Source organism: Camellia sinensis, chromosome 3, assembly GCF_055761805.1.
Source record: "Camellia sinensis isolate YWXY chromosome 3, ASM5576180v1, whole genome shotgun sequence".
NCBI lineage: Eukaryota > Viridiplantae > Streptophyta > Magnoliopsida > Ericales > Theaceae > Camellia > Camellia sinensis.
In genome coordinates, this window is record NC_138963.1 from 95010556 (window position 1) to 95082644 (window position 72089).

Here is a 72089-nt window from a genome sequence, read left to right on the forward strand (position 1 = left end):
CCCAATTGAAAGGTTGATTTTTTTTATTTTGGAGTCTGACACAGGTCTAGTGAGGTTTAAGTTCATTGCAGCTGTAACCGACTGTCGAACCCCTTGCAAAGCAATATCCATATCCCTTGGAGACTCACTTTTAAATAGATTAGAGAAATAATCTAACAGGTGAGAGTTTATCCCCTCATCAATATTCAACTAGTGTCAATCATCATTCTAAAGAGTAATTAACTAATTTCTCTGTCTTCTTTGAATAATTGATACTTGAAAAAAAGAAGAACTATGATCGCCATATTGTAAACATCTTACTTTGGATCGCTGATGTAAGAACATCTCTTCCTGAAGCATAGTGTTAGAAAGCTCAGCTTAAAGAGAATGCTAGGCATGTGTGTTTTCCTTAGAAGGATGTGGAGGATGGGAAGGTTGTAGCCTAGTCAATTGCTTTTTCAAAGAAAGGATTTTAAGCTTATTGTTGCCAAATTCACTAATACTCCAGGCTTTGAGTCCCACTCAGCAAGTCTTGAGTTTTTGACAAAATCGAAACATTAGTGATCCCGAATGAGACATCTGCCCATGTTCTTGAATAACAGCTTTGCAATTCGGAGAGCTAGTTCACATTGATTCAACCTTGAAAAGACAAGGAACTCTATTTGGTGGAATACAAGTATTGAGCAAAAGTGGGCAATGGTCAGAGCCGAATATAATATCATGGAACACTTGTGCAAATGGGAATAACTCCCTTCAAGCCACATTAGAGACGGCTCGATCAATTCGCTCACGTACAATACTCGACCCCAGATGATTGTTCAACCATGTGAAAACATTGCCTTTGAATTCTAGATCCACGAGAGTGCACTCATTCATAACATATTGATTTTTTTTGATTTCGCGCAGATTTGGCACAGACCCACCTTCTTTCTTCATTACTGATCCAATCTCATTGAATTCTCCTATACACAACCAAGGCAATTGGTTTTTCCTCGCAACCTGACAGATTTGATCCCGAAACCATCACGATTAACAGCTCGTAGAGGAGCATAAATAAATGAAGCAAGCCACTGGGCACTTAAATAAGATATCACACATCTAAGGATATTTGAATTCTTATATCTGACATCAATATCCACCTCATCAGACCACCAGAGAGCTAGTCCTCCTGCATTGCCGTCGGGATCCACATAACTAAAATTTAGAAATTTAAGCCTTCTCCTAATCCGTTCCAAAACTACCATTTTATTCTTAGTTTCCATCAAAAAGACCACTCCAGGACAATGGGTTATGCATAACCCTCTAAAGATTTGGATTGTCAAAGGTCGCCCTATCCCCTAATAGTTCCAGCTGATAATTAGCATGGCCCATAGCTGTTGAAGGCTAGCCACCAATGCCTTGTTATTTCCATCTCCTTCAGACTCCTCAGGAAAGGTACTAAGGATCTGAGATATAAAATCCGCCGAATCCACCCTTACAAGCAGCTCATCCCGAATTTCCACATTGAATAAGCCTTGGGGTTCAACACACTAGCAGATTTCCCTTTAGTCTTGGGAGGTCTATCCACTTTACCCTTTCTAGCCTGGGGCTTTCCAACGTTTGATAAAGGGAAAAGAATTAGGGGAGGAAGTTGAGTTAAGGAAAGGCTCAAATCTTTAAAAGACTCTTGGGCTATTTTGATAGTTTTTTGTGGGGTTTGGGCTAGTCAAATCCTCTTCATTGGCCTTTCTTTTTAAAGATAGTCCATAAAAAACATTAGATAGGAGGTTGCTTGGAAGTCCTTTAGATAGTCCATAAAAAACATTAGATAGGAGGTTGGTTGGAAGTCCTTTACACAGGCATAGGGCTTTTGGTGAGGAAGTTGGGCTAGGGGAATGGTTGCTTTCCAGAGAAGGGCTTGGACATTTAGACAGGAGTGAATGTGGGCTATTTAAGGAGTTGGGGCTATCCTCTGAAGTCTCAGTAACGTAATAGGCTGGCCCAGTTTGGTTAGGCCTAATTTCAGTGACAATAAGAGATGGAGGTGGTGATAAAGGTACCTCAGATAGTGACAAAATCTGGGGATTTGTGGGTAGTTGAGTGTGCGCCATAACCCTAGCTGTATCCCCTATTGTTCCACATGGCGGACGTAGTGGCGACTTAGCTTGCACAACCATTTCAGCAGGAGGAGAGGATGATAGTGGCGATCGTGCACCATTACCCGTAGTACTGGTATGGCCAATCTCTGGTTCTACCCTTAGGCCATCCCCATGCTCCGGTGGAGGTTAGAATTGTACCGAAGTAAATCACATAAACGCTCCTCCAATTCATCAATCTAATGTTGGTAAAATTCCACTGGTAGATCTATGTTTCTGGACACCTCAGTTGTCAACTCTGGACCATAACTAGAAAGACGACCAGCCTCTCGGGACAAAAACTTACATGAGTTTTGTCATGGCCAATTCTTCCACAGTCGTAACAAAAATCAGAGTCTTTCATACTTGAAGGAGACCTAGATAGTTTTCATCTCTGTTGACCCCTTAATCTGTCTTTGCAACTTAAACCCCCTTAGTAGAGGAATAGTGATATTTAACTTCACCCGAATTCGGAGAAAACGTCAAGAGAGTAAAAGGCCATCATTTGGAGCTTCAACCCCAATGAGTTTCCCTATCAATTCCCCAATTATCTGGCCATTTTGTCTTGTCATTTTGTCTATGGTAAGACCATGGACCTAAACCCAAAATGGACAATATGTAAACTACATCTTAGATATAGCTCTATCAACAGCGAGTGGTTGAAGAACCAGAAGGTTACCCATAATAGACCAAGGGGTTGTTTTCAAAACCAAAGCTCTATCTTCTTCATTCTAAAAGCTAAACAAATAAATGTTATCAGCCCAAGAAGAGATGGTCACCTCAGTCCTGGTTTTCCAAGCTCCAAGAATAATACGAGAGACTACTTGCTTGTTGAGAAGTTTTGGGACCAAGATCTTTCCGATCAGACATAGATTCAAGTTGTCAACACTCTCCACTGGGCCTTCTTCCAGCTCAATGGTGAAGGGATCATTCTGCACTTGTGTATTATCCACCATAAGAAAAAGAAAAAAGAAAGTGAGACTGAAGAAACTATGCAAGGAAGGGCTGAAAAAGAAGAAATGAGTAAAGATTGAGTAGGCAGAAAGTGAGGAAGGCTAAGAAAGGCAAAGGTAAGAGAGGCTCAAAAACAGAGGAGAAATTCAAGGATAAACCCAGAGACCATACCCGTTGGTAGAAAGTCTCTCATCTAGAGAGAAAAATTTCTTGTCCTTAATTTTTTCCTTATCTTTCTCATTCATATATTCTACTTCATAAAATTACCAATTAAGCTTGATTTCTTCTTAATTAAACTTAAATTCCATAGATTCATAAGTGTAACATCTCAAATTCATGAAATTAAAGAAGAATTCCTACCTTAGATGGTCGAATTGTTAAAGATTTGCTTTCTTATTCCTTATTCTTCTTCTTCCTCTTCTTAAGTTTTCTAGAACTCCTCCTCAAGTTATATTTCTCTCCAACAAAATGCACTCATTCTCTCTCTTTTTCTTTAGTTATATTGATGAGTAGGTTTAGGACTTGTAATTAACTTCTAATTTTCCTAAGCCTTGATTTAATTACAAGGTTAAATTAAATTATATCAAGTTCACCTTGATTAATTCAATTCTCATCATAATCTAGTTCAAATTAAACTAAATTTAATTGTACTAATGTGAATTAGGCTCTAATTACCTTTCCAAATATTTAATTTTAACCTTGTATAAATTATTGATTTAGACAGGTTCAATTCATATCCTATACACATCTGTTAACAGGAACACAATTCAAATCACACATGGCACATATCACAATCAAAATTAAACACATAATTAAATTAATATAATCATGATATGCATTTTGGAGTCATTACACCATTAGATTTTTTCAACTTCATATACTGGCACATTCATGGTCCTCTATCTATTATTATTTTACTAACTGAATTTCTATCGGATTGTCTACTAGAATTATCTATAGAGTGTCTTCCTGATGATATACTTATATTATCTATTTCGTCATTATCTTCCGAAGTGCTAGGACTTTTTATTTTAATATTTCCTGTATTATCAATTTTTATTATATTTTTTCTTGGATAAACTACCAATAGGTCCTAATAGTTGGATTTAATTCCCATCAAATCCTATTAAAAATAAGTCTTAGTGAAGTCGTCGTTAAATATAAATTTTTGTGATAATTTTTTGCATGTCACTAAAAATTGACAATTAGTGACTTTTTTTTTTTTTTGTTAAGGTTTTTATAAATTTTCGCTAAAATTTACAATTAATGACATTTTTTTATGATGAATTTTTTAAACTGTTGCTGAAAGTTGAAAATTAGTGACTTTTTTTTTACTATTTTTTTAAACTGTCAGTAAAACTTATAATTAGTGACATTTTTTGTGATAAAATTTTCAAACTGCCGCTGAAAATTAACAATTAGCGACGTTTTTTAATAGTATTTGATGAAAAATATCATTAATTCTCACAGGACCTATTAGGGATTGTTTGGGGTGTCCTAAATAAGTGCACTTTTTGTCTTTTTGGACTAAAAATTTAAGGAAGAAATTATAGATGTTTTGGTTAACTTTTTGACTTTTTATGGGAAAATGTGTAATAAAAAATTGTAAAAATTGATTTGTAGGGGAAAATTAGGATTGGAAGTTGTGCAGCCGTAATTATTAACTTTTGGTGAATAGTGTTAACTTTTTAACTTTTTGAGTAACTTTTTGACTTTTTGCCTTTTTTGTAATATGCGAAACTTGGCTTAAGTTTATCTATTAGAAACTATACGTAAGCCCCCCCCTTCTTTTTTTCTTTTTGTAATATTTTTATGGTTATTAAAACTTGTTATCCATCTATTATCTAGTTTAATTTCATTAGAATTTATTCTTTTAGGTGTAATTTTATCTATTGGCATTTCATTAGTAGGTTCAAATTTATCTACTTCTATAATTTTAGTTTCATTTTAGAATCTATGGTGTTATCTAGCTTATATATTATCTTCCAAATATCCTTAATGGATATATGGTTTCATGCATATCAATTCCTACAATTTAGATTTTTAATGTTAAAAATCTATTTATGAATCCATCTTTTAAGCTAATATAATATCTTGGTCTGCAATTAAAACATAATGGTCCCCCACATGGATTACTTTTTATTCCACTAATTACAGACCTTCCAAAATTTTGTTGCCTAATATCACACAAAAATGCATATATGTATATATATATATATATCATATCCTTTATCAAACAATGGTGTATTTTGTATTTATATACTCTCTATACGTATATATTTATACTTATTCCTTTATTATGAGCCAATTCTATTGCTTCTTCTTCTTCTAGCACTACATAATCCAAGTTTCCTAATTCTTCTATTATTATATTATTATTTTTATTTCTAAATTGATTTGCAGAGTGACCTATTTCTCTAGATGTCCAACATTTACAAGTTTTTTTTTTCCCCTCGAAACAATAATTATTTTTTCTGAAAAATATTTTTCTTTTATTGAAATTATAGGGCTTTTTATAATACTTTCTTGTGCACTTGGTCCATAAATCTAAATTTGGATTTTATTTGTTCAAAAGTCCACACTTCAAAATATTTTGTCCATAAGGACATACTAATATAAAATGTCCAAACTACCCATCTATAAATATATATTGTATAACCCATTTACACACCATTAGTGTCTATCTGTCTGTCTCTCTCCCTCTCTCGCCACCATGGTGCTTTGATCGAAGTTGATCTGATCTGATGTATTTTTCAGAACAAGATTTGACTTGATCTGATTCGTTTGTTGGGGTTCTTTGTGAAGTCATCATCGTCACAATTGTCTCGACTCATCCAGAACCAAACCCACATCTTTTCGTTGCAAACGAGCTTGGTTTCCGACCATTGTTGTTACTAAAGATCGATTAGGGCACTCTCTATGTCTGTATCTTTGATGGACACCAAAAAAATTTCTCAAAAATTTCTGAAATAATTTTTTATGTTTGTTTTTTTTTTGGGGGGGGGGGGTGATGCCTTGGTGTTTTTAGAATTTTGTGATTGTGTTGTTGTTGGATCTACATGCTTGTTCAACAAGATCTAACCTGACCTACAAGCTTTTTTTTTTTTGTTCAACCATTTTGGCACATGTTTTTCCAACCATTTCCCAAACCATTGATTGTGTTGTTGTTAGATCTGTTCAAAATTCGGAGTTACTCTATTTCATAAAATGTTTTGAATTGATGAAAAAAGATTTCAACAAATCGCAGAAATAAGCTTGTAAATTTGAACAGATAGAAAAAATAGATTATAAAAATTCAAAAGATAAAATATTTAAAGTTTGTGAATTTTCAACAGATAGGAAAAATGGCCTTCAAATCTGAGTTTAATAGATAAAAAAAAGAATTTAACAAATAGTTTCAATAGATAAGAGAAATTTGAACAGATAGTCAAAACAAATTCTATATATAAAAATATTTAAACAGATAATCAAAAAAAAAAACAGATAGTAAAAAAAATTTAAAGTGATAAAAAAAATTAAACAGATAGGTAAAATTGAAAACAAAATGTCCTTCAAAATAATAAAATGGACTTCTCATCATAATATTTTACAAAGAGTGAACTTCTCACCAAGAAAAAAAATATCCATAGGACCTAATGCCTTATACCCTACTTACAGTGCACTTTCAACAATTTTCTCTACTTTTCTTTATATTTTTCTCCTTTGTTTTTTTTTTTTAAAAAAAAAAATCCTTTTATAAAGCCTTTTCTTTTTCTTATTGTGTTTTTTCTTTCTTGAAGGTTCACATCCCCATACACATGATGTTTGTTAGTAATGTAAATATTATTATTTTTTTTATTTTTCTTCTTTGTTTTATTTTCATGCATTCTTGTTCTGCTTATTCTCTTTGATATCTAATTCTATAACCCAAGGTGTCACTTGTTCTTTTAACCTTTTTTCATATTTTTTTTCCTGTATTAATATTTATAGGATATGGTAATTTATGGAAAAGCATAGTTAAATGAATTTTATTTTTACCTATTTCATAATAATTATGAATATTCGTATATATAATTTTATATATATTCCATATTACATGTTTCTATATTACTCAGTTTTCTGACACATTCTCTTTTCTTTTATCTTCATCCCACTTTTTTCCTACGAATTAATCTTTAATATATTTTACAAATAAGTTTAACATACATTATGGGGTAGTTTCTGTTGTTAATTTTTCTTCGTCACTTTCTCCTAGGTTGTCATACTAGCTTGCTACTATACCCGTGAAACTATGTGCAATACAATTTTAAAAAATTTGTACGATCCAACTGTTGCTATGGATATTTGAGATATGGTGCATACCTCTTTTCTATTGTTTTATTACCTCACTTGTGTTTATAGCATAATCAATATCTAATAAATATCCTCTGCTATTGGGAAATATCTTGACTGCCCTATCCATTTGTCTAGACCCAATAGAGCTTCTTTCCAATTCCTCATAGATAAAATCCAATCCAAACTCGTAGATTGGAAGAGTAAGCTTTTGTCTAAGCCAGGTCGTGAAACCCTCATCAAAGCATTTAATGCTTCTATTCCCTCGTATTTCATGCAATGCAATGCTCTTCCCAAATCCATTTGCAACACCCTTGATAAGCTTAATATAGATTTCCTTTGGGGCACCACCTCTGAAACTAGGAAAATTCATGCCATAAGTTGGGACACAGTCACCAAGCCTAAGTTTCTGGGAGGTCTAGGCATTAGACAAACTAACTTGGTTAATAGAGTTTCAATGGCTAAGATTAATTGGAGATATAAAAAAGAAGAGGATGCTTTTTGGGTCAAACTTCTCAGTGCCAAATATCACGACCCAAATAGAATAACCCTTACACCATCTTCGACCTGGAGAGGTATTCAAATAGGCAATGACATACTTCCAAAAGGCAACAAAATCCTCCTGAAAAGGGGCACAAGTACATCCTTTTGGTTCCATAGTTGGTCTGATTCTGGTCCCATTAGAAAAGCAATTGAAGGTCTATTGTAGAAAAATAAGGATTCTCTCTCGAAAAATGCTAGAAACCCCAAAAAAATTTCCAAATTTTCTACCAAATGTCTCACAAAGGTGTAGGACCCACACCTACACCAATGTGAGACATTTGGTAAAACATTTGATATAACTTTTGGGAGTCTCTAGCATTACTTTTCTCTCAAAGTCAGAGATTGTTGAGTGAATAATTCTTGGTACTTTTCCACAATCTACTTCACCTTGCCCCCAAATCTCATTAAGTCCGTAAAAAGCATCTCCTTGCCTTGGTATGAAACTGGATGTGACCTCAACATCTAGAACCCCTCACCAGCTGGTTAGTTCAGCACCAAATTAACCTATCTCATCTCGAAAAACTTCATGGCTAGCCCTCACTTTCCCAATTGGCTGTGGGTTTGGAAAATTAATGCATCCCCTCGCATTCGCCACTTCATTTGGCAATCTCCTCACTAGAAGCTTAGAACAGGAACTCTTTTTTTCACTAAACAAATAATTTCTGATCCTACTTGCAACTATTGTGGTTCAACTCCTGAAACAACTATTTGGTAAGGAACTACCCTTTAGCTCAAAGTCATTGGAACTCTATTGGGATTCCTTCCTCTCTATCCTTTTCTTTTGATCTCAATCTTAAGAAGTGGCTCAAACTCAACTGTCAATCAAAAGAAACTCACAATGCCACATGTTGGTCTGTGTTATTCCCTTTGGTCTATTGGGAAATTTGGAAATCTAGAAATTCCTTCATTTTCACCCCTGCTAACCTAATCCCTTTCAAACTTGACCACACCATTGCCCTTGCTATTGAATGACAACACCTCTCAAACCTTAATTGGCACATCAAGACCAAAACTACCCAAAACATTGTTTGGAAACCCCCAGATCCTGGCTTCCTTAAACTTAATACCAATGGGATTGCAGAGGGCAACCCAGGTCAGGCAAACTGTGGTGGAATGATTAGAGATAGCTTCGGCAGATGTGTTACTGGTTTTTCTAGAAATATTGGCATAACTCGAGCATCACAGTTGAGCTATGGGGCATTAGAAATGGATTGAAACTTGTTTTTGATATGGGTCTTTCTTTCAAATGTTATTACTGAAATAGATCTCTGTTAGCTTAGTAATTGATTATGGGTAGAGGAAACAACAATCATCACCTAAGTAACCTCATTAATGATTACAGGTTCTTGCTGAGTCAACTGAGGATAGTAGCAATTGATCATATCTATCGTGAATCTAATGGATGTACAGATACTCTAACAAATTTTGGTTCTCAATCTGGAGATGGATTACAAATTTACACACTACTTGTCCTCAATGTATTGTAATGAATTTGTTTAATGATGCTAGAGGGATTTTCCATCCGACAACCTTGTAGTACCCTACTTAATTTTTAATGCAGTTCCATTTCACAAAAAATAAATAAATAAACATCTTGTATTACTTATTGGTTTTAGTGATACTTCTCTTAAAAATACCCTAGCATATGATCCTCTAACATTAGGTATTCCTCTACCATATGATCCTCTATTTAGGTATTCCTCTAGCATATAATCCTTTATTTAGATAACTATAGTATCTCTCTCTTCTTCTTATAGTGCCATTTTTTAGTTGTTGTTTGGAGAAGTTTCTAAAATCTAGATGATTTGGATTAGTTAGGATGAATGAACTACTCTTTCTTGTTTTACCACTGCCACTTTAGCATCATTAAAATTATTAGTTTCTTCGGTGTCTTCTAGGATATTATTTTCTTTTTCTTTTTCTACGTCATTACTTCCCATTAATTGTTCTAAGTCTTCAAGGGGAATGCGCTTCATTTCTCCCAAACTGATTATTCTTAATTGTTTATATATTTTCTTCTAGTTCTATTCTATTATTATTTATCTCTTCTATTATGTCTTCATCTATTTATCTAGTCATTTAGCTATTTCTAATATTATTTTATACTTATTTCATTATCATTTTCTGTTTCAGCAATTTCTTCTAACTATTGTAGATTATATTTACTTAACTCCTAAGAGGGGAGTTTGCCCCAAGCAAACGGCCCGAGCTAGTTGTGACTTGGGCCTTGCCATTCGATTACGTAACCGAGTTGGCATAGCTGAGGGCAGTTTGACTGAGGTTCTAGATTACGCGGTGAAGTTAGCCCAAGGTTCGGAAGTTGGACTGAGCTAGTTGTTCGGCGTAGATCATTAGATGAGTTAGGTGAACCAATGGTGCTTCTGACCGGATTAGATGCATCTGTTGTACACCAAGGCCAAGCAAAGGTCAGCGGGGATGAATGGGTATAGCTGAAGAAGTCGGCCAAACGCCTCAAATTTTGGCCGGTCGAGAGTAATGCAGTTCCAAAGGGCGGATTGTAGCGCCATGCAGAAAGTAACTTCGTAGGATTTTCTATGTGGCATAATCGGAATGTAAGGAGAGGAATCCACTAAAGTTGTACGTCAATTTCGTTTGGCGGTTTGGCCAAATGTTGTTTGGTGGTATTGATGCGTACACGTGTAAAGAATAGAGAGGGCAGTACAGCCACTCGTCCAGAAAAGGATGAGCAGAATGGTGTACGCAGAGAGATACATGTCTGAAGTTTTCTTACACATAGGGCTGTATCTCTCTTTTGTTGTCTCTCCCTTTCTCTCTCTACAAGGATACTAACTTGACCATCAGAGGTGTCACACCCCAAATCCGGGCATGACCGGCCGTGGCCCACAGGGACTTAGCCCAAGGCACACGTAAGCCTAAACACGAATCCAATCATATTGAACAACTGAACAATAGTCTAATAATAAATAACCAAAACTCAATCCAGACATGTCACAATTATAAACGGCAAAATCAACCGTAATAAAAAAATCATCCAAACTTATGGGATATAAACAACCCACCTATCAAAAATAATCCTAAATGAACTTCGATAAGAATAAATATAAATATGCACAAACTTGACATAACACTCTAAACTAAAGGAATGCCCTAGAGGTCCATGCAATTGAGTCCCCGCCACGCCATGAGTCCACTCTAAGTCCTTCTAACACCTGGAAATGGTAACAACTAAGTCAGCTGATAGCTCAGTGAGTAGCAACATGGATAGTAAATACAGTTTTGAAAACAGGGTTCAATTCCAAAATAAGATATATATCACAGAAACTAGATTGGCATACAGTTTGGTAAATACAATCTGTTTCAAAAAGAAGGTTCCACAATTCAACACTTAAAATACTCATGTCTCGCAAGAACATGATAAACGACATTTTTCACTTAAAACAGATTATAACATGAACACCAATAATTTTCTGGGTACCAATAAAAACAAATAATCTGCCACACATTTTTCAGGCTATAAGCCCCGTTGGATCCAATACCGAACTAAGAGTCATCCTCAGGGTGGCACCTGGGTCTTTTCTCAAAGATGATCCGATTGAAGGTCACCTAGTTGTTTTTAAAGGTCTTTTCCTTACAATCGTTGAGCACTAGAGTCATCACGGCCCAACCCAGATCTGTTCCCTAGTGGCCGGAGTCACCACACACCGTGGAATAATTTCCCTGGACTAAATACACACATGGTCCCAATAATCAATACACATCAGTTTCGCAAAACATGGTAGTTCATCATTATAAACATGAGACCAAAACAAATAGTTTACAGTATGCCAAGTTCACACATGTTTCAGAAATAATTTGATTCAATTGATAATATAATAATTTATCAAAACAGTTTAATCATGAAACAACAATTTAATTTTTCCAACAGTTCAGGGTAGGGGAACATTTATAAAAATATGTAGCATGAAACTACTCACCTGGAAACGAAATAATATAATCCTCGAATAGAGTATGAAAGTCCAATTAGTGCCCTGAACCAATATGAAAACTACACGTCACTACTAATTTAAAAATACTAAAAAAAAAATAGGAACTAAGTAACCTCAAACTAAAACGCACTAACGCGGCTCAACCCAACTCACCGTTACTCTTAAATATTACCTAAGTTCATATTCTTCAAGGTCTAAAATCACCCAAGACATAGATTCCGATCGAAACTTAACTAAAAATAACTTTAAGATGAAACAGTGTTTTAAACAAGTTTTCCCAATCTATTCGCTAACTTTGAAAATTACAAAATCCACTCCACGCTATTCGAAAAATCCCAATAACCTCCAGATATGATCTAATATATCCTAAGTTTCAAACCCAATTGGTTTCACTTGATTTGCTTATCAAAATAATTTTTCTACAATTTATTATATCCAAACAGGTTGTTTTCTGCAGCACTTTAAAGAAATTAACGGTTCTCTTAATATACACGAGCAATCAATGCAAGGCCAAAAACGTACGAAACTAGACTCATAACCGGTTCTAATGATACTAATTTGATAATTTTTGGATTTATACCCAAAGAGAACAACAATCCCGAATTTACTGTTTCGGACTGGTTTCCTGGACAGATTTGAATACCTCAATTTATATGGATTTCGACTCCCAAAAATTATGAAAAAATTTAGATATGCAATTCAATATGTAATTGATCTACTGTAAAAATTTCAGATTAAAACTCATCCGTTTGATATGGTTTCTTGATTTTTAAAGTTTACGATTCTGTGCAGAATTTTTGGACTGAAAATTACACCCAATCTTTACACATAAATTTAGCTCCTCAAGTTTCTTAATAGGATATCTATATACACAATACATAAACCTACAACCTCTCCATGAATGAATAAAATAATTATAGAATAAGGATAGAACAAAGAAAGAAGAGAAGAAAACCTAGGAAGCCACACAGCACAATGCACCCAAAGCTCTCCTTCTTGGCTACAACAATAATCTTGATGATTGAAAGACCCCTCTCTTTTCTTCATAAACCCAAGGCTGCTAGGGCTGCTAGTGTTGTGGAAAACAATTATAACAAGAGTTAAGGTTTGTGTTTATTTTATTTTATACTAGTGGTGGGCACACTTAGGTCAAATAGATAGATAAATATACAAAATACATATATAAGTTACATGCAACTCAAATGGTAAGAGCCTAACTTATTAATTTTATGGTCTAGAGTTCAAGTCACACCCTCCTCTCTCTCTCTCTTTTTTTTTTTTTTTTTTTTTAATAAACCTTGTCTCTAAATCAATGACTTTCACCATAAATTTATTTTAGGTTTAAAAATTAATTAAAAGATCCTCCAATAATATTTAATTTGCACCTTAGAATTCACCACCAAAATATTTGAGATTGTAATATTATTATTTAATTATTTACTTAATTTTTATATTCGGGTTCTCACAAGAGGGGTTTTCCGGTAACCACCCGCCGAATAGCTCACCATCATTGTGTTCTTAGGTTATTCGAAGTGAAGTGAAACTTGGACACGAGGAAGTACGAAGAGCTAAGAATATTTTCTCCCCGTACAATTGGCGCCATCTGTGGGAAATCCGATAGAAAAAACCTTGTCCTCTAAGCTTTTTTGATCACTTTTCATGGCAAACAATGATGATGTTCCAAAGTTCGTCTTCGACAACATTACTCTTGAGTCAGTTCGGCGTCGCGATGATTTGCCCACCGTCCAAACAATAGCCAGACTGGAGACCGTGCCGTGTACCGGAGGACCTTCTAGAGAAGTGCGAGACAAACGCGTAAGAAGCTCTGGGCGCTCTCTGAGCCCAGAAGGGTGTTGTCGATGGTGAGAATCCAACACTCAGCACCTGGAGAGCAAGTTGAGGGACCAAGACGCCATTGTTAGGAAGATGGCGATGGGGGTAGAGGCCATGAAGTGCCAGCTAAAGTTAAAGGGCATTGTTGGAGTGAGAAACAACAGTGAGTGCGCCCAGTCCCTACATTTTGGTAGTCGAAGTAGACGACATACTCCTTCACTCTTCATTACGAGGAGTTTCACAGCTAGCGACTCCGTCGCACTAGTAGGATTATTTTGCACTAGAGACAGCAACTATCAACCTTCACGTCCATCAACGATGTTGAGGAACTCTTATTCCAACCGATCGGGAGACCTCAGGGATGTCTTGGAAGAGGGAGTGCGCTGGCGAGGCACAGAGGGTACCAAAGCTGCAACGGTTAAGCCCCGAAGCACGAGCAAGTGAAGAGGTCGTAATGCCGCCATTACGCGTGGCGGCGCACGCGCCACTAGATAGGAAATTGGCAAGGCTAAGCACCACTTCTTTTCCATTGAGATAGAGAACATGCCGCTCCTCGCTTGGTTCCATCAACCCAAGTTCACGCTCAATGACGAAAAGACCGATCTCGATATACATGTGAGCCATTTCTGGCAAGGTACAGTTATACACAGGTGGAACGAAGCATTAATGTGGCTTATTTTCCCATTAAGTTTAGGTGAATTGGGCCTAAAATGGTTCGAGAGATTGTCGAGGGAGAGCATCGAGGGGAGGCAATAGTTGGCAAAGGCATTTGTCACCAGATTCAAGACAAACACCAAAACGCACAAGGAAGTTGACCATCTTTTAGGAGTAAAGATGGAGCCGGGTGACTCTTTGAGGGCCTATAATGCTAAGTATTGAGAGACTTTCAGTGAGACCATTGATTGCTCAACCAACCTTGTAATCACATAGTATAAGTGCGGTCTTCCAGTTGGACATCACTGAGAGACTTGCTCACAATGAATCAACCGTCGACCACGTAACTGCTCATGTAACACATTAATGAGTACATCCGAGTCGAAGATGATGCAATCGCAACTACTGTGGCGGAAAGTCTGGTAATAGAGGATAAGAGAGTAGTGGGAATGGTTCATGCAATCGGACAAGAGGATGGCCATGCAAACCACCATGGAAGAGATTTAGGGAGTTCAGTTTTGGAAGACGTTAATAAGAAGGTCAAGGAAAAGGGGCATAAAACTTGCAAAATATAAATGGCCAATCTATTTCCAGAACATTGAACTCTGCCAATCTAAAGTTTTGTTCTTAGTTATATTTTTGTAATTCTTTTTGCCATTGGTGCAATGAAAGAAGTAGACCATTTTCTTGAAAATTGTTGTATTTTTGCTACGCCAAGCAGATTTAGCACGGTCCAAGGGACAACTCAGAATCATCTCGATGGATTAGAATTCCTTATCGCGCTGATTTTGCTCGGCAAAATAAAAGTTGGTGTTTTGTTCAGCTTTGGAATTCCTTGTCGGGTGAATTCTGCTCGGCAAGAGGTTTATTGATGGTTTTGATCAACTTTGGAATTTCTTGCCGAGCAAATTTTGCTGGGCACGAGGTTTGTTGATGGTTTTGATCAACTTTGGAATTCCTTGTCGGGTGAATTTTGCGCAGCAAGAGGTTTGTTGATGGTTTTGATCAACTTCGAAATTCTTTGCCGAGCTGGTTTTGAACGCCAAGAAGTCTTGCCAAGCTGATTTTGCTCACAAAATGAAAGTTGGTGTTTTGACAAACTTTGGAATTCCTTACTGAAGCGGGTTCTGCTCGGCAAGAGGTTTGTTGTCAAACTTTGAAATTCCATGCCAAAGCAGAGTATGCTTAGCAAGAGGGGGAGTTGGTGATTTGTCCAACTAAGTGAATTCCTTGCCTAGAGCAGATTCAACTTGGCAAGATGAAGAGTAGGTGATTTGTCTTAGTGAATTCCTTGCCTAGAGTATATTTAGCTCAGCAAGAGGGGGAGTTAGTGATATGTCTAACTAAGTGTATTCCTTACCTAGAACAGATTCAGCTCGGCAAGAGCGAAAGTTGGTGATTTGCACAAATCAAGTCTGCCCCAAGGTTTTATCCCCTCCTTGGCTAGTTCAAGGTGAACGTCACTTGGGATTGCAAATTCCTCACGAAAATTAGCAATTGCTCTTGGTGAGCTCACTCGGAAGTGGAATTTGCCTATAGAGCTCAATTATGGAGCAAGTTATGATAAGGTTTGTTTTTGAAGCAAAGAAAATTGGCTTGGTTATGGAGCAATGACGATTTTGAGCAAAAAGCTCGGTCAAAGGCTAGAATTATAGTCCGATTGTGCTTAATTTGAATTTTTCCCGGTCATGAGGCAAGCAACTTGTCTTTAGCTCGGTCACGAAAAGAAAGTGCATACCTAGTTCGGGTTTTGAGCTAAAAAATTATTATCCTTAGCACGGGTAGCTCACATTGAAACTAAAAGCTCATTCAGTTGGGATTTACAGAAAGTTTGGTCTTAAAACTATGGCTATTCACCTAAGATATTTAGCTCGGTCATGGAGTAGGGATATGGTTTCTATTCCAACCCAGCTAGAATCTAGGCCCAAGAGCTAGCAAAAAAAATTCAATTTAGCTCAGATACTAGAGCAAGAGCTTTGGAGCTTGGATTTCAGAACCAATGGGTTATCTCTAGCTCAGTCGAAAGAACAGAGTGGGCATAGCCTGGTTTCGAGGTTGACAGCCCGATTTGAGAGCTCTATAGCTCAGTCCTCAATAAAAGTAAGAAAAGTCTGTAGGTTGGTCGAAATCAGGGAGCAGTCATAGCTTGGTATGAATAGTGTAGTACGGTCTAATTTCAATTGCAGAACCAAAGCACTTCAGACCAAGCTAAAGTGCACTCAAAATAGTGACTGACCAATGCATGAAGAAGCGAACTTAACAAATAGACGTGCTAATCACATCCGAACAAGAAGATGGTGCATGATCAACATAACCGAGCAGTGTCAATAAGCTATTCTTCAAGACCGAATAGAATGGAGGAGCAGAATTTGGCTGACCAAACATTGATAACATCACTAATTAATTTTCTAAGTGGGACCGAGCAAACAAAAATTTCCATTGATTATTCTTTTTAAAAAACATGTTAGCTCAAAGCATATTATACAATTTGTGGAGTTACTTAGCCCACCCGTAAGTTTGCTCGAATAATGCGTGTTCATAGTAAGCAAAGTCAAAGAATACATGCAAGCCATTACCATGCATGGCAAGCAAGGCGTGGCCCACTAAACATTAACATATTAATTAATATGTTTGTTGTTGAATAAGTGCACGGGCAAGATTTCCAAGTGAGGAAATTCATTCCATGATAATGCAAGGCTTGGCCCACCAAGCACTTTCATTACAAAATTGGTTTGGTTTTGGAAAGTCAAAAGTTGTGGGCCCCACCCAATACGTCCTCAAATGAAGACCATGTACTACAACTGAGCAAATGAAGAAATGATTTGAAGACTAGGATGCTTTTGCCATGCCGAGATGAAAGACTAAGCTACACGCTAAGGGGTGGGCCGAGATACTCAAGAAAAAAGAAAAGAAAAGAAGAACTAAGTGGGCCGAGGGCTTAACCTGGTAAGAAGAAGTTCCTAAATCGAGCTGATTTTCTTTGATCCCAATCATGTTAGAATAGAAGAGATTTAAGGCCAACAACTGAGCAAAGTGAACCACCGAGCACAGAGTCTAGCCCGGCCTAGTAATGTAATTTTGGTCACGCAAGTGTAGACGGAATTACCGGAATTAAGGGGCAATTAAGAGGGGAGTTTTCACCAAACAAACGGGCCGAGCTAGTTATGACTTTGGCCTTGCCGTTGGATTACGTGACCGAGTTAGCATAGCCAAGGGTAGTTTGGCCGAGCTTCTAGATCACGCGGTTGAGTTAGCCCAAGGTCCGACAGTTAGACTAGGTTAGTTGTTGGTATGGATCATTAGCCGAGTTAAGTGAAGCGATGGTGCTTCCGACCAGACTAGACGCACCTGTTGTACACCAAGGCCAAGCAAGGTCAGTGGGAACAAATGGGTACGGCTGAAGAAGTCGGCTAGATGCCTCAAATTTTGGCCGGTCGAGAGTAATACGGTTCCAAAGGACGGACTGTAGCACTATGCAGGAAGTAACTCAGCAGGATTTGCTACGTGGCCCAATCGGAATGTAAAGAGAGGAATCCACTAAAGTTGCGCATCAATACCGTTTAACGGTTTTTTGTTTGGCAGTATTGACGCATACACGTGTAAGGAATATAGAAGGTAGTACAACCACGCGTCTAGAAAAGAACGAACAGAGTGGTGCGCGCAGAAGCTATGTAAACAATGTGGCACCTCATACAACAGGTCTGGAGTTTTCTTACACACAAGGCTTTATCTCTCTTTTGTTGTCTCTCATTTCCTCTCTCTACAAGGGTGATAACTGGACCGTCAGAGGGGTTTTCCGACAACCACCCGCTGGGTAGCTCACCGTCGTTGTGGTCTCAGGTTATTCGGAGTGAAGTGAAGCTTGGACACAAGAAAGTACGGAGAGCTAAGAATATTTCCCCCTCGTACAACTCCATTATTTTTTTTTTTTTATCAGGTTAAACTAATTTAAATGGTTTTTCTAGATTTGTTCCTTTATACGGGTAAGGATACAAATCTAAATATTTTTATTTTTCGCCTAAAATAGTTACTTGTTTTTCTGGGTCTTGTATTAAATGTCTAATTTCATTTAATATTTATAATTGATTATTTCTAAGACTTTCGCTAACTTCTTTTAATAGCCTAATTAAAGTATTATTTGTAAAGAAGTACTATTATTTAAGTTATCAGATTCTGCTTCGTCACTATATTTAATATTCATGCAAATGTTATTGGTAAGCCAAGAAACCAAACTCTTATACCAATTTAAGATGCGGATTTAATTTAATATTAAGTCCTGTAAAAACTTTTGTTGGTAATCTACACTTGCTTTTTCTAAGGATATTTTTTCTGTAATACTAGTAATTCTCTTATTATAATATATTATAGACTGTCCAAAAGTAATATCCAAAAGTGAGTTTAATCTACTTAACTTACTTTTTAATTTAGAAATATAATTTAAATTATTTTTTTATTCCAGCTTTAAGAGCTCTAATTAAAAATATATGTAATTAGTGTTTATAAGATTCTACACAAATATATTTTTTCCTAATATTTTTATATCTTTTTTATAATTTTTTTTTTTCAATTTATAGGGGTAGATTTATAATATTTAAAACTTGATGATGATTGAGCTTAATGATGTGGCGTGACGTGTATGATTTTCGAGCAATTTTGTCTTGCGGTGAACCAAGAATTATAAGTGTGTTTTGGTTTTAATTTTATGAAAATTTAGTTTTTATTGTTTTTATTTTTAGTGAATATTTTAAAAATTTTAAGTAATTTTTTTTTTTAGACGTACCTTACATAGATGTAACTAAATAGTAACATATTTGTGAAAAAATATTTTAAAAAATTAATAAATACACAAAACTGTGAAAAATGTACTGAATTTTTATTTTTTATTATTTTTGGTATTTAATGAATTTTTTAAAGTTTTTTTTTAAAATATTATATTTTTTAATCGTATTTATTTTATGTGTGCCTAAATATTAAAAAAATTAGTGAAAACAAAAAATACGAAAAATGAAAAAGTAGAATTTTATGAAAAGTGAATTTTGAAAACTGAAACCAAAAATCTTATGCGCAAGTTTTGTTGGACCAATCTTCTGTGTAAACAAAATAAATTGAAACTAATTCAAACAAAATAAAATAATAAACTTACAGAATTTATTTTGTCGAACCAAATGAAAAATAATAGACCAAGTCGAGTGTGTGACACTCTGTCCTTAAGACAAATTCGCCCGCTATGGTTCTTATGGTTGAGTGGCGTCTATCTCCCAGAATACAATGATCTTCACAAATTTGTAGTAGCACTACATAGAAATTTATACGGCAAACTAAAACATTGTGTTCTATAACTCTCTGATTATTTCTCTAAATAACTAATATGAAGAATAATGTAAACAAATAAAATCTGGACAGGAAGAACAATATTTTTCTGATTGATTTTCGGATTGGTAAAATGCTGAAATATGGTATGTATTTATAGGGCCAAACATGTATGAATTCAAACCTTAAAAGGTATGAATTCAAACTGAAAAGGTGCACTACTCAAAACAAACGGATTCGGTTTTAAACTACTACATATCTGTTGGCAGTTTTCTAGACAGATAACTGCCCAGCGGTTTGAATCTGTTCGAAATTAAACCTGTTCGGGTTCAACAGATAAGACGTATTTGAATTGTTTTAATAGTTGTGGAATTTATCTGAAAGAGACACAATATTATGAACAAAATGTTTTTGAATTTCAAATTCAAATTTGGAATTAAATTTCCGCAATAATTTTGAAATAAATTCAAAAGAATTTTTGTTTAAAAAATTAATATTAGAACTAACCCGACCCACACCCCACACATGCGCTTGGCACGGTCAGACTGACGGCAGCGCGCGTGTGTGGTGGTTTGGGCTAAGGTTCACGTTGTCTATAATTTCTCATTTTTACAAACTTTGGGTGTCCCTTGGGGCCCAACTCAAGTGTTGTAGGCTAGAGTTTATATACTCAACAAAAATCTCGTAAAGTTTCAATGTGGGACAAGCCTCACAAGGAAACCTACATTTAAAACTTAAATGTTTAAATCCACGAACCCGAAAACGACGTTAACTTTCTATTCACTCAAAAATATTTTTGACGTACCGTCTTCACCGTGTGACTTGTCACGCGGGAAGGAACACGTCACCTTTTCGGACCTATCCCAAAAGACATTTGGGGCCCATTCAATTTTGGGCTCAAAGATGGGCCAAAATAAGCCTATATTAAACCATTTTTCCAACAAGTTTTTCCTTGTTCTCTTCATTGGTCTTATTTTGTGCAATTTATTATAAGTTAAAAATTAAAATTTAAAAGTAAAAATCAAAAGTACAAACATTCCTTATCTAGTTTTAAAAAATTAGTTTTTTAAATTTATTTAAATTATTTTTACTTAATAAATTAAATAAAAATTATACTAAATAATCTGATAAAAACTCTTAAAGTATATAAATTACAAGTAGTCAAACCAAATAAATAAATAAATAAATAAATTATAAGCAGTCCATCGTTATTTCAGTGATGATAAAAGCAACTGAATTTAAGTGGGAGAAAGAAACAATCAAGTTTTAGATGTCTTTTCTCAATTATATATTTTAATTAAAAAATTATAATAAGTTATTATATGACTTTTTTATTTATTTTTTTATATATTTTTTATAAAAAATTAAAAAATTATTAAAATAATATATTACCAAACTCAGGATGACAAAAGCAACTAAAGTGGGAGCTTGGCACTAGAATTCAAGAAACAATATGATTGGCACTTTCCTCTTTATTCAAGAAACAATCAATCAACACTAGAATTCAACACAGCACAGAGAGGATGTTTTCATTATGTTTGGCACTTTCCTCTTTTTCTTCACGATCACGCGCAGAGTTTGACACTTATCACCTTCTAAGACTTCCCTGCCAGAGGTGAATTTTATTTTTCTTTCTTTCTGTTGTCTGGCTGCCAGTCTTTGTCACGCCAAAAGGCAACGATTGCTAAAAACAAATAAAATAAAATAAAATCATCTCAATTTGAAAGAAACGGTTGGGGTTGATAAAGTTATTTTAAAAATAATTTTGATTATTTAAATCGTTTAATTTTTTAGACTCATTTAATAGAATATTTATACAAAAATCAAGATAATTGAATATTGATAATTATATAATTGAATCATATTTATTTATTTTTTTAAAAATAGACGACAAATATAATTTTAAAAATAACTATATATTTTTTGTAATACAAAATTGAATTAAACATATAGCTACCAATACCCGATCATTTTTATTTTTTGCATGAATATTCTACTCAATAAATTTCAAAAGGTGAACGGTTCAGATCATCGAAATAGAACATGTGATGGACACCACGAACACAAAATTTATTATGTTAAGATGTGAATATAAGAGAAACATAATCCTAAATATAAATATATAAGATTACGTGATTTGATAATAATCTACATCTATGAACATCAAATGACAAACGAATTTCACTATGAATATAGAAATCAAAATGAGCCGAATCTTTCTCTCAACTCTGTTTTTAAAACTCATAACATCAACTTTAATCCTGAATTCTCCATATAACCCAATATAAACAAAATTTAATGTTATTGTATCATAATATTTTTGGTCGGTATCCGATTTGTGTCATTTTCACCTGTCATATTATAAAGTTTTACCATTGGTTAAAAAATACCAAAAAATTTATTTTTTTTCTCTACAAGTTAAATTGCATGCAACTAATCTCAAACAAATGAAAAAATTCATAAAACATTTATTCTAACTTAATTCTATTTTCCTAATTAACAAAAATTCCATCCTATTATTATATTTTTTTTTACTAGATTGCCTATAAAATAGTAGTAAAAAAATACATCATCTTAAATTTAAAACAAAAGAAAAATCAATATTAACCTTAAAATCTTATTTCACACATTTTTTTTAAATAGTTAAATTTAGTTACATAAGAGATTCAAAATTATTATGACAATCCTTAGTAGAAACAACAGTAAAATAGGTAACAAATTCTTTGTTAAACGGACTATTCATATGAACTTCATAACAAGTTCGACATTAACTTAATATTTGTGGTACCAGGCTATGTCAATCCTAATCCATTAAGTTTGTGTACGGTTCATATTATCATGTTGTTTGGAAAAATTTTACCGCTATTGTTGTGTCGCCACAAACGGGTTCTTGAACTTGTCCACAAACCGGTAAATAAACATCCAGACACTGACAACAGGTGTGGTACAATCAATAAATTATATAAAACACTAGTGCAAGAATAAGGTTTTGAATGATCTCTTGTTGAACTGTGAAGCATGGAGTCTTACCTTCAGCTTCAAGCTCTCACGGTTCTTGGACTTGTTTTCATTGTTGTTTGTCTCAATATGATTATGGCCAAATCCAAGCTCCACAAGAAGAGAGACAGAACACCTCCAGAGCCAGCCGGAGCGTGGCCTCTCATCGGTCACCTCCGTCTTCTCGGGGCAAACAAGCTACTGCATCGAACGTTGGGCGCCATGGCCGATAACTATGGACCGGCCTTCTCTATCCGTCTAGGCATTAAGCAAGCTCTTGTGGTTAGTAGCTGGGAAGTTGCAAAAGAGTGTTTCACCACAAATGATAAAATCTTCTCAACCCGACCAAAATCTTTAGCTCTAAAGCTCATGGCCTATGACCACGCCGTGCTTGGCTTCGCTCCTTATGGACCATACTGGCGCGATTTACGCAAGCTAGCCATGATTGAGCTCCTATCAAGCCATAGACTTGAGATTCTTAAGCATGTCTGGGACTCAGAAGTCAATTTTTTCATGAAAGAGGTATATGAGCAGTGGGTAGGGAAAGGGAGTAGGAAACCGGTGTTGGTGGAAATGAAGGAGAAGTTTGAGGACTTGGTAATGAAAATAATGCTAAGAATTGTTAATAGGAATTACCGGTATGCTGACAACAGTAGAAGCAGCAAGGAGGAGTTGAGGAGATTCCAGAAGGCTTTGGGAGATCTTACGCATCTAATGGGCTTGCTTTTGATTTCTGATGCAATTCCATTTCTTGGTTGGTTTGATGTGCTGAACGGATATAGGGGCAAAATGAAGAGATCTGCAAGAGAGGTGGATGATGTGCTTGGAAGCTGGGTGGAGGAACACCGGCAAAAGAGAGTTGCTGGAAGCATCGATGAGGGGGAGCGAGACTTCATCGATGTCCTGATATCTGCCATGGAGGAGAGTCAGCTTTCCCATGGCCATGACACCGATACTGTCATCAAGGCCACTTGCTTGGTATGCCCCTAGAATTCCCTGTTGATTGAATAACATGAATGAACTCACCAACAGTTTTGAAAAAAGTTAAAAGCCAGAAAAAGTAACCGAAAAGTTATCAGAGAATGAAGTTTATCAGCAAAATTCTATAAATTGTGTCGGTTTCAGTCACAATATGTAGGTGATTACAAGCAAGGAAGGAACTAGATTCTAATATATGGGGCCGAACATATATCTACTAACAAAAATTTTGAAATATATTTATATATATAGACTATAGCATCAATTTCTACCAACATAAACCCTGAAAAATAAAATGAAAAACATATATAAACAAACATGTTCTCTTATATTTGAGTTGAGTTACAAAAGATAGCAATTGTAAAATATTCTATCGACACAAGTTGCGAGAAACTATTTTTTTTTCTTATATTTTTTCCAAATTGTTGAACTTTATAGTTCGATCCCCATGTGTCACCCTATCTTGCCCCTCTCTAGGTCCATCATTGATTAAAAGTTGTGACAAGAGGATGATCAGTTTAACAACTACTGGTACTAGTTCTTATGACTACATGAACACTGCTAGTACATTATGTGAATTCTAACCAAATCATCACCAAGAATTTATGTGATGTTTGTTTGCAGAGTATGATTTTAGGTGGGAATGATACGACAGGAGTCGCTCTGACGTGGGCGATCTCCTTACTACTGAACAACCGTCACGTATTAAAGAAAGCCCAAGATGAGTTGCACATCCACGTGGGCAAGAACCGCCAAGTGGATGAATCTGATATAAAAAATCTTGTATACTTACAAGCCATTGTTAAGGAAACATTGCGGCTATACCCTACGCTGCCATTGTCAGTGCCACGTGAAGCCATGGAAGACTGCACCGTGGCTGGCTTCCACATCCCCGCTGGCACACGCCTGTTAGTTAACCTCTGGAAGTTGCACCGTGACCCAAACATTTGGTCCAACCCCTTAGATTTTCAACCCGAGAGGTTCCTTGTGGATCAGATAGATTTGGATGTCAAGGGTCACCATTTTGAATTTATACCATTTGGATCTGGCAGGAGGATATGCCCTGGGATCTCATTCGCACTACAGGTCATGCACTTAACATTGGCTAGGCTACTTCATGGCTTCGAATTGGGAAGGGTCTCAGACTTGGAGGTTAATATGACTGAAAGTCCGGGGATGACTGCTCCAAAAGCAACTCCAGTGGAGGCCCGCCTCACCCCACGACTCTCTTCCGCACTATACAACTGCTAAGCACCATCTTAAAGAATTTGAACATCACTCTACTTATATGTGCATATTCAATCTATAATGTACGGTGTAATGCCCCGTGTGCATATCGCTTTTAAAGCTATAAACTTCTTGCAAGCATTAATTGATTTCACCTCGTGAATTGTTTAGACAAAACCGGTAGAATTGAACATCCAAGTAGACAAATTACATGCACATCCTTCGGTATTTGTTGACTATGTTACACGGAAGGTTCATTATATTCATCATGGAAAAAAAATGGTGCAAAGTTGATGGTACCAATGTTTTTTGCTCTTTTTGTTTCCATGAAAAATAATTTCTTGTGTTGGTTGCGAACTCGAAAATGATGTGCTAGTGGTTTGTGGTAGTGGTAGTGTTGGTGTGGTTGTTGCGGTGGTGGGGTGGCAGTAGTGGTAACCAGGTGGTGCTGGTGGCAGCAGTGATGGAGGTGGTGGTTGTGTGGTGATAGGCTAGATAGCATTACCACTCTAGTTCAGAAACATTTTTCAAAAACGTTGTTTATTTATTTATTTATTTTTGTGCTTAAATCAACTCATTTTTCATGTTGTATCAAATGCTAGAAAATGAGAAAAATATTTTCCAAAAAACATTTTCTTCCGAAACAAATGGATCATGAAAAATTGTGATTTCTGTTTGAGACAAACTCCAAAAACTTGTTCACAAAACCTGACAGTAGAAATAGTTTGTTGTCCGTGACTCCAAAGGCGAATCCGGATCACCCGTCGCCTTCCCCTGTCGCCCCCAAAACGACGTCGTTTTGGGGCCAAATTTTCAAAAAAAAAAAACGCAGAGAAGAGGGAGGAAGGAGAGGAAGAGGGAGAGGGAGGAAGGAGGGAGGAGGGAGGAGGAGGAGGAAGAGGCTGCGAGCTCGCCGTCCTCGTCCCTCGCCGCCGTCGCAGCCGCCGTTGCAGCCGTCGCAGCAGCTCCACCTCGTCGCAGCACCTGCGACCGCCGTCACCTCCACCTCCGACCCGTCTCCACCTCCTCCTCCTCCTCCTCCTCCCCTGTATTTATGGCCCCCTCCAGTCCGGCCCTTCCCCTCCTCCTCCTCCTCCCTCCTCCCTCCCTCTTCCTCTCCTTCCTCCCTCTTCTGCGTTTTTTTTTTTTTGAAAATTCGCCCCCAAAACGACGTCGTTTTGGGGGCGACAGGAAAAGGCGACAGGGAAGGGCGACCGACGATCCGTTCCCCTCCAAAGGCATCGTGTGCAACCTGCAAAGAAGAGATACGATGCCAACTACCAAAGAGCTCCAATTTTAAATGTCAAAATCCTAACAAAGACAGACATTAAACTGCAGGTTTAAATGTGAAAAGTAATTCCGAAGTGCTATCTATGACATAAAACAGATGCCATTAAAAGGTTACAGATTTTGTGTGAATTATTCATGGTAGACTCATTTATTTTGATAATTTATTTAATTATATTTTAAATTATTTGAAAGAAAAAAATAGAATACAAAATTTATTTTGATGATTTATTTAATTATATTTTAATTTATTTGAAAAAGAAAAATAGAATCTAAAATTTATTTTGATGATTTATTTAATTATGTTTTAAATCCAAAATTTATTTTGATGATTTATTTAATTATGTTTTAATTTATTTGAAAGAGAAAAATAGAATCAAAATTTATTTTGTCTCATTATTTCTCACCTAAACCTTTATCCTAAATGTTGTTAGAATGTATTTAATATTTGATTAAATCAGGAGTTCAAATAGCCCAAAACAGAGGCTCAAACAACCCAGCACAACAGCAGTTCAAAAGGTTCAAGTGAAAGATATTCAAACTAGTAATGATGGAGTAGAAGATATTCAAATTAGTAATATGGAGTACAACGGCTATAAATTCAAATGAATACAACGGCTATAAACGACTATAAATTCAAATGAATACAACGGCTATAAACAGCTATAAATTTCATTATATATACCAAAACCTTTAATGTAAACAAGTTACAAAAAAAAAAAAAAAAACAGAAAATATTCTTTGATCTATAATCACTCACATCTATTCTCTGAAAAATTCTCTGAGAAGTGGTCTTGAATTTTTGTTTACATCCTCTCTCAGAAATTATACACTATACCTTATAGCATTAAGCTTATCTTTCCTGCGTGAGATTTATAAAAAAATTAAAACTTCATTTTATATATCTATCTTTGAGAGATAATTCTTGTAGCTTTCTGTGAAAGTAAAAACACATTCTTTTCAATATTGTAAGTGTGTAGTACACTCAGTGTTCTTGACTTAGAAAGTCTGTGCAAAATTCGTGGAGGATTGCTCCATTTGTAAAGAGGTTGCTAGCACCCCCATGAACTTAGAGTATAGTGGAAAATCTCAAGTGAAACTTGAGGAGTGGACGTAGGCCGAGTTGAATGCAAACCACTATAAATTTGTTTGCTTCTCTCTCCCTTATCTTTTTATTTTATTTAAATTGCTGTAGCTATATTTCACATTTTCACTGTGCTAAAATCATTAACTGACATAGTTGTTAGAACACTTGTTTTAATTATTTTTATTTCATTAATTGTATTTATCTATTGTGCTAGTCATAATTTTTATTAGGGTATTATTAATTTTTAATTGTAAAAACCTAATTCACCCCCTCCCTTAGGTTGTCTTTTGGGTAACAATTAGTATCAGAGCTTGGGGCTCTTGTTTAGATTTAACAATCTTGAGTTTTTGATTCATAGCAACCATGTATTCTACTTACTCTGCTGTAGGACAAGCTAGCAATAGGCCACCTCTCTTTGATGGTAGTAATTACATTCATTGAAAAGAAAAAATGACTTTGTATCTTCAAGCTACCAATTATGCTTTGTGGCTTATTATCACTAAAGGTCCTAAAATCCCTATCAAGGTAGTAGACCATATTAATGTGCCTAAACTTGAGGATGAATTTGATGAGCGTGATTATAAACTCCTTCAAGCTAATGCTAAAGCCAATCTTATTCTTGTGTGTGGACTAGATGCAAATGAGTACAATAGAATTTCTGGGTGTATTACTACTAAAGAGATTTGGGATAAATTTGAAATGACTATCAAGGAACTAGCAAAATAAAAGAGTCTCGGATTGACATGCTAATTCATGATTATGAACTCTTTACTATGGAATCATTTGAATCTATTTCTGAGATGTTTTATAAATTTACCAATATTATTAATACTCTAAAATTTCTTGGTAAATCTTATACTAATGGTGAGTTTGTAAGAAAAATACTTAGGTCTTTGCCAAATGAATGAGAAGCTAAGGTTACAGCTATCCAAGAAGCAAAAGACCTAACAAAATTAGGCATTGAAGAACTCCTAGGTTCACTCATGGCTCATGAACTTTCAATGATGGATGACAGCAAAAAGGAAGCCATTTGGGGAGAAAATGATGGAGTAGCCAACTTGTGTCTTATGGCTCTTGGAGAAGAAGAATCCACTCAAGATGAAGTAAATTCTAATTATGTAGAACTTGAAAGTGCTTTCAATGAATTACATGACATATTTAGAAATGTTTGTGTTAAGAATTTTAAATTAAAGAAATTAGTTACTTCTCTTTCAAATGATGCGGGTATTTTAAAAATGAAAAATGCTACTTTGAAAAATGACTTTACGTCTATTGCCAATGAGAAAAATATTTTGAAGAACAATGTTGAGGATTTAAACAAAACTCTTGAAAATTTTGTAAAAGGAAAAGAAAACCTCAACAAGCTTCTTGGAAATAAAAGATGTGTTTTTGACAAAGTAGGCATTGGTTTTGATCCTCCTACACCTTTTATGAGATTAAATGTTCTTGAGACTAATCCCCATGGACCCAAGAAAGTATGGGTACCAAGAAAGAAATCAAGATATTTTGTAGGTGGAATCCAAAGAACACCAAGGACTTCGAGAGGAAATGCACAACAAGAGTGTTCAATTTAAAGAACAAAATCAGCTCCTACAAGAAGAAGAATGATGAAATGAAAATCACCACGATGAACAAAACAGGTAAATGAAGGTATAACTCCTAACACACCTTTAAGTTTAAAGTTCTATATTCTTTAAGGTGTGATTTGTGTACAATAGGTTGTGTCTAATCATTGCTTTCATGTAACCTAATTGTACTAAGTTTGCTAAGTCATGTTCTGCTAATTTCTTTCAAACATTCATTGAACTCAAAAATGAGAATTATATTATTTTGATGAATGTCTATTAGAATATGAATGATTCATGTATTCATTAACATTTTATATCATGTAAAAAGAGCTAAGAAGTGATAAATTTTTTTTGTGAGCATACTTTTCACATCTTATATATGACTTCATATTAATATATTAATTCCTTTTTGAGTCATATCTTTGTAGAATCACTTTTGATGTCATAGCATATTTTTGAGATGTATACTATCTATATTTTGAATTCTACATTTGTGATCGCAAGAATATGCTCAATATGAAAATTTCATGCTTATACGCTTTACATTGGAATATTTGAATGAGTTGTAAAATTCCTTGATTATGATCTATCAACAGTGTCTAAATGAAAAGAAGTATCATACGTTTGTAGAGATATTGCATCTATCATATTGAATATCTTTTGAATATGGATTATATTGGCATACATCTCATGAAATGCTTTTGATTGATAAATTGTTGAATTAATTGTTTATAACATTCATGTTGTATTCCATATTAAGTAAAATATTTTATCACACTTGAGTATGTGGATTGAATTGATGAAAATGCCTCTTAATAATGTTAAGTGATTAAATAAGATTATTGCATCATTTTTTAAGAAAGCAAAGAGTATAACACTATTTTCTTATGCATATTATACTATATGCTACAACTTGAAAATTCTAAAAAATAGCATTCCAAACTCTTGTTTGATCATTGAATTATTTTTCACCTTTTAAGTTTGTGATAAGAAGTTATTTGTGTTGTATTTTTATTGAGTAATAGTGATTGTTCTATGAATGCTATATTTACACAAAATCATATTAGAATAGGGTAACACCAACTTAGGGGGAGAAATCATTTTGCTAACATACTTGTTAAACCCTTTTGAGATGAACTCCTCATGAAAGAAAATTGAAGATTGAAAAGCTTCTAACTCATGAATCAATGGTATGCCTCCTACAGTCTCTTAAGCTTTTGAGGAAAAAATTCTATCTTATATCCTTTGAGCTAATACTGTTATTACTTTGATATGAAAAAGATTGATTATGCTTCATATGATTTGCAATGTATACTCTTTGATGATGCACTTGCCTAAGAATCATGCTTATGTGTGCTATATATTGAAATTCATGATTTTTCTTGGCATATAGATTGCTATATCTTGAACATGCTTCATTTTTTGGAATTACATTAGCGCCATGAGATTATATTGAGTTTAACCTATTATGAGCAATTTTTGGTATTCTACATAATGCTTGAGCTATGATTATTAAATCTTCTAGATTGTATATTGGTATCCTTGGTAGATTGCATGTTGGTATCATTTTGGCATCCTTATTGGTAATATTTGGCATCATGTTTGATATTATTGAGGAGAACATTTCAGTTATGAGCTTTCATTTATCATATCTCCTATTGATTTTGCCAAATGAAACAAGGGGAATAATTTAAACTAGATTATTTTTAAAAAAAAAATCCCCTCAGATTCTATTCTATTTTTGATATCACACTTATGAGCTTGCACCTCACATATTTTTTTTAACTATCTTGTGTAAAATCTGTACGCTATTGCTAGAAATTAATTGTTAGATCATACTCAAATCGATTGTTATATCATGCTCAATTGTTTCATATATACTTTTAACAATTTGGTATCTCTTTGGCTCTTGCTTGAAAATAGATTGAAATAACATGAATTCTTCATAATGGATAAGCTCATTGATTCATTGTTGCCATATTATCTTGCTCCAACAGCATGTGTGTCTGATTCTTAACCTTTGAAACTTCTCCTTATTGCACCCATGGCATTTATCTAAACTTGATGCTACATTGTGATAATACTAGTCCCATCAATTTAAGCAAAAATCCGGTTCAATACTCACGAAAAAAACATATTGAAATTCGACATCATTTTTTAAGAGATCATGTTCAAAAAGGGGATATTGTACTTAAATTTGTAAACACCGACAAGCAATTGGCGGATATTTTCACAAAACCCCTAAGCGAGGATCTCTTCAATTTTATTCGTGGCGAGCTTGGAATGTCGATTTCTACTTAAAAAGTTTTGTTATGACTGTGAAACTTGAATTTTTGTTAAAATGATATATGTGTATTGCTATATTGATATGGAAGCATTTATATTAGTTGAATGCTCTCAAATCCTTCATGCATTTATTCTCCTTAACAGTTTGTCATTCTCAACTGTGTAATTTTTTTTGGGTTCTGCATCTTGAGGAAAAATTAACTTTGCATATATTGATTTTTTTTAAACCCTCATGGTATTTTTTTTGCATTACCATTCCAGCAACACCAACATCCCATTAAGTTTAATTTCTGCTGGTATTATTTTATTTTAATTTATTTTATTTTTTTATTTTGCTATTAGGCTTAATTTATTTTATTTTCATTATTATTTTTTGTTTGGACTTAATTTTCTTATTTTTTTTTGCTTTTTAATTTCATTTTTCGGTACTTAAACATAAAAACCAAAACAAATCAAAATACAAATATTTACATAAAGAAAAAGAAAAAGAAAAAGAAAACAAACCCAGCATATATACAAAAAAAAAAAAAGAACGACAATAACAAACTCAAAAAAAAAAAAAGAGAAAATAAACGAAAGAGAGGGATCTTTTTCTTTTTTCTTCTCCGATGACGGCCATGCGCCGACTTCCCTTACTCGGCTCTACCGCCAAGCTCTTCCTTTTTTTGTCATCAACCTTTGAAGGTCCTGCCTCAATGCTTACAGGACCACCGAAAGGGTTGACTCCCTGCTAGTCCTCAAAAGCAAAGTACGAAGGTGCTCCAAATCGGGCCATGACGGTGGCTTTCCGTTTCAACTCTTTGTTCTCCGCCTTCATCGCGCAAATCTCTGCTCGCGCATCCTTGTACATGCGCTAGAGCAGAGAGAGTTGGGCGTTGACCTGGTGTACCTCAGTTGTCCTATTTTGCAGTCGGTGAGCCAATTTGGTGACCGCAGTCACCGTCTCCATACAGGACTGCAGTGTGTAGTGATTGGCTTCTATGTCCGATTGAGCAGCCATGATTTGCTCAATCGACATCATAGGAAGGTTAGGCAGAGGAATGACAGGAAGAGTAGGAGTAGGGGCACTCAGTCCAGCGGAGCTTATGGGATTGTTCAGGTCCGAAAACAGAGTGATGGGACGAGATGAGGAAGCCATGGATTAGAGGTGAGAGGTGTCAAAGAAATGAGTTGCAGAGAAATAGAAGCGAATAGACTGAGGTTTGGCCTCCTCCGTTCAGTTTGTTTTTTTGTCTCTCGATGAGGAAGAATAAACAGAAGAGAGTGGTAAAGAAGAGACAGAAGAGAATGGTGAAGAAGAAAATGGAAGAGTGTGTGATTAAGAAGAAGGCAAAAGAAAAGAAGACAAGGAGAGAGAGGGAGTTGAGGCGAGCACAAATCGAGGCTTGCTTTTGTCGGCCAATGACACAAAAGTGAGGCTGAGTGTCAAACGCGTTTATCGAAGGAAAAAGAGAGACGCAAGAGAGTTGTATGTGTATGCATATCTGTATATATATGTTTTTGCATTGTATAAATGCCATTTATCCCTATTGTTTTCCTCCTCCTCCTCTAGATTTTGACCTATGATTTCCTTTTGATAATGTCATAGAGGGAGAAATTATATGATGCTATGTATTATGGTATTATTTTCAAACTAATCTGATGTTATGTATTTATAGTTTGATATCTTAATCTTATATCATGTTATTGATTAAAGCTTATTTATTACACATGTGCTAACCTATGTATTTAGAAATAAATTTAAGGAGTATGACTTGAGGGGGAGCCTTTCTTACTCCCAAATCAGATCAAAATATCATTGTGTACTATCATAAAAAAGGGAGAGATTGTTAGACTTATTTATTTTGATCATTTATTTAATTATGTTTTAATTTATTTGAAAGAGAAAAATAGAATCCAAAATTTATTTTGATGATTTATTTAATTATATTTTAATTTATTTGAAAAAGAAAAATAAAATCCAAAATTTATTTTGATGATTTATTTAATTATGTTTTTAATTTATTTGAAAGAGAAAAATAGAATCAAAATTTATTTTGTCCCATTATTTTTCACCTAAACCTTTATCCTAAATGTTGTTAGAATGCATTTAATATTTGATTAAATCAGGAGTTCAAATAGCCCAAACAGAGGTTCAAACAGCCCAGTACAATAGCAGTTCAAAAGTTCAAAAGGTTCAAATGGAAGATATTCAAACTAGTAATGATGGAGTAGAAGATATTCAAATTAGTAATGATGGAATACAACGGCTATAAATTCAAATGAATATAACGGCTATAAACGATTATAAATTCAAATGAATATAACGGTTATAAACAGCTATAAGTTTCATTATATATATCAAAACTTCTAATGTAAACAAGTTACAAAAAAAAAAAAAAAAAATAGAAAATATTCTTTGATCTATAATTACTCACATCTATTCTCTGAAAAATTCTCTAAGAAGTGTTCTTGAATTTTTGTTTACATCATCTCTCAGAAATTATACACTTAGCCTTATAGCATTAAGCTTATCTTTCCTGTGTGAGATTTATAGAAAAATCAAAGCTTCATTTTATATATCTATCTTTGAGAGATAATTCTTTGTGAAAGCAAAAACACATTCTTTTCAATCTTGTAAGAGTGTAGTACAATCAGTGTTCTTGACTTAGAAAGTCTGTGTAAAATCTGTGGAGGATTGCTCTATTTGTAAAGAGTTTGCTAGCACCCCCGTGAAGCTAGAGCATAGTGGAAAATCTCAAATGAAGCTTGAGGAGTTGACATAGGCCGAGTTGAAGCCGAACTACTATAAATTTGTTTACTTCTCTTTCCCTTATCTCTTTATTTTATTTAAATTGCTGTAGCTATATTTCACATTTTCACTGTGCTAAAATTATTAACTAACATAGTTGTTAGAACACTTGTTTTAATTATTTTTATTTCATTAACTATATTTATCTATTGTGCTAGTCATAATTTTTATTAAGGTATTATTAATTTTTAATTGTAAAAACCTAATTCACTCCTTTTCTTAGGTTGTATTTTGGGTAACAATTCAAATTCTGCATTTGCAAAGTTAAGAAAAGAAAAAATGGATGAACAAAATAACACAAATTTTTGCAAAAGCCAGCTGCAAGGGAATTAAATAAAAAAAAGGAAAGTAAAGAAAAGAAAAGAAAAGGGCACTTAAGTTAAGAACAAGTATTTAAATTATAAAATAAAAAAGGGTAAATTATGCAAATAGTCCCTGTAGTTTACACGATGTGTCAATTTGGTCACTGTAGTTTCAATTTGCTCGATTTTGCCCCTTAATTTAACGGATTTTGTTATTTTAGTCCAATAAATAATAGTTGTTAAGTTAATTTAACAGAAGGTCAAACAATGTGTCAATTTGGTCCCTATACTTTACACGATGTGTCAATCTGGTCCCTACTGTTATAATTTTCTCGATTTTGATAGGGACCAAATTGATACATTGTGGAAAATACAGGGATCAAATTGACACATTGTTTGAGTTTCCGTTAAATTAACTTAACAACCGTTATTTATTGGACTAAAATGACACAATCCGTTAAATTAAGGGGCAAAATCGAGCAAATTGAAACTATATGGACCAAATTGACACATCGTGTAAACTACATGGACTATTTGTATAATTTATCCATAAAAAAATAATAAAAAAAAAGTAAAAAAAAAACCCTCTATCTAGTACCTTTGTTCAACTATAAATGAGACACTCAAAAGAAGTATATAACAATAAAGGTATCTGTCACCTTTGACAACCCACATTTTGCAAATTGATCTGCCAACTCACTTCTTCATCTAAGAAAAATTGTTCCCGGCACACAAAGCTCATGTTGAGGGCTAGAACTAGGAGAGGTAGTATGTGTTAGTGTAATATATAGCTGTCATACATTAGCATATATTATATACATGTAAAGTAAAGCAAATGTAAAGTAATGATGTTGTCTACTTATTGTTTTTGCTTTCGGTGCTTTTCGCATCCTCTGTACAACACTTTCCTCTCTATAAAAGTGAGTGATCTTCTCCATGTGAATCACTGAACATAATCAATATACACTTCATTCAGTCTCTCTCTCTACCAAGTTTACATGGTATCAGAGCGAAGTTCTATACTTCTGGGATTTTTTATTTTTGGTGCTTAGTCCCGTACACAGTGGCACTACAGTAACCTCTTCGGAATCACCTCACGATTTCAACGGTCCAACTCCCGTCACTAGAATTGCCATCACGCGCCACCTTTGTGTTTGGCATGTCTCAACTTCCACCGCCACTCTCACACGCACCCTCATGTGCCCTTCATTGCTTGCTTAAGTCAGCATCTGACGTCAACCCTGCGCTTGTGTGCGCCGTGCCTGCTACTGTGCGCCTAGCGTGCGCCGATTTGCTATTTTGCGCCCGCGTGTGCCATTTTGCTCTTGTGCCCCGTTCGCTATTGTACACCCGCGTGCGCCATTCTGCTTCTGTGTGCCGCGCATGTGCCGTTCTGCTACGGTGCGCCGCACGCCATTCCTGTTACAGTGCGCCGCACTCCAGCCTGCTATTGTGTGCCGCTGACATCATTTCTCCTCTGCTGACGTCATCTCTGCATAGAAACCCCATTTTCCAGCTATTTTCAACCTTCCGGATGCACTGGGACACTTTGTTTTACCTAAATTTGCTCCTACAGGTCTGTTCCTCTTTATTTACCCCCAACTACACTTTTATTATGGATCGCCATGATGTTTCCCATCCAATTTCAATTCTTCTTAATGGTTCCAATTATGTATTGTGGGCCCAAGCCATGTCTTCCTTTCTCAAAGGATGAAAACTTTGGCGTATTATCACCGGGGATGTGACCAAACTGGTGAAAGTGAACGCTGAGCAAACGGCCACATATGAAGACCGACTCGAAGATTGGGACAGTAAGAACTACCAGATCATTACTTGGCTTCAGAATACCTCTGTTCCCTCTATTAGTCTTCAGTTTGGCCGTTTTTAACTTGACTCTATTCCCAATCCTGCTAAATCCATTTGGGATTTTTTGAGAGATCGATACCAGACTATCAGTCTTGCCCATCAGTAACAACTTCAGAGTCAACTTCACCGCATGCGCCAAGAATCCAGTTAGTCTATTAATGACTTTCTTTCTCAAATGTATTCTGTTTGGGACCAACTTGCTTTCTCAGAATCGACATGGCCTCACCTTGAAGATGCTGTTTTATTCACTACCAATCCTAATCCGTAGCGGTTAGTTCACTTTCTCATGGCTCTCACTCCCTCTTTTGAGCCCGTGCGTGCCTCTCTTCTTCATTGCCTTCCATTGCCCACTCTTGAACAGGCTATTTCTGAGCTATTATCTAAGGAGACTCGTCTTGGTACTCTCCAGACTCATCATGTGGACTCTGTTCTTGTCACTCCTCAGTTACGACCCTCACCGACCCAACGAACCACTACTTGCATCTATTGTCAGAATCGGGGCCTTCCTTCTACTCATCTTCTGGTTCATTGCCCTGTCCGATCCTGCTGCTATTGCAACAAACTTGGTCCTGGTCATCTACAACAGGATTGTTTTCGCAATCCATCCCGGTCATCTTTCACTAGCCACTCCTCTCGTGGTGGTTCTTCTAGGGGGAGCTCTCATCGACAGTTTAATTGCACTACTGCTGCTGCTGCTGCATCTGAGGATTTCTCTGAGTCTCCTGCTCCGTCTGCCCCTATTTTTTCTCAAACTAACGTTGAGGCCATGTTCAAACAGCTTCTCTCCACCTCTGGTACACCTCGTCCTACTGCTTTGTCTGTGACTCTAGGTAATTTTTCTTGGTATTTTGACTCCACCTGTTGTAATCATATGACTTCCAGCTCTACTATATTCTCTTTCATCTCTCCCTCTACTTATCTTCCCTCCATTCATACTGCTGATGGCTCTCTTATGTTTGTTAGTCAGGTCGATATTGTTGCCACATCTCAGTTATCTTTACGTCAAGTTTATCATATCCCTGCTCTAACCTTAAACCTTATCTCCATTAGTCAATTATGTGAGCTTGGTCTAACCGTCATATTTTCTACTAACGGTTGTTTTCTGCAAGACCTTCAAATGGGACAGACTATTGGGATCGGCCGTAAGCATGGACGTCTCTATGAACTCATTCAAATTCATGTTCCTGGCTCCCCACAGATTGCTGCCCCTGCTTCTGCTTCCTCTTTGTCTTCTTTTCATTTTGGCATTGTTGCTTAGGACATATTTCTGTTAGTCGCTTAAAATCTTTGGTTTCTAGTAGTCAATTGGGTCATGTACTTCCAGATACCTTTGATTGTATACCCTGCCAACTTGTAAAACAACCTACTTTATCATTCAATAAAAGTACTTCTGTTTCCCATGCTCTTTTTGATCTCACATATTCGGATATTTGGGGCCCATCCCTTACTACTACCATGGGGAGATCCCATTATTTTGTTGCTTTTATTGATGATTATTCATGATTTACTTAGCTTTTTCTCATGAAAACTCGGTCTGAACTTAAAAATCTTTATTATAGCTTTGCCAAAATGGTCCACACCAAATTTTCAAAAACCATTAAAATTTTTCGCTCTAACAATGCTATGGAATATCGGGATATCGATTTCCTTTCCTTTCTTCAAAGTCATGGTACTCAGCCTCATCGTTCCTATGCTGGCACGTCCCAAGAAAATGGGCGTGCTGAATGGAAACATCGGCATAATCTTGACACTACCCGCGCTCTCATTCTTTCTTCTTCCTGCCCTGAAAACTTTTGGGGGGAGGCTGCCCTTATTATTGTGTACACTATCAATTGTGTTCCTACCCCTATCATCCATCATCAAACTCCCTTTGAACGTCTACATGGCACTCCCCCTCCCTACACCAATCTTCGGGTTTTTGGCTATGCCTGCTTTGTTTTGCTTCAATCACATAAACACACCAAGCTTGAACCTCGTTATCATCTTTGCTGCTTTCTTAGATATGGGATTGAATATAAAGGCTTTCGCTATTGGGATCCTCTCTCTAAGCGTCTTCGTCTCTCCCGCCATGTCGTCTTCTGGGAGCACAAAATGTTTTCCTCCCTCTCCTCCTTTCACTTACTTGCACTCTCCACTCCCGTCATATTTACTAATCCTTCCATAGATCTCTTCTCTAATAACTTTGATACAGGTTCCTCCTTCATCAAGACGCCCTTGTTGCTCCCTGATCCTGTCCAGACTGTTCTCCTTGATGGTTCACCTCTCATTGTACCTTCTAGTCCGTCTCCTCCTTCTTCACCAACTCTTCCTCCTACCGATCCTCCCGCGAGTCGGCCGCACCGGGTAACTTAACCACCTATTCATCTTCGTGATTATATTGTTGGGTCTGCTGCCTTTCTACATATGAGCCTACCTCTTATCGTGAGGCCTGTACTAATCCTTTTTGGAAGCAAGCTATGACTGATGAACTCCAGGCTTTGGACAAAACACATACTTGGGATGTTGTTGATCTTCCTCCTGGCAAGACTGCAATTGGCTATAAATAGGTCTACAAAATCAAGACTCATTCTGATGGCTCTATTGAGCGCTACAAAGCTAGTATTGTTGCCAAGGGTTGCAACCTGGAATATGGCATTGATTATAAAGAGACCTTCTCCCCTGTTGCTCAACTTACCTCTGTTCGCAGTTTGCTTGCTGTTGCTGCTGCTCGCCACTGGGAGCTCTTTCAGATGGATGTCAAAAATGCTTTCCTTAATGGTAATCTTCTTGAGGAGGTCTACATGTAACCTCCACCTGGGTTTACTTATCCCCCTCATAAGGTTTGCAAACTACAGCGTGCCCTCTATGGTCTCAAGCAAGCCCCCCGTGCTTGGTTTGCTAAGTTCAGTTCTACCATTCATGACTTCGGGTTCACCTCTAGCTCCTATGACTCTGCATTATTTGTTCGGGCTACGCCTCATGGCACCACTCTTCTTTTTCTTCTTCTTCTTCTTCTTCTTTATGTGGATGATATGATTATCACTGCTGATGATGCAGCTGGTATTCTTCACCTCAAATGTTTTCTCCATCGTCAGTTTGAGATGAAGGACCTAGGTATTATTAACTACTTCTTAAGCCTTGAAATCTCCCATGATTCCATTGGTTCCTATTTGTCCCAGGCCAAATATGCATCCGATCTTCTGGCTTGTGCTGGTCTTACAGATTGCATGACTACCTCTACTCTAGTTGATCCTCAGATTCGTCTCACTCCTTTCGATGGGGATCTTCTCTCTGATGCTACTATTTATCGCCAGCTCGTCGGTAGTCTTGTCTATCTCACTGTGACTCGTCCTGACATTGCCTATGCTGTTCACCTTGTTAGTCAGTACATGCTGGCTCCTCGCACTCCACATTATACTACTCTCCTCTGCGTACTTCGCTACCTCAAAGGCACTCTGTTCCATGGCCTTCACTACTTTACTTTCTCATCTCTTGAACTGTGTGCCTTTTTTGATGCTGATTGGGTTGGGGACCCTATGGATCGAAGTTCCACCATGGGTTTTTGTTTCTTCTTAGGGGATTCTCTTCTTACTTGGCTCAGCGAGAAACAATCCCTCACTGCCCGCTCTAGTACCGAAGCTGAATACCGCATTGTAGACACCCCATTTTTGACCGTCCTCAAGACTTGGATGTTCTTGTAGGTTCATCCAGCAACAAGTTTGATTGCTCGCTCAGCGCTCGACTTTCGCGATGGAATGCTCCAGGTTTGATCCTTCCAGACCCTATTTCCATTTTGACTCATTTTTGGACCATGCTTTGGTCTCTCCATATTGATGTTAATGATGGCCTGCTGGCCATCAATGAGGCATTGCCGGCCACCACCGATGGCTGGCCGGCCACCATTATTTCAACAGATATATTTTAGATATTTTTGAGCCAGCTGTTTGTGGGATAGACCATCTGCTTGCACGTGGAGGGTTGGATTTGTTTGAAGGCTCTTTGTATCTCCTATATATAGAGGTCTTCTATATGCATGCAAGAGGTGGAAAGTTTTGAGTTGAGATATTTTTCCCCTCTCTCTCTCTAGAATCCTCTCTCTCTACATTTTAGCCTTGAAAGTGTGCTTGCTCTTCACTTTTGCACTAAAACACCTAGCCAAACACCTTCACCTTAGGCTTGAGGTTCTTGGAGACCTTGTTGAAGCTCTTTGGAGTTGATTTTGGCTCAGAAGTTGGTAGTTTGCTTGCTGTTTTCTTACTGTGCTACAAGGGTAAGAAACTACTTCTTTTAAGCTTTGTTCTAGCTCATTGTTTTGCCATCTTCGTATGCAACTTTGAAGCTATCTTAGTCTCAAAAAAGTTCTATTTTTAAGGTTTTAAAATGTTGGTTTGAGCCTTGTGTGGTTAGGGGGGTGGTCCCCCTCTTTTGCTCTTTGGCTTGTTAAGCCTCTTGAGCCAACACTCTAAGCTTTTGAACCCCCCTTGCTTGGACTTTTAACCACTGAAATTCAGAGAAATTTCAATGGTAAAAAGTTGGTTTTGAGGGTCAAAATAGGAGGGGGTGGTCCCCTTTCCTTTTGTCTTGCTTGCATGCCTTGTTGGCCTCATACTTGAGCATGCTTTTATACTCTTTTGTGACTTAGCTCAAGCATGATTTTGTGACTTTTTGGACCTTCCATAACTCTATTTTTGTTTGGTTTGGTCATTGGTTGCTTGCATCTTATACTTGAAGTGTAATCCTACTTGTTGGCCTAACTTGCTTCATGCTATATGCCTATCATCCTAGCTTGTGTTAGCTCTATCTCAGCATGTCTTTATCATTATTTTAGCATGCCTTAGCTCTATTTTGAGTGGTCTTGGCCATGTGAGACTTGTAGTGCATGGTTGTAGTGTGAATGCCTTGACTAGCTTTGAGTTTCAAAGCCTCTTGCATGCTTTACTTGTGGTGTTTGCATGTCTTAACCTCATTTCATACATGACTTCAGTGTGTATAGTGTAGTCACACTCTCACATGATCTACTCTTTCAATGCATTTTGAGAGATGTGCCTTATGCCTTTCTCATAAGCCAACTTGAATGCATGTTCATCTAAGCTTTTGGGCTATCATTTCAGCATGTTTTGGCCTTTGATTTGGCATGGTTGAGCTCTATCCAGAGCTGGTTTGATTGTTTAGGCTATGTATTGCATGCCTCTTGTGTAAAGCCCTTGACTAGCTTTGAGTTCTAAGGGCCCTAACATGCTATACTTGTGTTGTTTGCATGATATGTCATCATTTGGCATATGATTGCAGTGCTTGTACCTCTGTCATGCTCTCATATATATCACTCTTTCAATGTGTTTGAAAGTTAAGCTTTGTGCCTTGTTTGCGAGCCATCATATAAGCATGCATTTCTTGCTTTTTGTGCCTAAGTTTTAGTGTGTTTTGGCCACTGTTTTGGAGTATCTTAGGTCTGTCCATAGCTGATTTGACCATTTGAGATTGATAGTGCATGCCTCATGTGTAATGTTCTTCACTTGCTTTAGTGCTCTTGGCCCCTTAACATGTCTTGCATGCATTGCTTACTTGATAGAGTCTTGTGCATACCACCTTAACATGTCAAGATTAGCATGTTGTTTGCATAGCATGTTGTTTGCATCGCATTGTGTTCAACCGGACGTTATGTTGAACACACGGTGGATTAGTCCACTTCATACTCAAAGTGATGAAAGTGAACCAATTCCCTCTGTCTCCATTGCCTTTGATTATCCGTGATGAGGTAGTGGATTTAGAGTCTTGTTTGCATGGCATTTATTGAAATGTGTGCAAGTTGGATATTTGGCCATCATGCATTGCATGCTTGATTGATGGTTTTGGATCCAATGATGCCTCTCCCTTGATGTTTTGAGGTGATATGGAGTGGCATAGTACATACATGTTCTTGAGAGACCCTCAATTTTCCTCTATTTTGTGCTCTGTTGCAGCTTGTGTCACAGCACACCAGTGGCCGACAGTGCCACACTGATGGCCGGCACCCTTTCATTGTTGGCCGGCAGAGGCCCATCCTTGGCCGGTAGATGGCCGGCAGGCCACTAGTGCACACCCCAGCTTTGATTTCATAAGATTCAGCAGCAAGTTCTTAAGGACACCCTGCAGACAGAGCCTCTAAAGAGCATTTGGAGAGCTTTTCAGGACGGGAGCCGAGGCATGCATCTCCTAATGTCCAACAGAGCTGAGGCAACATTGTTTAATGCATTTTCTTGTTAGTTAGCATGAATTTGTAATTTGATTAATTTGTTAATTAATTGAGTGTTGTAATAATTAAGTAGCTTAGTTTAGTTATTTCTTTATTGGTTTGTAATAATTAATCTAATTAGATTAATTAGATTAGTTGCTTAGCTCAGCTTAGATTAGCTTAGCTTATTCATTCGGACCCTCCTGCGAGAGGGCACAATATTGTAATAAGCGTGCGTGTGTGTGTGCATGTCTTCCAACCCCACTTCTTTCTACCGTTTACTTATTAGCTTTTGATGGTTAGTTTAGGGCATATTTCAATTAGCATACCTTATGCTTTGCATGCGTGCATTATTCATTTGTATTGTATGCACCGGGCTCGGTGCATCATTCAAACAGCATCGTATTTCAACACCTATTTGAATACGTGTATCAATTGTTGCGTTCATATGCCATTTTAGATACCGAGCCTATTTAGTTGCATTATTGCATGTGTTGCATTAGGTATCTTGTATAGTTAGGATCATGCATTATTTCTAACTAGTTTTCTGTTTTGGCTTGGAGTACTCTGTAAGTTTTACGCTTTAGCATACTTGCATGAGTGTGAGTGTTGCCATAATAGCATGCTTGCCATGAGGCTATTTGCTTAAGTGATTAACTACTTGAATGCCTGTGGATGAAGGCTTCATTACTTGAATTGGAATAATTCATCAAAATGTGAGTTTTAAGCCCACTTGAAGTGGCAAATCATCATGTTTTAAGCCCACCTTGTTTGGTGGCAAATCCGCATTTCTAAGCCCACTTGAGGGTGGCAAATTGAAACCATTTTCGAAGACAAACATTGAATTGTTTTGTTCCAATTCAGGCATTCTAGTCTATACTTGTATGCTGTGCGCATCAAGTAGTAAGTTAGCTAAATAACTGGAATAAGAACACATGTGTTTTCAAAACAACATATCATGATTAGTAGAGGCTGATCCTTTGGTCGGGCGAGCGGTGGTGCTCATTTCATGACCTTCTCCCCTCGTACCCAAGTTCCCGAGTCGAGGCAACTTTGGTGATGACGGACACGTGGCTTTAGACACGAGTCAGGGTTTCCTAAATTTCTCAAAATAAAATATTTAGGTGGCGACTCTGTAATCTGGCAAAGCAGTCCAATTTTGGCATTATTTGATTTAAAATCTGATTTTCCAAAATGATTTGCCGGATTTGGACTCTTTGGTGATTTATCAGTCTTACATTACACTTTGTGAGATTAGATACAGAACCATAACAAGAGTCTGAACTGTAGTAGCTATGAACCCCAATCCGTGCCCTCTCCGAAAGGGGGGGCGCGCGGAGGAAGTTCGGGTGGTCTATACGCGCTCTTGCTGATATTACTCAGGAACTTCTCTAGCTTCGATGGCTCCTTGCTGATATGGGTGTTTCTTCTTCTGGTGCTACCTCTCTCTATTGTGACAATCAGAGTGCCATTCAGATTGCTCACAGTAATGTTTTCCATGATCGCACCAAGCATATTAAGATTGATTGTCATTTCATTTGCCAGCAAGTTACCCGTGGCACTGTTCTTCTTCTCCCTATTGCTTCTGTCGATCAACCTGCTGATATTTTCACAAAAGCTCATCCTCTTGGTCACTTCAGTGATCTCATTTCCAAACTCAAGCTGGTTGATGCTTACCCTCCTTGAGTTTGCGGGGGGCTATTAGTGTAATATATAGCTATCATACATTAGCATATATTGTATACATGTAAAGTAATGATGTTGTCTACTTATTGTTTCTGCTTTCGGTGCTTTTCGTATCCTCTGTACAACACTTTCTTCTCTATAAAACAGAGTGATCTTCTCCTTGTGAATCACTGAACACAATCAATATACACTTCATTCAGTCTCTCTCTCTCTCTCTCTCTCTCTCTCTCTACCAAGTTTACAGTATGTAAAACCCTATTTTTGTGGATATCACTTGTTTTCGAGTCCAGGACATTAGCAAGCTAAGAATATTTTCACATCAAATAAATCTTTACAACAACTTAGTAAACTGTCTCCTCATCAGTTGAACTAATCGTTCAGCCATAACAAAATATTAATTTTCTTTGGTTAGCCCAAAATAAGCTACCAACAACATAGAAATTCTTTTAAGGAACCTTAATCTTTAAGCATCATCTATCAAACAACTAGTACTTATCTTGCAAAACATATATAGCATCGCCTCACAGCAGCTGTTGCATGAGCGGACAAGAATTACCACAGGCAAAATTTGTAAAAACCTTTCAGCATTGTTCTTTCTCCAGATATTCACTCTTAGCTCTTAGGCGTGCGTATGCTCTATAAAATGTTCAAAATTTAAACATCTTTAAAGTACAGAGTAGACACATACACTCCCACAAAGCATAAAAATGAAAAGAAGCTTGTAGAACCATATAGTAAAGCATGTGCATAGCCGATGCAAGGCTTTTATGAAACTCTTTCAAGTTTTCCATGTATACTTTCAGAATTTTCCAATGGTGTGAGATCTGGGCAAAAGATTTCCTTTGGCTTGTATTCAAAGTTTCTATACAAAAATCTTCCAGACGAAAACACTTATGGAACATCTCTTTCTGCCAAAGGTAGAATTATTGGCAAACAAACTTGATCACAGACCATTACTTTCCATAAACTTCTCAACTTTGCATATCCCTTCAATTAAAGTAAAATATGTGCGGTCATCAGGGGATTGCTTTTGCTAACTATTTCTTTGAGGAGCTCTTTTGCATGATCTCCCTCTTGGTTTTGCATAAGCCTTGTATTAGTGCATTGTAAGTGAGTAAGTGAGAAGGGTTGGATTGAACCCTATACTTAACATCTCATCTCGAACTCTAAAGGCATCCTTTATATCACCTCTCCTACTGTACCCACTAATGAGGGTGTTGTAACTGATGTAATCTGGTTTAATCCCCCTTCTTTTCATTTCATCAAGAAGCTCATGAGCTTCTTCAACTTTACCCTTTCTACAATGATCCTACATTAAAGTGTTGTATGTCACTTCATTCGGAGGAACCTTCATCCTATCCATCTCCTTTAAAAGGAAAAGTGCACGGTCCACATTCTCATTGGCACAATGCCCATCAATCAATGCATTGAACATTATAACATCTGGCAAAACACCATTGTCCATTATCTTCACAAATAAGTTATATGCTTCCTTCATTCTATTCTGCTTACTCAAAATGTCTATAAGAGATGTGTAAGTAACCCGTGTAGGCTGAATCCCTCTACTAAGTATGTCATCATGCAGGTTGAAAGCTATCTTTGCATTGCTAGACCTACAATACCCATTGATCAATATGTTATACGTGATGGCATCTGGAGCCATTCCTTTTCCTTCCATCCTATTTATCATATCATCGGCTTCAATGACCCTACCTTCCATAAATAGTGCATGGATAAACAAATTATATGTCAACACAGTCGGCATTATGGCTTTCTTTACCATCTCATCCCTATAACTAAGAGCCCTTTCCAAGTTCCCTTTGTTGCAGTATCCATCAATCAAAGCGTTATATGTCATAGCAGTTGGAAACAATCCATTTTTCATCATTTTCTCAAGAAACACAAATGCCTCCTCAACCTTCCCTCGTTACACATACCACTAATAAGTGAACCAAATGTATACGAATCTGGCATGATCCCTTTAGCTTTCATTACCTCAAAAAGCCGACGAGCCCCTTCAAGGTTCCCTCTCCAACAATACCCGTGAATGATGGTATTGTAAGTAACAACATTTGCTTTAAACCCTAAACCCTCCATGTACCCAATAAATTCCTTAGCCTTCTTTAATTTCCCTTCTTTACACAATACATTGATCATTATATTAAAAGTGTACACAGTTGGATTAATCTTCAACCTAAACATTTCAGCATACAAAACCTACACTATCTCTGTCCAGTTCAATTTTAGAAACAAACTCAACATATCATTACAAGTTTCAATCTTGGGCAATATACCCTTATCTTTTATCATATAAAAGCACTTAAACGCCTCATCAACTCTTTTTAATTCACAAAACGCCCTAATTAACAAATCAAATACAATTGAGCTCGATATATCTAATCGCTCTCGGGCACCCACTAACTCATCGAAAATCTCCCTATTCATCAAAACCCAGAAGTTAATTATGTTCTTTATGAGTTGCAGAGCTTGTTTGGGCAATAGAAGGCGGGAGATTATGGAAATGGCGATGCAACGGTATTGAATGTTGAGGCGGTGAGGTTCGATTTGGCCGATGAATTTGAGAATGAGGTCTGGGTTTACACGGAGATTATAAAAGACTCTTGAGACTAAGGTGAGGGTGAGATTAGGTGAAACTTGTTTGATGAAATGCCACTGAGAAGACAAGATTGATTCTTGCAAGGAGTGTAGGGTTATGGGTGGTGTATTAGGTGGTTCAGGGGTTGAAGGTGGAGTGAGGGTGTTGGGACTTATAGAAGATACATGTCGTATAAGAATTTAATCCAAGAATGGCGGTGACGTCCTACTTACAAACATATAATTCATGTCCCTATTTAGCACAAAACCAGGAATATTACTGTTCGTATGAACAGTATAACAGGTTTAGATTAGTGCATATATATTCTCATAAATAGATATTTAATTCGGAGAGGGTGGTCACTAGTCAACAACTAGCTGAATAATCTCTTCTTGTAAAGCTTGTTCAGCAAGAGCTATCAAATGATAAAGCTCGTTAATCCACTCTTGAACTTGAGTATATAGAGAATTAAATTGTTCTAAAACAGCTAAACATTCTTTATGAAAAACTAATATATCAGACAGAGTAGCTAATACATTTGCAGACATAAAACGAAATACTTACAAAATAGTAGCCGGCTCAAAACAGTAGAGTTCATCTAAACATAATTTATATATCATAAACTGAGAGAGGTTTTTACAAGAAAAGAGAAAAACAAATAATAGAAATTGAACGTGCCTCAACAATGAAGGCTCTCAATTTATATACTCAAAAAAGTAAAATGATTGGAAACTATAGCAATCAGTTAAAGTATGGAAATAATGCCGGGTACACAGAGGGGGCCCAATCGTCACATTAGTCATCCAATTCATAGTGATTCATCCGACATAGACTATCACACCTTTACCAAAGTAAAGTAGAGAGTGAAGGATGCCATTATAATCGACAAAAAACTTTTAAAAATATTATTGTCATGTGGTGAGATGCTGTCTTATGTTCATATTTGCTGAGGATAAGGCTGACAACTGGCAATCATTCTTTGGTCTTGCCTTTATGAGCCTTATCTCTTTTAGCCTTTTCTACAATCAATTCTGTAAACGAATCCCAAAAATCGTCAAGTGTTGGATCTCCATCTTGGGATTCTTATTTTCACCTTCTTTATCTTGACTTCTTGTTGAAATCATGGAGACGTCATCATGAACTTCGGATTCCATAGATTCAAGAAATTGATTCTTCATATACTCCATGCATTTGATCATTAAATCTTTATCAGAAATGTCAAGGAATTGCTTCCTTAATTCGAACTGAATATGGATAAACGGATTACCCCCATTGTTAGGGATTGATGGTTTTAGAACAATGTCCCTATAGGCTTTAGCATTAATTTGAATTTGCTTAATTAATTCCGCTTGAGTTTTATCCAGAGTTTTCCACCATTTAAAAAAGAAAATTCATTTTAAACGAGGAAGTTGCTGATGGTAATTGTAGGCAAGATCCTACCGCCAAATCCAGGGAATACTAAAATGGATAAAGAAAATGGAAAAGGATTTGGCTTCGGAGAAATGTTGATTATTGGGCTTGGCGAGAAAGGCTGATTGCCAAGCCAGAAACTCAGTGCTGATGGGGTCAGGTAAAATAGTAATGTCTAGGCCAAATTTATCTCACCAAGCAAAAAACCAATTAGGAATACTGGCAAGATAAGTTTGAGAGCAAACCTTAATGAACCAAGAATGAGTGTGACTAGGGTTCATGTGTAAAAATTTTTTAGTGAAGGCTTCGGTATAATCCCAATAGTTATATTTCTGGTCATGAACAAAAAGAGTTCGGTTTTGATTAGGGTTTAAACCCCATTTTTCTGGTTTCATGATTCGTTTGATTATAGCTTTGCCATAAGCAATAGAACTCTTTGGATTGTTCTCTTCGGAATAATGATGTGTAAAATCTATGGAAGAAGTATCTTTAAGTATTTGCTCATAAATATAACAATACTAATCAAACTGCAGTTTAAAATTCTAATTGTGAAGATAACGATCCTTGATTTCCCAAGCGTTGGTCATCCACTTAACATCACTTTGTTCAATAAAAAGAATTGTTTATGCAGAATTAGTAGAGATCTGAATGTCTTTGGTCAAAAGAGCATCCTTTATTGATTTAGTAAAAGATTCACCCCTTACGAATGGGGTTGCTGATTGCTTATTAGGAACTATAATCCATGGAAATTTGGTAAGATCTGAAAAAACATTTTGAGGGGCATGAGGGGTAGTTCCTCTGACATGACCGCAACTGTAACCTCTAGGTGTTCGGCTCATTCGGTGCTCCCTACAAGTACTCACGAGTTAGAAAATCAGGGAGGCAATTATGTTCACCTTTAATATATTCAATATCAAAGTCAAATGCTGAAAGTTGACTTTGCCAAGTTGCAAAAATTTGTTTATGAGAAAGATTTTCAACATCTTTCTTGAAAATCAGTTTAGCTACACTACAGTTAACATGAATAATAAAATGCTAATTAAGTAAATCGTCTTGAAATTTAAGGACACATTTAACAATAAAAAAACATTCTTTTTTGATCGTGGGATAATTGACAAGTGCCTTTTTCCAAGCTCTAAAGTAAACCTTATGGCCATGTTTGTTTGGGCGGACTGGATTAGCATTTCCATGACTAATAGTCCTAGGACTATGAATCTGTTGGATTATGTATCCTATCTTAACTAATAGTCAAGTTTAAAATAATTAGTCCGTACTTCAATTGTTTAACCAAACATCGGATTAATAATTTTATTGGACTATTAGTCCAATCCCAAGCTCATGTCCATCCAAACAAACATGACCTATAAGTACTCTTTGAAGTATTCGGATTATACTATTTGACAATTCCGCCATAACCTTGATTGGAAGCATCAGTTTCAACAACTTTCTTCCAACTAGGGTTTGCAATGGCTAAACAGGGCAATTGCTTGACTTTAAGCCTAATTTTCTGTAAAGCTTTGGTATGTTCAGTAGACCAAGGTTTAGGATTCGTTTTTAATCTAGAATAAAGAATATCAGCATCAATTGCTAAATTCTGATAATAATTAGCAATATAATTTAAACAACCAAGAAATCTTTGTAATTGAGTCTTATCTTTAATTTCATCAGGAAACTTAGATACAAATTGAATACTACGTGCAATAGGAATACTTGTGCCATTATAAATGTTCTGGCCAAGAAATCTAATCTTTGTTTGAAAAAGTTTCATCTTTGGGGCTGAAACAACAAGTCCATTTTTGATAATAACATTCTTAAAAATATTATGATGTTTGATATGCTGATCAATGGATGAAGAATAAATAAGTACATCGTTTATATAACGAATAGTAAATTTGAAAAAAAAGGAATAAATATATCATTCATAATATTCTGAAATTCAATTGGAGCATTCTTTAAACTGAACGACATGACATTCCATTCAAAATGTCCAAATGGAACGGTAAAAGCAGTCTTATATCTATCTTTCTTGGCAATTTGAATTTGCCAATATCTAGTTTTAACATCAAATTTAGAAAAAATAACAACATCCTGTAATCTGTCTAAAAGATCTTTTTTATTCTCAATCCATTTAAGAGCATCATTGAGAGGCTTATAATTAATAACAAGTTGGGGGACACCTCGCTCTTTTTCAGCATTTTTATTAACATGAAAAGTAGTACAGCTCCATGGAGAATAGTTTTTTTGGATTAATTTTTTATGTAGGAGAGTGGAAATTTCAGTCTTCCACAATTCCATATATTCCTTCTTCATCTGAGCTGGCCTAGCTTTGGTTGGAATATATTTTTCATTAAATTCGGGTTCATAAGGTAAAGTGACAATATGTTTCTTTCTATCCCAAAAGCCATTAGGAATGTCATTACAAATTTCAGCTTCAAATTCTGATGTAATCATTTTAATATTATTCTGTAAAGAAGATTGCTGAAGTTTTTGCTCAATGCTGAGCACAGAAATTTCTTTTTGTAAAAAATTTAATTGTTTCTCTTTAAAGACTACCATGTCTTTAATTTGATCTAATTCCTTAGCGTAAGGTTTAGTACTAAATTCAAAAACAGTTTTTTGATTACTGATCGTTGTATGAATGCATGCATGTAGACACCCCATTTTTGACCGTCCTCAAGACTTGGACGTCACCGTTTGAACACACGGTGATCTTCCATGTTTGTGTTCGTTTGGAGTTCCCGGAGGCCTCGGCTCGCGTGCCTTGCCTCAGGATCTCCGAACTCGACCGTTTAGTGTCTGGTTTTGCACCAAACACTTGCATCTTGCCCTTGAGAGGCAGGGTGGGGCTTGTAGACCATCCCCACCCACCACCGGCAGTGGCTAGAGGCCACCGGCTGGTGTTTGCTGCCACCGGCAATGTAGTTTGCCGGCCGGCACCTTTTGTTGCCGGTCAGCACTATTTTGTGCCGGTCGGCACTCTTTTTGGCCAAGATGGCATTTTTGGCCGGCCAGTTACTGTGCAGTTGCTTTTTGAGATATTTTTAGGCAGCTGTATTGCAGTGACTTTCCCTCCATACACGTGTATGGAGGGATGGCCCTCTAGTTTTGCTTAACTTGTAAGTTTTGCAAGTTTGGTGAGAGAGAGAGATAGAGGCTCTCTCTTGGGGCTAAGAGGAGAGACTTTAGACATTTTAGAGAGGAAAAAACACAGAGAGAAGCTCTGGTTTTAGGGTTTGAGTTGCATACACATCCTATCTCTATATTTACTCTTGTGTGTGTTTTAGTCCATACTATTGCACACAAGCACCTAGTGTTTCACCTTCCTCTTGAAACTAGGGTTCTAAGGGCTTGTTCTTGAGTTTCTTGACTGGTTTGGAGCCAAAGGAGGCCATTGGAGCACCATTTGTAAAGGGGTCATCAAGGGTGAGAATCTAGTCCCATTTTCCCCCTTTTTTGCATTGATTTTATACCTATCTTAGAGCTGTTTTTGTGCTTATTGTATAACATAAAAAAGTTCTGTTTTTAGGCCCTCTTTATTGTTTATTAAGAGTGTTTTGTTGTTTAAGGGTTGTTGACCACCCTTAGGCCTCAAAAGGCCTCATTTTGAGCCATTTTGTGTTAGCTCCGGGATTTTGGTGTTGAGGTCTCTTCACCACTGAAATCTTGAGGGATTTTAGTGGTGAAGATGATGCTTTGAAGTCCCAAGAAGGAGAGGGCCACCCCCTCTCCTTGTTGTCCTTGAAAATGACATATTTTGGCCTCTTAAGGAAGCCTATGCTTGAGTGTGTGTTGAGCATGTTTGGTTTGTTTTTCATGCTTATATATCCATGATATAACATGATTTAAAGTTGGTTTTGGAACTCCATGCATGCTTAGCATAGTTGCCATGTAATGCCTTGTTTATGCCATAACATGTCTTAGGTTGTTAGCCTTTGTTGGAGCATGTTTTAGGCTTAGTCTTGTGAAGATTATGTGCTTATCTTGCCATGTTCTAGGTCTGTCCTAGGTTGTTTGGGTTGATTTTGGCATGCTTGATATAGCTCCTTTGTATTTGGGCTTGTTAGCCTTGAGTATGTGCATGTGTAGCATGACACCTTTGCCTCGAATTGGTGATTTGGGGTCCCTCCACATGTTATTTCAGTCCCATTTCCATGCTTGTTTGATTGCCTTGCATGCCTCTTTAATGCTTTGGAAGCTTGTGTAGCAATGCTCCATGTTTTGGTGTCTATGCATGCCTTCGTTTTTGGGTCGTTTAGATGCCATCTAAGTGGTCCTTAGGCCTTGTTTTGATGCCCCAAAACTCTGTTTTTGGTTGATAAGCTCATACCATGTTTAGTCTTGTAAGTGTATTTCAATGCTCCTTGGATTTGCTTTGAACACTTAGACTATTTGTTGCATGTTTAGCTTGATTTGTTACTTGGTTTGGCACCATGTATTAGCATGATTTTCAGAGCTTATGTTGCATGCTTTTAGTCCATGAATGTCTCTTTCAAGTGTGCTTGAATGTTGCTTGCTTTGTGCCTAAGTGTTGGGTCTTAACATGTGTGTGTGTGCATGTGTGCTTAGCATCCATTTTGGGCATTAATGGCCACTGTTTTAGGCCTTATTAGAGCTGCCTAATTCATGTATAAGACCATCTTAGCATTAGTTTGCATTGTCATACGTATGCTTACATGCTTGCATAAGTTCATTGCTATGCCATGTTGCATCCTTAGCTTGTATGCCTAGGTTGCATTGCATCTTGCATGCATTCCTTGTCCCTTGACTTGGGTGATAGGAATTGGGCCTAATTTGTTTGATTGGTTTGCATGCATTTGAAATCAAAGTTGCATACTTGGTTCTTTGGGCCATCATGCATGGAAATGCGTGATTGGTGGTCCGAGAACCGAGGCACATGTCCCGTTGAGTCATTACAATGATAAGAGACATGGTTGGTGCATACATGCCTTGAATTGTGCTGCCATGCCTTGTTTTGCCCTCTGTTGCTGTGAGTTGCAGGTCCTGCAGGCTTTCTTTGCCGACCGGCAGTGTAAGGTGCCGGCCGGCAACCTTTTCTCTGCCGACAGCTTCAATTTTGTGCCGATGGACACATAACAGTGCCGGTGATGATCCCACTCAGCCGGTGGTATTCCCCAGTGCCCAGGGATGTAACCCTGAGGTTTTGACAGCCTCCAGAGAAGTGAAGGAAGGAAAACAGAGGCAGCTTGTGCATGGCGGCGCGCTTCTCGAGGCGTTTTGCTATTTTTCTTAGTCTATTTAATTTGTTAATTAAATTAGGCAATTTGTAATATTAATTAGCTTGCGTAGTTAATTAATTTGTAATATTTATTCGGTCCCTTCGAGCGAGGGCAAATCTGTAATAAGTGTGCGTGGGTGGTGTGTATGTCTTCCAACCTCACTTCTTTCTTCCCTTTTACTTACCCGCTTTAATGGTTAGTATTAGGACACGTTTAAATTAGCATACCTTATGCTATGCATGCGTGCATCCATGCATTTGTATTACATGTATTAGGCTCGGTACATCATGCTAACTACATTTGTACTTCAAATTCTAAACTGAATATGTGATAGTTGTGCATTTCTCACATGCCATGTTTAGGATAGCCGAGCCTATTCTAGCAACATTTTGTATGTGATGCATTAGGCATTTAACATGGACTTGGATCATGCATGTTTTGCTAACAAGTTCTCTATTTTGGCACGGAGTACGACGTAAGTATTTCCGCTTTAGCATATCGCATGAGTGTGAATATTGCCATGACAGCATGCTTAACACGCGGCTAGATGCTTATGTGTTATAAACTGTTTTGAATGCCTGTGGGTGAAGATTGGATTGTTTGAGTTGGAAAAACTCGTTGAAATCCGTATTTTATCCTACTTGCGAGTAGCAAATTCCAAAGCATTTTTAAACCGAACGGATATGCAATGTTTATTTCCAAACTAGGCAATCTAGTCTATACTTGTTTGTTGCGCGCATAACATAGTAATTCTAGGCTAACAATTTGGTTTAAGAGCACATAAAGTTTTCAAAAACGGATATCACGGTTAGTAGAGGCCGGTCTTCAGACCGGGCGAAAGGGGGTGCTCATAGCTGACCTTCCCCGATCGTACCCAAGCTCCCGAGCCGAGATAACTCTGGTGATGACGGACATGTGGCCTTCGGCACCGAGTCAGGGTTTCCTAAATTCTCCCATAAAAAATATTTAGGTGGCGACTCTGTATCTGGCAAAGCAGTCCATGTTTGGCACTACTTTTTCAAAAATCTGTTTCTCAAAACGATTTGCCAGATTTGGACTCTTTGGTTCAGATTTAGAACCGTGACACAAATCGAGTCCGAACTGTAGCGTGAGGTCCCTCCGCGGGCGCTGTTACAGTTTCTGGCGACTCCGCTGGGGATTTTTAGAGAGCTTGACTCGAACTCGTGATATCCTATTTTGATTTCATTTGTATGTTTCTTTGCATTGCATGTGCATTGGTGCGCCTAGGAACACAGTGTTTGCCATCTGCCATTCCTGAACGGTTTGCTGGAGGCTTGTCTTGTCAAGGCATGACCATAAGGCTGACCGGCTATGGGCTCTGACAGTATGGGAACACAAACCCCGGTTTTACCGGGGCACCCTTTTGACCATCCGACCTAGTGCATATTCGGAATCCATAGTGACCATTCCCAGCTAGGACAGGTTGCTTACCCGATTATAGGTTGTTTGAAACCGCTGTGTGCGTAGTGAAACCCTAGCTCCTGACAAAATAGGACAGGGAAACCCTACCCCAACATAGGGGTGATTGAGCTCTCTTTATTTGCTATGTGCTTTTAGAGTGTATCTCTACAGGGAACGCATATACCAGTTTGCGAGTTTGAGTATCGGGCCCGAGGGCACCAGAATCAGTATTGTTGAGAATCAATTATCAGGAATCAGTTATCCGCGGGTATCAGATTCAGTATTTTGGGAACAGAAATTTGGGAACAGTGGTCAGCAGTAGGGTACAGTTGTTTGGCTACGCCCGTATCCGATCAGTTTGGGCTGAAACGCTGTCCGTTTTTTTTTTTTCTTTCAGTTCAGAGAGTTGCAGAGTTGATACAGAATAGCCAGTGTCTCCCCCTTGCTGAGGTAGGATTTATGGCGGCACAAAATTCAGAAGAAATTGTGGCCATGGCGGCTGCATTGGAGCAGGGAACCGCTCCGTAGAGTGAGGCCAGCATCAGTATGTCATACCCGCCCAGGTCGCCCGTTGTGCACCCGGTCTGGGCTCCCCAGTTATACCAGGCTCGTGAGCCCACCACCTTTGAATTGATGGGGATGATAGGCGATCTCCAAAGGTCTGTGGCGGACCTCGCCTATGGAATGTCGGCTTCACAATTTCGTACCACAGGAGCCCCCGCCACTGGGGCGGATTGTGATAGAGCTCAGCTAGCCAGAGGTGGCTTCCGGCTATAGCCACGGTATGCCAGTGCCAACCCAGACCCTTGATCAGGCTGAGGCCAGAGGAAAAGACAAGGCAAAGGTAGACGCCAATCCTATTGAACAACTGCTGTGGGCAGTCGAGGCTCTGAAAGTCAGAGGAATGAGCAAGCAACAAACATCTGCAATAGTGACCAAAGCTGTAGATGACGCTTTCCCCGCTCCAATCAAAGGCAGTTCAAGCCAGGCAGAAAACCGGGATGGGCCCCGTCATGCCCAGACAGTTCCTGTCACTCCCAACCCTGCACCGGGAAAGGTTCAAAAGGCCAAGGCAGCGCCAGCCGATCCTTTCGCTAGTGCATCTGGCAAGAATCCTCAAACTGCAAAGTACCTGCCCCGAGGGCGCAGGGTCTTTCACGACCTCCACATGCCTTTGTCTAGGGCATTGCTAATATTGGCGAAGAATGGGCATCTTAAGCCTTTGGAGCCCCGGCCACTCCCGAAGAATCTCCCCGCCACTCATGATGCTACCTTGTACTGCGCGTACCATCAACAGTCCGGTCACAGTACCGATGGATGTTCCCGCCTTCGTCATGAAGTGCAGGATTTGATTGATAACAAGGTTATCCTACCACCCACCTCAGGCAAGCCCGTCACCACTCAGTTGTTGGATTTCGAGGGCTCAGATACTGCGAGTATGTGAAGTGGACTGCCTGCGGGCAACATTTGGTGTATTTTTGAAGCGTCTGGCACGTATTTTTGAGCATCGGTGAAACCGAGTTTTGTAAATCCTGGCTTGGATGTCGAGTCAGTCTTTTGTTTTGAGTCTGTCTCTTTGTCTTGAGTCAGTCTTTTTTGCTTAAGGGTCTGTCTGGTTGTATCGAGTCAGTCCCCGTTGTATATAATACCAGGTGATTCTGGGGTTGTTGTCCCGAACACCGTTTTGTTTTGTAATTATCTTTTTTTGGTTTTGAGTCTGTTTCTGTCGAGGGGCCAGTTGCACCAACAAAGCCGAATGAAACAGCTGTTGCTATCTCAAACTTCATGCTTGCTTTCAGCATAAGTGCCAGAGAATTTGATTGGGCTGACAGTACATCTCGCCTGCTCTCCTGCGCGCCAAACTCATTGCATTCACCTAAGTTTTCCAAAAACAAACTTTTTGAACACTGCGGTGACGAAAACGAAGAGGAAGGAATTCCTTGGGTTTTGCAAAATTTTGATCATTTTGAGAGAAAGAGAGGCATGCTAAGCCTTTTAATGAATGAAATCATGCTTGTCGGCGTGAGTACTGAGAAGGATCCTGGCCTGATCCAGATTGGTTCCACACTATCTTCGGCGCGAGCGATTTGTCGCTTTCTTAAAAACTTTCAAAAACAAATGTTTTACGCGGCCCTGTGAAGACTTGTGTGGAATCCCTCTTGTGGTCGCGCAGCCTAGGATCGCTCTCAGCCTCAAGATTCAACCTATTTGTTTTCCGACTTTGAACCCGTTCAGAACGTTCAGAAAGTTCAACGGACAAACGCCGTGAAAGGTCTGTATGGCCAGTTTCGAAGCAGCCCTCGAGTAAGAGGCACCAAAAGCCAAATCAGAAGGAGTGGATCTCGCCGGAAAAAACTTGTGGAGTAACCGAGACGGATTCTCCGCAAATCAGTGCAACAGCCGTTCTCCTAGACACAGAGGGGCTTCAATTTTAGGAACCATTTGGCATGGACTTGCTACACTTTTACCCTTGAGAGGCTCGCTGGGCCGAAAACCCAGAAGGGCGACCCAGGCAAAAGTTAGAGCAAGAGAAAAATACAAAAAAAAGAGAGCAAAAATACAAAAAGAAGAAAAGAAAAGAAAAGACAAAAGAAAAGAAAAGAAAAGAAAAAGAAAAATGCAAACAAAAAAAAGAAATAGAAAATGAAAAGAAGCTCGCAAGGTCGAAAACCCGCATCGGGCGCCTTGGCAAAAGTGAGAGCCTGAAACGTGAAGGTTAAAATACCCGAGTGTACCTTAACCGGAACTACGTAAGGCTTGATTCCCATGTTTGGGATACGTAGGCAACTTCATCATGAAGTCCAGCCCCCAACGCTTTCATAGCGTCTCAGTCCATGCAATGGTTTCAATTTCATCCCCAAAGTCCAGTGGCCAACACCCTTCAAGGCGACTGTGTCCATATATGTGTTGTGACCGTCTTCGCCATTGCTGTGTTCAAGAGTTCAACCACTGCCAATGAAGACTGTTTACAGATTGCTGCGGCACCATCCCAAACAAGGGGCAACTTTCCGTTGCCACAAGCCGTCGTGAGACGCCATTCAAACTAGGGGCAACTTTCCGTTGCCTCCCACCCCCCCTTCGAACCAGGGGCAATTTTCCATTGCCTCCGATCCGAGGTTGCGCGTCTCGAAGAGTAAGTTCCATGCTTGTTGAGCATTGACTGTTTGAAAAATAGTTTTTGAAAATTTTTACTGAGGTTGACTATTTTCTCGAAAACTATTCCATTTTCCAAAACTGGACCATTGTCTTGGACCCAAAAAAGGAAAATTTTCAGTACTTGCAGCCTGACTTGCATGCTTTTCAAATCAAAAAAAAATCGAACAAGTACGTTAATCCGACTCTCATTTTGATCAAAATTGTTTTAGTAGAAAGCAAAAACAAAGAATGGTTAAAATGATGAACTAGGGGCACAGTTGAGCCAGGCGTTCTGTCTCTCCTCCGTCATCGACGTACTTGCCAGAAAAGCGCTCTGCCCGCCAGAAGAAATAGCTGTGAGCTAACGGTATTGAGCATGAACCCACACCGTTCTATTTATCCATCAATCACCCCGGGGAGGGATGGAAAATGAGAGATTGAAGAATAGAGAGGTGTAAGTTGAGAGAAAAGTGAGGAAAAGGGTTTCGAGAGAAAATCCGAGCTCGAGAGCCGAGTGATATGAGAATCACAAATCAGAAATGGTGGGAAACAATGCCTAAAAGAACTGGCTCCTCGTGATCTGAGGTCCCTCCGTCGTTGTTTATACGTCTGTGTGTCGTATCGTTTATTGTGTTTGCCTCAACCTTTGTTTCAGGTCTTTTCCAAGCGTGTCTCATTGTGTTTAGGTCGTGTACCTATATTTGAGTCCTCCCCGCTGTGTTCAGTTGTAGGCTCGATATCCCGGTTTGAAAAACCCTCATTCAATTTCAAAAATCATTTATGCTCAGAATGTTGTGCCATTCTCTACATTTGAGTGTGTTCCGACTCCAACTGGTTCCACCTTTGAGGTCCGTCCTGTCAGATTGGGCCGTTTGTTCAGAATTTGCCGTGTGCAAAATGAAACGAATGCTGGGTTATGGGCCGTATGCAGATTAATCCCCAGTAGAGCAAGGGCTGTGTGTCCAGGATCAGGCAGTGGGCTGCTTGGGTTATTTTGCTGTTGGCTGTTTAAGTTATTTGATTATTACAGTGCAAGTGTTTAATTTTCAGACAACCAATCAGTTCCATTTACATTGAGGTGTAACATGATGAGATGCAATGCAATACATGAGATATGTAAATGTAACACTTTTTTTAAGCAAAAATCTGTTCATTTCATAATCTTTTCAAATGTACAAGTTTTGGAAACAAAAATCTGCCTGCGGCAGTACAAGGTAATCTAACTACCAAAGAAAAGAGGAAAAGTACAAAGAAGAAAAGATAGCAAAAATCTGCATCCATGTCAAGCACTCCGGAGGGCCGTCAGTCTGTCCTGGTCCTCTTCCTGGACGAGGGTCCAGGAGCATCATCAGCATCGTCGTCAGAGCCCGAGCTAGAACCGTCTCCAATCTCCTCCTCTGATGACTCTGACTCCCCCTCTGCCTCCGCCTCTGACTCCTCGTCATCATCATCGTCCGGGACTGGAGCTCGCGAGCTACTCCCGACATGAGTACGCCCTCCCCTGGTACGGGGAAATATCTGGCCCTCCTCATCTCTCCCCCGGGCAGGGACAGAAGGTCTGGCTGAAGCACCTCCTGCCATGGGAATCTGGAAAGGAGGCTGAAAAAGTACACAAAGGGAAATGCATCAGTACACTGTAGACAGTTTAAAGGTGCAGAATACAGTGTATGAGTACAGCGTGAGAATGCCGTGAGCAGTTTATCAGTGCAGAATGCAATGCCGAGTATAGTGTATGAATGCCGTGAGCAGTTTAACAGTGCAGAATGCAGTATATGAGTACAGTGTGAATGCCGTGAGCAGTCTATCAGTGCAGAATGCAGCGTGTGAGTACAGTGTATGAATGTCGTGAGCAGCTTATCAGTACAGAGTACAGTGCAGAATGCAGTGCATACAGTGTATCAGATACTGTGAGATCAGTGTATCAGGTGTTGTGCCGTGCATCAGATTATGTAAAGCAGTGTATGAATGGTTTGAGGCCAATGTCAGAAGAACATACCGGTATGCTGTAGAGGGCTAGGAGGTCAAATGTCCGCTGGAGCATCCCCATCATCGAGGCATTCATCGCCAACGACTGACGGGTGTACCCAGAAGAAGCCTGCAAAAGTATCAGATGCATCAATATTCTGTGGAATATCAAGTAAACTGAGATGAATAACTATACAAAAATGCAGTGATACATACCGGTGGTAAGTCGGGCACGTCAATGAACTCGTGACCAGCCGGTGGAGGGGCGAAGGGGATCTGATAGGTCGACCCACCCTGCCCCTGGAAAGTCAGTACAGCGGGTAGGGCAGGCCAGCCAACTCCCCGTCCTCCCTGCACTCTGCCCCTGCCACGGACTTGGGCCCTCCTTGCTGCCCCTACTCCAACTCCCGCTTCAGTCCCAGCCGCCGCTGCCACAGGCCTGGCCCCCTCTGCTCGACGATCGCTCAAAGGTCGCATCAGGTATGTCCGCACGTACTCCTGATAGTCGCCGGTGCCTCGGAAGCCGGCCTCCTCCCAGCCGATGGAGTAATCATCCAGCTGCTCAGTGGTGAGCCCCTCGGTCTCCCTCATGTCTGCATGAGGGGGAACCAGGACTATCTGCTCAGGTAACCCTAGGGTCTGGCGTAGAAAACGCTCCCCCAGGTACCAAGCCCGACAGACCGGGCCCTCAAGCAGAATCCGGAAACGCGAGGTCTCCTCCGCACCAGGGAACCGACCCCGCATCGCCGCCGGCATAAGAGCCCACGGCCGCCATGTGATCTGAAAATGACAGACAGTTTGTTATCTACAGCTATTGAAATATACAGTTGGAAAGCGAAGCTTAAATGGACTGAAAGTAAAGCATACCTCCGCGGGGGTGATGGTGTCGAAATATCGGCGGAAGAAGCCGAACGTCTCCCGTGGTCGCCGGGTGCATCTCCCGTCGAAGCGACTCGAAAAGGGGACGGCCAGGGGAGTCTCCGCAACTGGCACGGGGGCAAGCCTAGGAAAGTAGGCGTAAACCCACAACTGCAAAACAGATGTCAGTATGACCGTTAGATAAAGCAGAAATGGCAGAGCCGTGTGTTGTACAGTGTATTGTGTGCAGTGTACAGTGTGAGCAGTGTACAGTCAGTGTAAAGCAGAATGTATGTGTGTGCCGTGTGTACAGTATACAGCAAATGTAAAGCAGACTACAGTGTGTGCAGTGTACAGAGTACAGAAAGTACGAGACAGAAATGAAAAAAGCGGAGAAGAAGTGTACCTCCCAAGCCCGCCAGTAGCCTCCGAGTAGTTGGCCGCTGCCGCGCGAAGACGAGCTCATATATCCATAAAGGGTGGCCAGAGCAGCGCCGCCCCAATCGTAGTGCAGAATATCCCGGACGTCCACCAGTGCGCTGAGAAGACAAAGAGGCATAGTGTTCGCCCGATCGGCGAAAATGGTAGTCCCGAACAGGAACATGAGGAAGCCGCGAGCATACCTCTCCTCGTCCTCCGGGGTCATCTGCGCCTCCTCCTCCAACACGGGCTGGACTCGAAACTGGACCTCGAACCAGGAGTATCGGACGAAACCTGGGCGAGCTAGAGGTGGCGCCTCCCCCAGTAGATGGACCTGAGCGGCGGTCCACTCATCCATGTCTGTGTCAAAAGGGATCGGATCCCCCCCTACCCCGATGCCAGTGAGCATCGAGAAATCATGAGGGGTCATCGTCATGTCCCCTGCAGCAGAAAAATGGAAAGAATCGGTGGTGTCCCACCATCTCTCCGCCAGAGCGGCAAGGAGAGGTCTGCATGTGGACAACCTGGAGAGCCCTCGGCAGAAGGTGCCGAAGCCCGCTCGGTCCACGATGCGTCGGACCGCATCAGGGAGCTCATCATACCACTCCCGTGCACCAGTATTCCCATACCCGCGGATGGTATGGGAACCCTCCTGCAAACAGAAAATAACGTTGGCAAGACAACATTCAAAATGCAGTTTTGAAACGACAGATATAGCATGTATGCAAGTTTGTCAGTTTCAGGCAAATACCGGGTGCCGGTGTGCTTACAGTGGAATACGTGTGCTGTGTCAACGTGTTTGGGTGTTTCAGAATAGATATAGCATTGTGTGCAAATCTAACAGATTCAGAGAAATACTGGGTGCCAGTGTGTGTGCAGTAGAATACAGTGAGTGCAGTGTGTTTGAGTGATTCAGGGCTAGTGCAGTGTGTGTGCATGTGTCAGTCTCAAACAGATATCAGTTGTATGTATGTTTACAGTCAACTACGGTCTACGGTATATCAAATTCAAGCAGTTAAAGAGTACAACTAACTATGACAGTTTTTGTATCCTACATTGCGGAAAGTAAAACAGAAGATAGAGAATTACCTCAGAAGTGCCGAATGAAAGGTGGGAGGTAGGCTCACGCAGCAGTAGCTCAGGCGCCACATGCCTCTCGAAGCTCCGGAACTGACGCAGGCCGTCGGGGGGCAGAACATGGATCGCCGGCTGGTAGGTCGCCGGGTCGAACGGGCGCTCGCTCAGTGGTAAGAGCTCGACCCCGGGATCCATCTCGTGGTCCGGGGGAGTCCCGCCACATGGAATGTCGTCCGCCATGTAGAGAATGGTGTGAAAATGGTCGGGAAAAGGAAAACCGGGCCGGAATACGAAGAGTCAACCGGAAAGTCAACTCCTGAGAGGGTCGGAAATGGCCGGAAAGGCCGGAATGTGAAAAGGCACGGAAATGAAGAGGAAAGTGAGGGGAACAAACCCCGAAAAGACTAGAACGCCAAACGAGGCACCGAAACGAAAATGTGATCGGTGGAAAATGTTCGAAACGCGAAGAGAATCGCGAATCCGGCGACGAAACGGGCGTAGAACGCGAAGAAACGGGCGAAAAATGCGAGGAAAACGCTCTAGAGAGAGAAAGGAAGAGATTTCGGCGGTGGAGAAGTGAGGGTCAGGGTTTAGAAACCCTATTTTATAATGCCCAAGGTGAAAAGTCAAAACTGCCCCGCATCAGCAACTGTTTGCCGGTCGGCAGTGTTTTGTGCCGGCCGGCACTTTTTTGTGCCGATAGAATTGTTTTTATGCCGATGGCCAGCCGATGGCCTCCCCTTTCGGCCGGTGGGGTTCCCACAGCCTTGTTTAGGCCATTTGAGTTGTTTTGGGTCTTCATAGCTCAAGAAAGTGCAAGAAAGTGCATCTCCGACGCTCAACCGGCCTCCGTTCTGACCGCAGGCCGTAGCTTCAGTGCGTGGCACTCAAATTCGTGCAAGGTGTATCCTTTTTGTATCCTTTTAAATTCAAAAGTTGCCCCATGGGTGTTGCACGAGTTCATCACACTACTTCGGTGCATTACATCGCGCTGTCATGCGCCACACATTTGCATTGTTATGCACGTGTTACATGCTTTGCAACACGCACCCCTTTGCATTGTCGTGCACATTTCTTATGCATCATCATTGCATTTCCATTCCATGCATTGTCATGCATTTTGGAATACGCGCGTTGTTGCGCATTTAAGCCCATTTACATTCCGTGTGGCATGCGTGTCACACTTATTGTCACGCTGTTTTGTGCATTGTATTTCACTCGCGCTGTTTTGCGCATCGCACTGTTTTGTGCATTTCAAATCGGCGCACTGTTTTGTGCATTTCAAATCGGCGCACTGTTTTGTGCATTTCAAATCGGCACACTGTTTTGTGCATTTCAAATCGTCGCACTGTTTTGTGCATTTCAAACCGTCGCACTGTTTTGTGCATTTCAAACCGTCACGCTGTTTTGTGCATTGCATTCCGTTGCGCGGTTTTGCGCATCTCATTACATTACCTGCGTAGACCGCATGTATTGCTTGCGTAGACCGCATAATTGTTCAATTTCATTACTTGCGTAGACCGCATGTTTTGATTGCGTAGACCGCATTATTTTCATTACCTGCGTAGACCGCATGTTTTGATTGCGTAGACCGCATCTTTATTAATTACATTACCTGCGTAGACCGCATGTATTGCTTGCGTAGACCGCATAACTGTTCAATTTCATTACCTGCGTAGACCGCATGTTTTGATTGCGTAGACCGCATTATTTTCATTACCTGCGTAGACCGCATGTTTTGATTGCGTAGACCGTATCTTTATTAATTACATTACCTGCGTAGACCGCATGTATTGCTTGCGTAGACCGCATAACTGTTCAATTTCATTACCTGCGTAGACCGCATGTTTTGATTGCGTAGACCGCATTATTTTCATTACCTGCGTAGACCGCATGTTTTGATTGCGTAGACCACATCTTTATTAATTACATTACCTGCGTAGACCGCATGTATTGCTTGCGTAGACCGCATAACTGTTCAATTTCATTACCTGCGTAGACCGCAGGTTTTGATTGCGTAGACCGCATTACTATTTTCATTACCTGCGTAGACCGCATGTTTTGATTGCGTAGACCGCATCTTTATTAATTTCATTACCTGCGTAGACCGCATGTATTGCTTGCGTAGACCGCATAATTGTTCAATTTCATTACTTGCGTAGACCGCATGTTTTGATTGCGTAGACCGCATTATTTTCATTATCTGCGTAGACCGCATGTTTTGATTGCGTAGACCGCATCTTTATTAATTTCATTACCTGCGTAGACCGCATGTATTGCTTGCGTAGACCGCATAATTGTTCAATTTCATTACTTGCGTAGACCGCATGTTTTGATTGCGTAGACCGCATTATTTTCATTACCTGCGTAGACCGCATATTTTGATTGCGTAGACCGCATCTTTATTAATTTCATTACCTGCGTAGACCGCATGTATTGCTTGCGTAGACCGCATAATTGTTCAATTTCTTTACCTGCGTAGACCGCATGCTTTGATTGCGTAGACCGCATAATTGTTCAATTTCATTACTTGCGTAGACCGCATTATTTTCATTACCTGCGTAGACCGCATGTTTTGATTGCGTAGACCGCATCTTTATTAATTTCATTACCTGCGTAGACCGCATCTTAATTTCATTACCTGCGTAGACCGCATGTTTTGATTGCGTAGACCGCATGTTGATTTCACTACTTGCGTAGACCGCATGTTTTGATTGCGTAGACCGCATGTTGATTTCACTACCTGCGTAGACCGCATGTTTTGATTGCGTAGACCGCATGATTATTCATTACCTGCGTAGACCACATGTTTTGATTGCGTAGACCGCATGTTAATTACATTACCTGCGTAGACCGCATGTTTGTAATCTATTTTGTTACTTGCGTAGACCGCATGCTTATGTTCAATTTTGTTGCTTGCGTAGACCGCATGCTTCATTTACATGTATGTATTTTCGCAAGCATTGTTATGCTCCCCACTTGCTTTGCGCTGTCACGCATTTCGAGTACACTATTCTTGCATTGTCATGCATATTGCTAACAATATTGTACCTGTTAAGTTTGTTTTCTTTGCAGGCACGATATTGTATGTACGGTTCATTTGAAGCTGGTGCAACCAGACGAGCCGCACAGGTATTGTATCCTCCGAGTGAGACGTATTGAGAATTCCATAATTCTCTTACATCCTTTCTGCATTGTAGTGTAGTTTGGTATGCTAGCTTAAAACTGTCGCATGTTTGCTTCATTACAGCTTTCTTTGCATGATCATAAGTTATGCTCGGCTTCGTGCATTGTTTTGCATTTTGCCCCTGCCCTCGGGCGCATATCTTGATTGTCTTGCATGTTTGTCTAAGTCTTCGGCCTTGTCAAAAATGGGTCGTCTCTGGGCTTTGACATTCACTCCCGTCATTGTTATGACTTTCGAGTTCTGTCAAAGAGGGGCAACTGTAGACACCCCATTTTTGACCGTCCTCAAGACTTGGACGTCACCGTTTGAACACACGGTGATCTTCCATGTTTGTGTTCGTTTGGAGTTCCCGGAGGCCTCGGCTCGCGTGCCTTGCCTCAGGATCTCCGAACTCGACCGTTTAGTGTCTGGTTTTGCACCAAACACTTGCATCTTGCCCTTGAGAGGCAGGGTGGGGCTTGTAGACCATCCCCACCCACCACCGGCAGTGGCTAGAGGCCACCGGCTGGTGTTTGCTGCCACCGGCAATGTAGTTTGCCGGCCGGCACCTTTTGTTGCCGGTCAGCACTATTTTGTGCCGGTCGGCACTCTTTTTGGCCAAGATGGCATTTTTGGCCGGCCAGTTACTGTGCAGTTGCTTTTTGAGATATTTTTAGGCAGCTGTATTGCAGTGACTTTCCCTCCATACACGTGTATGGAGGGATGGCCCTCTAGTTTTGCTTAACTTGTAAGTTTTGCAAGTTTGGTGAGAGAGAGAGATAGAGGCTCTCTCTTGGGGCTAAGAGGAGAGACTTTAGACATTTTAGAGAGGAAAAAACACAGAGAGAAGCTCTGGTTTTAGGGTTTGAGTTGCATACACATCCTATCTCTATATTTACTCTTGTGTGTGTTTTAGTCCATACTATTGCACACAAGCACCTAGTGTTTCACCTTCCTCTTGAAACTAGGGTTCTAAGGGCTTGTTCTTGAGTTTCTTGACTGGTTTGGAGCCAAAGGAGGCCATTGGAGCACCATTTGTAAAGGGGTCATCAAGGGTGAGAATCTAGTCCCATTTTCCCCCTTTTTTGCATTGATTTTATACCTATCTTAGAGCTGTTTTTGTGCTTATTGTATAACATAAAAAAGTTCTGTTTTTAGGCCCTCTTTATTGTTTATTAAGAGTGTTTTGTTGTTTAAGGGTTGTTGACCACCCTTAGGCCTCAAAAGGCCTCATTTTGAGCCATTTTGTGTTAGCTCCGGGATTTTGGTGTTGAGGTCTCTTCACCACTGAAATCTTGAGGGATTTTAGTGGTGAAGATGATGCTTTGAAGTCCCAAGAAGGAGAGGGCCACCCCCTCTCCTTGTTGTCCTTGAAAATGACATATTTTGGCCTCTTAAGGAAGCCTATGCTTGAGTGTGTGTTGAGCATGTTTGGTTTGTTTTTCATGCTTATATATCCATGATATAACATGATTTAAAGTTGGTTTTGGAACTCCATGCATGCTTAGCATAGTTGCCATGTAATGCCTTGTTTATGCCATAACATGTCTTAGGTTGTTAGCCTTTGTTGGAGCATGTTTTAGGCTTAGTCTTGTGAAGATTATGTGCTTATCTTGCCATGTTCTAGGTCTGTCCTAGGTTGTTTGGGTTGATTTTGGCATGCTTGATATAGCTCCTTTGTATTTGGGCTTGTTAGCCTTGAGTATGTGCATGTGTAGCATGACACCTTTGCCTCGAATTGGTGATTTGGGGTCCCTCCACATGTTATTTCAGTCCCATTTCCATGCTTGTTTGATTGCCTTGCATGCCTCTTTAATGCTTTGGAAGCTTGTGTAGCAATGCTCCATGTTTTGGTGTCTATGCATGCCTTCGTTTTTGGGTCGTTTAGATGCCATCTAAGTGGTCCTTAGGCCTTGTTTTGATGCCCCAAAACTCTGTTTTTGGTTGATAAGCTCATACCATGTTTAGTCTTGTAAGTGTATTTCAATGCTCCTTGGATTTGCTTTGAACACTTAGACTATTTGTTGCATGTTTAGCTTGATTTGTTACTTGGTTTGGCACCATGTATTAGCATGATTTTCAGAGCTTATGTTGCATGCTTTTAGTCCATGAATGTCTCTTTCAAGTGTGCTTGAATGTTGCTTGCTTTGTGCCTAAGTGTTGGGTCTTAACATGTGTGTGTGTGCATGTGTGCTTAGCATCCATTTTGGGCATTAATGGCCACTGTTTTAGGCCTTATTAGAGCTGCCTAATTCATGTATAAGACCATCTTAGCATTAGTTTGCATTGTCATACGTATGCTTACATGCTTGCATAAGTTCATTGCTATGCCATGTTGCATCCTTAGCTTGTATGCCTAGGTTGCATTGCATCTTGCATGCATTCCTTGTCCCTTGACTTGGGTGATAGGAATTGGGCCTAATTTGTTTGATTGGTTTGCATGCATTTGAAATCAAAGTTGCATACTTGGTTCTTTGGGCCATCATGCATGGAAATGCGTGATTGGTGGTCCGAGAACCGAGGCACATGTCCCGTTGAGTCATTACAATGATAAGAGACATGGTTGGTGCATACATGCCTTGAATTGTGCTGCCATGCCTTGTTTTGCCCTCTGTTGCTGTGAGTTGCAGGTCCTGCAGGCTTTCTTTGCCGACCGGCAGTGTAAGGTGCCGGCCGGCAACCTTTTCTCTGCCGACAGCTTCAATTTTGTGCCGATGGACACATAACAGTGCCGGTGATGATCCCACTCAGTCGGTGGTATTCCCCAGTGCCCAGGGATGTAACCATGAGGTTTTGACAGCCTCCAGAGAAGTGAAGGAAGGAAAACAGAGGCAGCTTGTGCATGGCGGTGCGCTTCTCGAGGCGTTTTGCTATTTTTCTTAGTCTATTTAATTTGTTAATTAAATTAGGCAATTTGTAATATTAATTAGCTTGCGTAGTTAATTAATTTGTAATATTTATTCGGTCCCTCCGAGCGAGGGCAAATCTGTAATAAGTGTGCGTGGGTGGTGTGTATGTCTTCCAACCTCACTTCTTTCTTCCCTTTTACTTACCCGCTTTAATGGTTAGTATTAGGACACGTTTAAATTAGCATACCTTATGCTATGCATGCGTGCATCCATGCATTTGTATTACATGTATTAGGCTCGGTACATCATGCTAACTGCATTTGTACTTCAAATTCTAAACTGAATATGTGATAGTTGTGCATTTCTCACATGCCATGTTTAGGATAGCCGAGCCTATTCTAGCAACATTTTGTATGTGATGCATTAGGCATTTAACATGGACTTGGATCATGCATGTTTTGCTAACAAGTTCTCTATTTTGGCACGGAGTACAATGTAAGTATTTCCGCTTTAGCATATCGCATGGGTGTGAATATTGCCATGACAGCATGCTTAACACGCGGCTAGATGCTTATGTGTTATAAACTGTTTTGAATGCCTGTGGGTGAAGATTGGATTGTTTGAGTTGGAAAAACTCGTTGAAATCCGTATTTTATCCTACTTGCGAGTAGCAAATTCCAAAGCATTTTTAAACCGAACGGATATGCAATGTTTATTTCCAAACTAGGCAATCTAGTCTATACTTGTTTGCTGCGCGCATAACATAGTAATTCTAGGCTAACAATTTGGTTTAAGAACACATAAAGTTTTCAAAAATGGATATCACGGTTAGTAGAGGCCGGTCTTCGGACCGGGCGAAAGGGGGTGCTCATAGCTGACCTTCCCCGATCGTACCCAAGCTCCCGAGCCGAGATAACTCCGGTGATGACGGACATGTGGCCTTCGGCACCGAGTCAGGGTTTCCTAAATTCTCCCATAAAAAATATTTAGGTGGCGACTCTGTATCTGGCAAAGCAGTCCATGTTTGGCACTACTTTTTCAAAAATCTGTTTCTCAAAACGATTTGCCAGATTTGGACTCTTTGGTTCAGATTTAGAACCGTGACACAAATCGAGTCCGAACTGTAGCGTGAGGTCCCTCCGCGGACGTGTTACAATGCAGAGTCAATTTTTTCATTTAGCATAAGCATACATAAAAATGGTGTCCCTAAAATCAAGGTTTGGGACATATTTCAAGTAAGAACAAATGAAGTTGAAAGGCAAACATCATTCTGGTTCCATTAGCACTAGTTAGTGATTGGTGGTTTTTTCAAAATATTTAGAGGGTATAAGACCTTGAATGCAATTCATATCAGCTCCACTGTCCACTAGAGCCATGGCATCTTTCATAACAAACCTGTTATCTATAACAAGAGTAATTTTAATATACCATTTCTGATATGTTATCTGATTTAACAATATAAGATATTGGCTTTCAGAAGTAGAATCCTCCTTAACTTCTTGAACTACTGCTTTATTCTTCTGTTGATCAGATATGATTGATATCTGCTATCTAATTTTGATTAAATCCAGATTATACTGACATTGATGAGTTTTAATTCTTTGATTTTTGTTTTCAGGAGATTAACTTCTCTACGAAGGTCATCAAGATTTGCAGGAACTTTGGGTTTAGGAGAAGTATTTTCAAGGCGTTGATGTGATGCCCCAAAAATGGAGAACATCAGAGAATATATTAACAAATAAATACATGGTTTATCTAAGGTTACAAGAGTAGGAAACGTCACTGATGAGTCCTTTGGCTAATAACCAAGTCAGATCTCAAGAAAGTCAGAGGAATCAATATAGCCTCCCTTCTAAGTTTAACCACCTTAGATAGCAAAGCTACCTTTTTGACCAATCTTGACAAAGTATTAACACAATGCCTACATGAGTTGACGGAGAAAATAAGGAATAGGTAATGTAAAAGATATGTATAGATATATAATAATTACAAAATCATGTCTTAAAACACGTTTACAAACTAGTTTCCAAACCTCCTAGGGGCCGTATGTCCTCAAATGCTTCAGTTTTGCCTTCGACTAGTCTAATAGTCTTCAATACCTGGCATGAAACGCCATGAGCTTTGAATGCCCAGTAAACATACACATACCCCGTCCCTTTTTCCCAATCCAATACACCATCACATTTATAACAAGCAAGTAATGAAGCATGATATTCAAGTCAATAACAAGGATTACAAGATTAGATGTTAGTATTCTAGAAATCCCCCAAAGAGAATTCATCCTCCCAACTGCAAGAATTGGACACCAAACTATTTGAAACTCCTCTTTTTGCTACTTTGTTGCAAAACTTACCTCGGATGCCTACCAACGGTTATATACCGAGTAGCGCCAACCGCATGGCCTCAAAAGGAATAGCAAAAAAAAAAAAGGTTTTTATCACCCTAAATCCAACCTTTTCCTCCCAAAAAAGTTTTATCCTCCTGAATGTCCCATCTGGACCCAACCTTATCTCACCAATCAAACCATCGCAAAGAGTCCGAATACGTCTGTTCCATTCTAGGGTTTACGTGACAACAGCCTGCGCAAGACTTAACCTTCAATTAGGGAGCATATCCCATCAATCCATACATAACACATTATCATCTGTTCATTATTCAAGTGATCAAAAACCCAATACCACCCCAATTAAGGTTTTCGTTGAGTTAGATGTCTTAAATTAAAGTTGGAACAACTTAACAAGATAATAATATCCACATAAGTATGAGTATCATCAAATAAAGAAGATAAGGAACATAACCATAACACATGCAATATAATACCAATACATGATCATGTACAAATAAGCATATTCATGAATACAAGAGCATAAAACTCCCATGCAAAACTAAATTTCCAGAATCAGTACCATTTAAAGGTTAAAATCAAAAGGGCTATTTAAGATTTTTCCCAAACTTGGTCTTCTATGGCTTGTAGATAATTTCATCTAGTTTTCAGAACATTTTTTTTGGAAATGGAAGAGCTTTTCTAGATTTTTAGTTATTTAAGAAACACTCCAGCGCTATCCAGATTCATCGACCGTTACGCAAATCAGATTTTCTTTCAAACTGTTCACTCTTTTTAACTGAAACCAATTTTCCTTGAAAGATAACTCCTTGAGAAAGATTTTGACGTAAAACCAAAGTCCATGATATTTTTCTACATTTTTATAAAATTTTTAAAAGTTGGCTGTAAAATAAGTTTTTCATGCACAATACTCAAAATAAGAAGATTTGTGAGAAAAAAAGGCCAACTAAGGGAAATTTTTCACTTATTTTGTGATGAAAACATACTGAATAATGTGTCAATAACTCATATTTTTAGAGTGGTGGTATGCCTTTGGAAATAATGTGAGATATATGAAGAAAAAGGTAGTTTCACATCTATTAAGAGGAAATATGAATAGAAGATGGTTTAAAGCCCAATTCATCAACTTTGAAAATCTGGTTTTAAATCTCTTATAACATGTATTTGAAAAAGAAAAATAGAAGAGAGAGTTGTGATGTGGCTTACTTGAGGCTTGGTTGGTTAGCTAGCAAGACTTTTCCTTTCTCTTCTTTCCTCTACCAAGCTCACTCTCTTCTCTTCTCTCCCTCTCAGCTGAATGAAGTGTTTCTGTGTGTGTTCTTGTATGTAAAATGCTAAGGGAGGGTTGTTTTTAATAATAAAATTGGTGCAAAAGGTCCAAAATGCCCATTAGTTGGAATTAGATTGGATATTTTGGATTTAGTTTGAATTCAATGGCATAGTGGATGATTAGAGGCCTTAATTGAGTACCTAAGCATGATCTTGTTAGGGTTTTATCTTAATCAAACCATCCTAGTTACAAGTACAATGCATATTCACATTTATATATATAAGTTTGTACCTAGGTCAAAGATTTTCCTTAATTTATGCAAGTTTGACTCAAAAAGTACACTCATTGCATCTATATATGTATAGGCCGGCCACATGATGGTGATTTGAGGGACTCTTTTTTTTTTCTT

General features: G+C 38.7%; 1 protein-coding gene, 2 long non-coding RNA genes and 1 pseudogene across 3 annotated transcripts; 2 read left to right on the plus strand and 2 right to left on the minus strand.

Annotated features, from left to right (window-relative positions):
* The first annotated feature begins 530 nt into the window (after positions 1 to 530).
* Positions 531 to 3321, plus strand: LOC145822678 (uncharacterized). Its single transcript, XR_014364325.1, has 2 exons — positions 531 to 1745; positions 1794 to 3321. It is a non-coding gene; the product is annotated as an uncharacterized LOC145822678 (long non-coding RNA).
* Positions 3322 to 21106: 17785 nt separating this feature from the next.
* LOC114257354 (uncharacterized) lies at positions 21107 to 24132 on the minus strand. The gene is made up of 3 exons (XR_003627592.2): positions 23300 to 24132; positions 22697 to 23116; positions 21107 to 21350 (listed from the first exon to the last, which is right to left on the minus strand). It is a non-coding gene; the product is annotated as an uncharacterized LOC114257354 (long non-coding RNA).
* Positions 21294 to 25171, plus strand: LOC114257353 (cytochrome P450 CYP82D47-like). The gene is made up of 2 exons (XM_082920410.1): positions 21294 to 23641; positions 24266 to 25171. Exons 1-2 carry the CDS (start codon positions 22685 to 22687, stop codon positions 24890 to 24892), a joined length of 1584 nt encoding a protein of 527 aa, XP_082776536.1. The 5' UTR covers positions 21294 to 22684; the 3' UTR covers positions 24893 to 25171.
* Positions 25172 to 44874: 19703 nt separating this feature from the next.
* Positions 44875 to 50493, minus strand: LOC145821700 (uncharacterized; annotated as a pseudogene).
* Between the last annotated feature and the right edge of the window lie 21596 nt (positions 50494 to 72089).

What these genes read in the sequence shown, in the direction of transcription:
- LOC114257353 (XM_082920410.1), top strand. Translation starts at nt 22,685, where the DNA reads ATGGAGTCTTACCTTCAGCTTCAAGCTCTCACGGTTCTTGGACTTGTT. An exon ending in TCATCAAGGCCACTTGCTTG is followed by an intron (nt 23,642 to 24,265) that starts GTATGCCCCTAG and finishes GTTTGTTTGCAG; the next exon opens with AGTATGATTTTAGGTGGGAA.